The 72,089-nt window shown below is 48.6% G+C and overlaps 1 protein-coding gene across 1 annotated transcript; it reads left to right on the top strand.

Annotated features, from left to right (window-relative positions):
• The first annotated feature begins 34,437 nt into the window (after nucleotides 1-34,437).
• On the top strand, nucleotides 34,438-64,256 carry LOC119400566 (tartrate-resistant acid phosphatase type 5). Its single transcript, XM_037667626.2, has 3 exons — nucleotides 34,438-34,539; nucleotides 40,060-40,184; nucleotides 64,052-64,256. The coding sequence occupies exons 1-3, from the start codon at nucleotides 34,438-34,440 to the stop codon at nucleotides 64,254-64,256; spliced, it is 432 nt and encodes a 143-aa protein (XP_037523554.2).
• Nucleotides 64,257-72,089: the final 7,833 nt, after the last annotated feature.

Genomic DNA, 72,089 nt, shown 5'->3' with positions numbered 1-72,089 from the left:
CATTTTTTTTTACTCAAAACCACTAGGCGAAAACAAACGTGCCCATACTATGGTTGCACGAAGCGTCACAAGATGGCAACACCATCGTCGGATAACCCGGTATTTAACACCCCTTTGCGTATACCGGGATACTGTACACGCTAAAAACCCCCTCGTGATTTTTCCGCAGCGGTGGTACAATATTATCTAAATCAAATATAATTGAAATGCCGTTATCATCACCATTTCATGATTTATTCAAACGTAAAGGTATCCGTTTACGTACTTACGTAAACGTTTACGTACGGGGAGCTAAAACTTTTCTAAAACATGTATTCGGGTAACACGGTAACGTTAAAAAGTATACGTGCAAGCTAAATGTCCCTATTAGCGTGCGTATCTCTCTGTTCAGCTTACAAAAAGTAGTTTCCTTACGCCAGCCCGCAAGAAAATGTGGCCCATGCATCGACCGATACAGGGTGCGTCCTGCAGGAGAGCAACGGTTGCGGGCCGAGAGCAAATGTAGCCGTTCGTCCTTCTGTTGCTCCCTTCCAACCTAACCCTAAACGGTTACTCCCCCAACTTGAGACATGTCAGCCATCTTGTTCCAGTTGGTCTTTTTGGGGAGTAACAGTTGGTCTTTAGGACTAAAACCCGCAGTTACTCTCATTTTTTCCATTTTTGGCTTAGAGTGTATAAGCTTCTCTATTCCGGTCTACGGCCTTTTTATGTAAAAATACAGATCGTAAACTCAAAACTTATTTAGATCTCATTGCAAAATACGATTAAAAAGGTGCAATAATATTACATGATTCACTTCGAGCATTAAATTTCACGCCACAGCGGTCCGCCAATGCGTGTTCCTCCCATAAAGATGCCCTAAATTATCTCGGGATTTCAAAGTCCGCATTGTGGCCATTTCGTGCTCTTTGTACCATGAAATGCGGCGCTCGGCATGCAAGTGGCTACAATGTTCCTAATTGACCCTAAGTGCAACATACCAGAAATGAAAAAGTGCTTACCCATAGTGCACCCTGTAGCATCCGTGTTAGCGATTTTCTGCACACATTCCTAGCTTTCTCTAATTTATTTATCATTACTTTGAGGTAATGCAATGTGCAAGCGTCTTAGAGGTTTTCCGAAGGAACTCTGCCAACATATACCACAAAAATATCTTGTTCGTACCCGAGGTGCTATTCTGGACATTGTCAAATTCCGCCATGTTGTCAAATTCCGCCATGTTGATGATTTGATTGGTCACACGAAGTCGTTCGCATTGTGGCGCTGCAATGGCGTTACGACACAGGATTTCGCGATGACGTAACGTGCCAAAAAATAGTAAATTTTTTCCGAAGCAACGCTTCGCCGTACTCTGTCATGTAGAAATAAAGGTTTGGGTGAAACAACGAAACCGAAATATGGTACTGAGCTGTGCCTACGGTCAACTTGCGGTTTATCGAAACTACTGCTCGCTTGACGAAGAGCCGCCATGTCTGCAACACGATTGGACATTGCACTGATGGCGCCCATTGCGTCACAGGATCTCACTTTTTGTAGCGTCAAATTGACGTTGCGTGACGTTGCATCCTGCCAAATTTGCAGCTTAAAATGTGAGAACGATGAAGTGCCCAAAATTGGCCGCCATATTGTTGCAAATTGAGTTGCTTGTTCGATGTGCAGCCTCACATACGTATGTGTAGATGTCATTCCGTGAGTTACTTTGCAAGCATGTTTTCGGTTAGTAATATTATAAAGTGTTGTACGTGAAGCTTGCTTGTTAAAATAAAAGGTTATTGTTTAATTTGGCTTGTTCGAATTTGCGGTTCTCGCCGCAAGAGAACGCTAGATAAGCGAAGAAAAATGGCGCTGCCCTTTGTTGTGTAGTGGCTGGAGCTGCAGTAAGCTGCAGGAAGCATCGCGAGTACCGCGATGCTTTTGTGATGACCGATCAATTATTTCAACTGTGGTGCCGGCTGACGAAGGACACTGTGCGATGGCTGTGCGGGGAGCTTAGCCAGGACCTGGAGAGGCGGCGTACGGACACGAGAACAGCCCCGACCGTTGTTGTTGTTTTTGTTGAGCTACAAGTGCTTTGCGCCCTTCGCTTGTTCGCCACCGGCAGTTACCACGACGCGATCTCGAACAACGAGGACGTGGCGACGAGCTAGTCCAGTGTGGGTCTCACGATTCATGCTGTCATGGAAGCGATCGTCGAGCGCCTCGGTAATGAGTGGATCGCCCTCCCTGCCAAAAGGAAGGCTTTGTCCACATAGATGCAAGATTTGAAGGCTGCGTTGAGGCGGTCGACGACACGTTCGTGTGCATAAGTGGGCCGTATGAAAAGGACGATGGCAACAAGGCGCTTACTTTTGCCGCAAGAACTTTTACGCCCTCAGCGTCATGGTGGTGAGAACAAATTTCATCTTATTCAATCTCGCGCATGCTGTTAGTAGAATGCAAACGAGGAACGTGAAAGACAGCTTTTCGCCACTCTCCAGTATTTTAACGACATTTGCCGTGGCTCCAACTGCAGTGATAGAAAAGAATGCAGTAGTCGCGGTAAACGGAGTTTCCGTCACTATTTAGTTTTGGCAGGGGTGACGTGACACCATAAAAAGTTCATCGAGCTTCATATTTGATCGTGGTAGCTTTTAAGAAAAATAATGCATGAAAGGAAATCAAACGTGCTGATTGCGCTCTAATTTCATAAACAGTGATAGGCAGACATGCAGTAACTGCCACATATGAAATGTAAGATACAACTGTCGAAGCTGCGCTCCGAAAGCAACTCGAGAGAAATAAGTGCGTTGGACCACACAGTTACAGTTGTTCTGCATGTAGCTGGTTGTATTGCTGTTGCCGACTTCCTTCCAATGCAAACAACACTCTGCAGGTATGTGACCAACCCTGCCGATGACTGCCCTCGCACTCGGGGCCCGTGCACGACGCCTTTAAGTGGAAGACATCCACCGTGAGCCAGGACTGGGCAGTGGACGCCGTGGCCAGTTTGGTGAATAGCTGCTTGGTATGCAAGCGTGAGAATGCTTGTGTGGTGTCTTAGTGTAGCAAAAACATTATTCATGGTAATTTTATTACACGCTGCATGGTTCTTAACTACTCAAGTCTCTTTGTTCAAATTTCTGCCCCGTATGTTATTACTGGCAGCTACCTTGGTCTAACACTATCTACTTTAGTGGCACTCGTGTTCCCTTGAATGAAAATTCTCTCATGCACACATTTGAGAAAACAAGTCATACTGAGACCCGAGGCGGCACACAATAATCCGACTTGCTTTCAGTGTATAATTGCAACTTGTCTTTCTATGGTCATGGGAAAGACTACTAGTGCAATAGAAAGGTCAAGCATGAAATAAACTTTCATGAAGAGATTGTGTGATCCTTTATTATAAAGTGGTGAAATAATAAATAGTAAGCATGCGATGATACAGAAAATGCTACACTCTGAGACTATGTTAAAAAAAAGAATACATCAAATACAACTGCCATAGATGTACATTCATAAATACAGTTATGTGTAGAAAGGACAACTTGTATAAAAAATACAAATAAGCAAGCACAGCCATGTGCTATATAGCAATAAAATAAGTCAACTGACAACTCAAAGGTATTTCAGTCATGGTTCATAAAAAGCACTAAAAACAACTCAACCGGTTGCAAAAGAAACCTGCTGTCACGTTTCATTGACGGCCTAAGCACAAAAAAATACTAAGGGAAACCAAGCCTTGAGTGCGCTGACCGTCTGCAGCCGCACATCAGTCCCATGCAATCAAAAGAAAGCACAACACCCTTACCACCGAAGAAGATGCGCCTTCTGTCACTCGCCACTTCTTCTCTATGAAAGAAGTTAAGGGCTGTAGTTCAGTAGCTTCGTTGTCATTCCTCCTGACGAAGGAATTGAGTTGATAAAGCCATTTTTTCGTTGGAGCATTTCAAAAGCCGTAATTATGTAACCTAACCAGACAAGCAATTCTGTGAATGAATATGTCTAGCTGTAAAAAAAAGGAAAGCAGTGCATATCAGTGACACGATGTCTTCGAATAAGTTAAAAGAAGTGAGAAAGGAATAGTACATATTCATGTATACATTCATATTATGCTAATTGGAACACTGTCCTCCACAGGTGATAGTGCATACTCGCTTCAACCTTGGCTGCTTAACCCCATCCCTGGAGCACATCCTGCAGAATCCTCTGCTGCCCGATTCCACCGCACCCACTCTTCACTGCGGTGCGTCGTATAACTGTGCACTGGAGTCCTCAAGGCCCACTTTCGGTGCTTGCAGAGGTACAGAACACTGTACTATGGCCCACTCTTCACGTCGAAGATCATCGCAGTTTGTGTCGTGCTTCACAACCTCGGTGTTTGGCAGCAGCTGCCTGAGCCAGACGACATCCCTTGCACTGAAGAACTCGAATGAGAATATGCGGACCTTTACAACAACAACAGCGACGATACGGCTGCAGTAGACATGAACCAGGCGGGTAGGCAAAGGCAGGATCACGCTCTGTAGTGGTTCACAGCTGGGCACGACTCGATGTAATGGGGTTTACATTCCTGCGAGATGTGCACAGAAACGTGAAACACAAGAAGCTCTTGCTGTTTCTCATGACAAAGTAGCCACTTGCATTGTATTCGATCCTATACCTACCCCCTGTACTTGTGTTCTTGCAGGAATTGTATTCTGACAAAAGCTTCATTGTGTTCGTTCATTGAGAGCATGCTAATTGTACCAAGCAGTTAGGCAAAAGCATGCTCAGTTTCTGCCGCAAATCATAGCAGGACTAGTTTGTTGAGACCATAATGACTCTGTAAACAGCCTGTGTTATTTTGCAGCAGTGCATGCAACATTGAATGCCATTCCAGAGCATTGTTTTCGGCACTTTATTCACACTGCGAACCCATGTGATGACTGTACGAGTCTGGCAGGTGTGTACAAAAGCTCTATTCATGTAGTAGCCACTCGTACATGCAAGAGCACAAGCTTGCTGTGGTTGGTAATCTATGTAAACGCTTATAGGCACAAAACGAACCAGTACCGAAAGGGGCAACGTGGGCACAGCACTGTGTAGCTACTTTCTGTCCTCGTTTCTCTGGTGGACTATAAAAGCTTACATGCAAGAGTAATACATGATATTTTATAATGTATTGTGAGTCAATTGATCTTCTTCTGTTAATTCATCATTGTGAGTCAATTCATCATCCTTGCAATAATAAAAAGCAGTCAAGTTGTCTCATTGCTTACATCATTGTCTTATCATTCACTGCTGCCAACAACAACAAAGGATGCCTCTATTATTGTACCAGCCAGTGTTGAAACCAGCACATCTGCATAAAAGACATCTCTTTGAATGCAGTTTGTGCACTTCTTAGTGTTGCCAGTCCAATGTAACATCAACTGCATGAAATACTACAATTCCTCTTCTTTATCTATGGCCATTATGCACTTCTTATCCGTATGTTGTAAGCAACGTGGAAGTACCTTCCACAGTTAACACCTTCGGAGGTGCATCACTTCTGTGGATTGATATTCGCCTAGACTTTATCTTTCAGATTCAACTGATCGCGCGTAACGTGAGGTCCTGAAACTTAACTCTTATTGCTTCTGCTTATGTATATTTACATGATTGTAACTTTTACTTACAGTAGTTCTTACGCATCCTCAGCAAAACATATAGCACCATCTTAATGATCACGACAGTTCAGGAAGATACTTCGCGCATCGGAGACGTTATAAATAACTCAGCTGGCTGTTGGGCTAGTTGGCACATTACTTAAGACAAACTAGACGCGGAACAGCCACCGCAACAAAAAAGACAGAAGGAACAGAAGGGGCATTATTAATACTTGCAATGCTGTGCAGCTCCTTATAGCGCTTCTGGACGCCGCGGGCCCTGGGAACGAAGGGCCACCGCAGCCCAAGACGGGGTCGACGCGCATACTTGTAACGATGCGGGCGTCGTCCACCGAAACGTGCGTCGCCAAGTCGAACGGCCATCCGCCTGTTCTCCTGCAATAAGCATGTGCAGAGCTGAAACTTCAACACCACCCGAGTGAAACGCAAGCTTACCTGACTGCACCGTCATTCCGCACCTCGAGCTCGAGCTGCCGCCACTCCGGCGGCGGCCTGCTGCTGGGGCCCAGGCGGTAAAGGCGCTCTGTCATCGTCTGTCACGGCTCCCATCGTACCTCCGGTAGTAAGTTGCAAACCACCCTCCCCATACAGGGACGATCGGTAAAAAAATGCAACATCGCGCGGCCCACTGTTCGCGATCTGCCGACATAACCACAGAACACCTACACAAAACAACCAGCGAAATAACGATGTCTGCAATGTCGACGCTGGCTTGGCTGGCTCGCTTATTGGCTAAAAAAGTTACTATGGCTTTGTCGCTCATCTCCAAATATGGCGCTAAATTGCAGACGTTATCGTCTGCTTCACAACTTTAAAACTAAACGCTTCACTTTTCTTTAATTTTTTTGTTGTTGCATTAACAATTTCAGATACAAAATACTATTTAATTGCACGTTTCTTTGCATCTTATGTCCCCTTCACGTCACGTTTCGCAAGCATTTCATGCGTTTGCGTCATCATTGTGTACACGTCACGCCTACGTCAAACTTGACAGAAAATGGCGGAAGTCCAGAATAGCACCCCCGGACGTTATGCTTCACGCCAAATCTGCCAAAACACCCTAGAAGCAGCACGCTGCTGCAATATCCAACCACTATGGCAAAAGAAAGCATCACAAATAAAGGAATGATTCACTAGAAGCGTGACGGGCGCAGTTATCACGGCCACACATATCGGGCGGAATGATCCGAGCTATCTGCCGCAGCTTGTCTCGAAAAATTGTCGATTCATTGCCAGTCGTTGCCTTCGAGATAACGCCGACACATCGCGCTCTCCTGTCTGCGAACCGTGGTGAAGCGACAGCTTCAAGGTGTGTGTACTGTTTCTTTTTGTAGCGTTAGCTACACTTGCCTAGCCGGAGCCGATTTCGCGTGGAGCGTCATGAGCCGTGCCGCGCATGCGCGAGGATCACTGATGTCACACAGCTGGGTCACCGGAGCTGGCATCTCGCCCGCTCTCCGATACCCAGCGCGCGGCTCGCCGCTGCTGGTCTGCGCCGCATTCGAGAGGAGTGACGTCGTAGACACAGTGGCGCCAGCGCGCGCGCAGCTATTCGCCTTCGCTGTGCAGTCGCAGTCTTACACTGCGCTGGGGCCGCTTAATAGCGCTTCTGACTGGCGTTTGCAGGTGGGTAACGCCATGGAGAAGGAGAGCGCAAATGTTGCTCGACGGCGCAAAAGAGCCGAGAAGCTTATCTCATCGGATCCCGAAGTAGTTGCCTCGCAATTAGCGGTTACTGTGTTGGGGCCATAGATACGGCAGCGTGTTACTTCACTGACCACCGAGCCGTCCATGTGGCAATAGAGAAGCAACCTGACGTTGAGCGGAAATAAATATGCATGTGCCACATAATACGTATACCGTGTGTGTGTCATTGGAGCAGCAGTAAGCATGACAATCAAGCTAATCCTAGACAATCTGGAAAGCTAAGAATAATCAGCTGAACCATTGCTAACGCTACGTATGTCCTGGCATAACCGAGCTAAGCCACTGGAATTTTTTATTCTCTTTTATTTAGTGCCGCGTCACTGCATACGTCATGGAGGGACTTCTGGGGCCGTATTCTCAAACGACCGCAAGAGGCGACAATCGCAATAGTATCGCCTTGGTGCGCACTCATTGGCTATTGAGCAAAACCGGAAACGTGAGGGCGCCGTCTAGTATTTCCGTCGACGTGGCGGTGCTCTACGGCGCTCCTGACATGCATGGAATAAACGAGCACACCTTCGGTGCAGGCCCGTAGCCAGAGGGGGGGGGGGAGGTCCAGGGGTCCCGCCCCCCCCCCTGAAATTTTAATGACTCATGGTGTTTTATCGAAAATAAATCATGAAAATAGGCGTTCTTCTCAAATAGTGAAAGTTTTCAGCAAGTGCCCCCCCCCCCCCGAAAGAAATTCCTGGCTATGGGCCTGCTTCGGTGGTATTTTGTAAGCATTCCTAAAACGGACGGAGGCGGTCCGTCCGTTTGAGTCGCACGCGATTGGTTAATGTGAGCCTGACAAGCGCCGCGACGTTGATTGTCACGTGAGCCGTGGCGTCACGTGTCTGCTTTCGGACGGAGGCGACAGAACGGTCGAAGACCGTCCGAAAGGAAACGGATGGATTCAAATGGCTGCCAGGCGGCTTGGATTGTATTTAAACGCAGGCTTCCACTTCGCTCACTGGCTTTCTTCATGCTCACATTGACCAATCGCGTGTGACTCAAACGGACGGAACGCCTGTCCGTTTAAGGAACGCTTACAAAATACCGCCACTTATCACCGTCGGTTGGTGGTGAAGTCTAGCATTTCAGTGGCATACACGGTAGCTTCTATAGTGTTCAATCCTCGGTGGATGTGCGCGGCATTTTTTACGCGGAAACTTTGAGCCAGCATTACCTTGAGGTGTTTTCAGTTCTCGTTATTTGCCAGCGCGTGTTTTCTTTTTTTTTTGTGGTTTGAACATTCCAGGAACCTGAACCGTGCCTCGCTCGCGTGGTTTATCGCGCGCCGTCCACATTTTGAGATATTGAAGTCATAGAGATTCCTAAAATTAACTAGAGGGGATTCTGGCGCTGCGATCGTCCAGCCACCATGGGAAGGATGGGTAGTACACGGATTTGTCTAATCTTCGTGCTTACGGCTTCGAACGCGCTCGTGGGCTTCTTTATTGCTGGGTTTTGGCGTGCGTTTCAGATAAAAGAATGTCCCGTTGTGAACTTCGTGACCAGGTTTGAATTGGTGAGCTAAAGAAGTTTAAGTGGTGAAGCGCAAACTGCTGACTTTTGCTGAACTTCGTTTTGCGAGAAAGCCGATGCAGGCGACGCAGAGCCAAACGGAGCCGAAAGAACGAAGTTTAGACCAATTCGTGTAGTACCCATCATTCCCATGGTGGCTGAAGCGCTATGCGTTACAGCTCCCATAGACACCAGCGCCAGAGTTCCCTCTAGTAAGTATTGTAGGAAACCATATGGTTGAAGCGATATCGCTGCGGCGGCACACTACAACTGAACTCTTTGAGTACGCCGTGTTAAACTCTCAGCGAAAATGCATTTCACACAAAGTTGCATTCTTTATATATACTGTGCATTAAACCATAGTTTCCTACAATACTTACTAGAGGGAACTCTGGCGCTAGTGTCTATGGGAGCTGCAATGCATCGCGCTTCAGCCAGCATGGGAATCATGGGTAGTACACGGATTTGTCTAAACTTCGTTCGTGCGGCTCCGTTTGGCTCCACGTCGACTGCATCCGCTTTGTCGCAAAACGAAGTTCAGCAAAAATCAGCAGTTTCACTTCACCACTTCAACTTCTTTAGGCTCACCGATTCAAATCTGGTCACGAAGTTCACAACGATTCATTCTTTTATCCGAAAGAAAACCAAAACATAGCAATAAACAAAGCCACAAGTGCGTTCGAAGCCCACAAGCACGAATGCTAGGCAAATCCGTGTACTACCCATCATTCCCATGGTGGCTGAACGATCGCAGCGTCAGAGTTCCCTCTAGGTCATTTTAGGAAACTCTATGCATTAAACAATCGCGCAAAAAAAACGTTGAAAGCACTTTCAACACGTCCTATATTTCAAGTAGCCACAGCCAAGCCTGGCCACTGCGTAGGAGCCAGCATACGCTCGAAAACGCCGCACTCCGCTCGCTATGCGCTCGCACTCACTTCTGTGTTGTGAGATATTCGTAGCACCAACCGCCATTGCAACAATGCCGTCAGAGGCAAGTGTTTCTTCAGTTATTGAACGCATCGATTCTACGTCACCAAACGCGATATTATCGCCTTTTGAGATCGTTTGAGAATACGGGCCTTGAATTCTTTAAGGTCGATACGCCACGTGGTGCCGTTCACGCGATCTAAACCGCTGGTGTCCTGAAAAGATGCATACGGGGCTGGGAAATAAAGCGGTGAGGGGTAAGAGCCCAGCGAAGCCAGGAGCAGCTAGGCGCCCACCAGCTCTGCTGTGACCCAGCCTTGCGCCAATTACTGCAAGCTGCGCATTTTTTTTTCGCTTTGTCTGAGCTAGTCTGACAGAAACGAAGGGCCGTTCTGGAGTGTAGGCACACCATGGAGAACTTTTACTTGACATTCGAAAATCACCGAAACACATTATAAGGCCGCCGCGAGGAAAGGGCGCGCTATTTTTTTCACCTCGGTGAGAAAGTCCGTGAAGCAGCCACGTGCTAATCACCGAAACCCCGCGCGGTGGCCTCCCGCTGCGCATGTATGGTCTTGGGCCCCGACAAAATGGCGGCGAAGTTACACTTTGGTTCTACGCATTGAGAAGGAGCGCCTTGCCGCGTGCACCGTAGGCTTTCGACATTTTATCGATTTATTTGCGCGCGCTCACCGACTGCGATGCTTTCTGGTTCCTGGGTTTGTTTTTCACGTCGCGTGGTCTTCAGCGGCTGGCTCGATCGTCCCTCTAGTATCTCGTGCATGCCGAAGGCAGCTACCGACAAATCTGTCTTTCGACACCCGGTTGCGTGGGTGGAGATGAAGAGGACCGAAACGCAGTCGACGCGAGCGCAGCAGTGGCGCCTTCCATCGTAGCGTTTGACATGCATTCCTTCAACATGGCAGTTATCTCCGTGGCTATCGGTTTATAATGTACAGTTCGACAGCCGCCGCACCGGTAACGTCTCTTTCATGCAATAAACGGTACGCGTGCATCCAGCGCTACATTCTTGTTGTGCCCGCTGAGCCTGCCCTTGCTCGGTTGACTTCGTTCTTATTCTCGTATGACACGGCGTTAGCATCAAATGCTTCGATGGAACGGCTCTTCAACATTGCCAACGAAGTGCTGACGAAAAAAGTTTATAGCGAACATTTTCTTCAAGATTTCTTTGATTTTACACCCCGATGTGTTTTTTTCTTGTTCTTGATTTTCCTTTTTCTAGTGCCTGGCTGAAATGGGGTTACATGCTTACAGTTCACGTTATAGATAAATTATGCTCTCTGGTAAACCAAGCACGCACACACACAGAAAATTTGGCAGATCCCACGTACCGTGGGAATCGATATTATGCGAAGCATGCGTGGGATGGTGCCTGTGGCGTAATTTTTCACATTGAGCGAAGCGTTACGGAATGACGCTACAGAAATATGGAAGTGATATACGCACACTCATATGTTGAATAGTCGCATATCTGTATAACCAGTTGTTTACAGTTGCATAGCGATGGCAACAGACACATGGGTGTTACCAACACCAGACGCGGTAAACTGACATGTAGTGCTTATATTCATCAATACTGGATAGCGCGAATCCGAGCAGGACAAAGAAGGAACACGCAGACGCACACGACAGGCGTAAGTCCCAACTGAGCTTCATTCAGCAAAAGTTTCCTTAGATATATACACAGCCGATTGGCAGGCGCAGGCGCACGTTACAGTCACAGTTACAGTTTTAATGCTTATACTTGTCCGTTATGACGGAGAACGCACGCACGTTCCACGAACCCGTGTGTATGTGTAGAAGGGGTTCTTGACAGTTCTCGAACAAGGTCATCATCACCGTGATCAGTGAGCGCCAGCAGCTGGACAGGGCTTGTCAATCGGATCCGTTCGTGATCGAGGTTACGAGGGTTCTAAGTGTAGTTAAGTGCGAGCTATAGTACAGCTGGTGGAAATCCTGGATGCCTCTTACGATGAAATGATCTATGATGCCTCCTCTCCTGGACGTGGCAGCGAGGTCTTTTGATGCCCTCTCCACATCCAATTCGTCTTTCACCAATATAAGGAGCAAGCATTTTGGGGTTTTGATAAATAAATTTTCAAGACACCGGTAATGATGAGAGGCCTGGTTCTCTCAGCAGATTTATTGTAGGAAGCATTGACGCCGGTTTTTGCGCCCCGTGGACCACGTTGTGCACCATGTGGACGAGTGGATGGTACTTGTGCGGCTTCCAGGGGTGTTCTGTCTTCAGTTTCCCCACTTTTCTTGCGTTCGCCGTGGTGGCCGTAGCGGTTAAGGTGCTCGGCTCCTCACCCGAAGGTCGCGGGTTGGATCCCGGCAGCAGCGGTCGAATTTGGATAGAGGCAAAATGCTAGATGCCCGTTTTCTGTGCCATCTCGGTACACGTTAAAGAATAACCATTGGTCAAAATTTCCGGAGCCATTCGCCATACGGCGTCTCTCATATCATATCGTAGTTTTCGAACACAAAACCCCAACAATTGTTGTTATTATCACTTCCTTGCGTGTCAATGTGTGCGTTCGCGGTTACCGTATTGGTTGAGACTCTGTATCACCTGTGGCACATACCCGCATAACATTAACTCTGGTTTACGGGTAGGTGCCACACTTGACTGAGAGAAGTGGTTTCATGACGTACGGGACAAATATTTTGCGTTATTCATGTCATGACCAGTGAATCGTGTTCGTCATACACTGATCCCCTGCTATGCCAAGTTTGGTATATTGCAAGTTATGGAGACGACCAGGAGAGCGCCCAGACGTAGGCGGCTAGATAGATAGATAGATAGAAGATAGATGATAGATAGATAGATAGATAGATAGATAGATAGATAGATAGATAGATAGATAGATAGATGATATAGATAGATAGATAGATAGATAGATAGATAGATAGATAGATATGATAGATAGATAGATATAGATAGATAGATAGATAGATAGATAGATAGATAGATAGATAGATAGATAGATAGATAGATAGATAGATAGATAGATAGAAACGGCCAAAGTGCCTGAGGTTCGCTAAGAAATGCTTCGCATTTTAAACAGCTCCGTCAGTCGGATACCAATATCGAGATGCAACTCTTGTTGAGTGCGAGCAAGGGAAATTACAAAGTTGCGAACATGTATCCTGGACATTATTTTCTACTCACACCGAAATATTGAATCAGCACTCATTAAGCGCCTCTGTTTTGATGCGGTTTCCTGTACAGACATTTTAATTGTATTGGTGCATGTGTGGAAATTATATCGGTGCGTGTGTGGAAGACCGACGTGGAAAGTACCACACGTGTCACAGTTAAAAGAGACGAGCACGAAGTTGCAGCTAGACCTGTCTGTAGAGTATGGCTGGTGGTCTCTAAGAAAATTCATCTGGGAGCGTTTATTTAGATTCCTTTTGTCTACATTAACCTACTGCTGCGATGTGAAATTCGTATAATATATGTGGGTCGATGTGAGCTTTAAATTGCTGACGTTATTTCGCCTCAATATTATCCGACACTCTATTTTGATCAAAAATCGAAATGTAATGTTAATGTAAAGACACATCCCAATTTTGGAAATGTAACTGTAACGAGTTCCATTCGCATTAAGGGAACTTTTAACGGGAACTCGTTCCTAGAATGGCTAACAGACGGAGGAACGAGCTTTCGTTCCTGTTTTAGTGAAACGTGTACACAGTTCCCAGAAACTGGAGCTCCTTTGACGCGAAGCGGCACTTTCAGGCTTCAAGGTGAGGCCGGAGGTCTCGATTGCTTGAAGTACAGCGTCAAGGCACCGGAGGTGTTCGTCGACGTTTGAGGGACACACAATGACGTCGTCCAAGTAAACGAGGCACGTCTGCCACTTGGAGCCTGCCAGTACTTTATCTATAACGCGTTGGAAAGTCGCAGATGCCGAACAAAGGCCGAAGGGCATGACCTTGAACTCGGGAAGCCGTCTGGTATTATACAGGCAGTGGACGAAGGAAACACAGCGCCGACCAAGAGTAAAATATATTCCTTTTTCTTCTAAGCAAAAATATATTCGTCGTCGTCAAGAATTCGGCAGACCCAAGTAGCGAAACATCGCATCATAACAGAGGAAAGTGACAGACCACTCAGTGGAATATATTTTTACTTTTGGTCGGCGCTGTGTTTCCTTCGTCCATGTCTTTCCCGGCCAGGCGGGTTTCTGCCCAAACTCCTCGACTTCATATACAGGCAGTCTCTCTCGGTCTCTCTCGTCGACTTCGATTTTCCAATAGCCGGTCTTGAGGCCATCGAGAAAAAGTACCTCTCGTTATAGAGTCGATCCAGGGTGTCGTCTATCCATGGGAGGGGGTACTGGTCCTTCTTCGTGATTTGGTTCAGGCAGCGATAAGCGACGCAGAAGCGTTGAGTTCCGTCCTTCTTCACAAACAGCATGGGTGACGCCCATAGACCCTTGGAAGGCTGGATGATGTCGTCGCGGATGTCTTCGGATGTTGCCATCGACTTGTTTCTTTATGGCATCGCGTTCTCGCATCGAAACTCTGTACAAGCTCCAACTGTGTGGTCTGTCACTTTCCTCTGTTATGATGCGATGTTTCGCTACTTGGGTCTGCCGAATTCTCGACGATGACGAAAAGTACTCCTTGTACTGCAGGAGCAGTGTTGTGACCTGTTCTTGCTTATGCTTCAGGAGTCTCGAATTGACGTCGAAAGCTGGTTGTGGAGCTTGGTTTGTCGGAATAGGTCCACTAGCATGGCAGGTGGGGGGGTGATCATTGGTTGCTTCCACAATTCATCGATGTAGGCGACCGTCGTGCTTTTGTCCACATGCTTCTACTCGTTGCTGAAATCCATGAGCATCACTGTTTGCTTTCCCTCCACGCAGCTAGGCTATTCATCTTGGCGACGCAAATCTAACGGTTGATCGATACGTGCTACTCACATTGAACCACGCCTTCCAGGCCTCCTGATTTTTGAGCGCCCACGGAAATGACGGACGCTGGAGCAAAGGGGAATGGTGACCTGGTCGTCAAGCACCATTCAAGGCATGGTTCCCTGGCGTCATGTGGGGCGGCAGCGCTTCTTCCGAGGGGTAGTGTTATCGACTTAGATCACAGGTCGGTGACGTAACCGTTGTGACTTAGGAAGTCCCTCGCCAAGTGTCACATGCCTGGAGCAATGTTGTAGGATCACATAGCTGGCAGGATAAGTCCGGTTACTGATGGTGACTTTTGCTGTCCAGACTCCAGCCGGCGTTATTAGATGGCCTCCAGCGGTCCAGATTTCGGGGCGTCCGGATCACGGCTAGGTAGGCTTGTCCCGCTGCTTCTACGTCGCATTGTCAGGTCTCCTTCAGGCCGCGAGGGTTCGTCGTCAGGGTTCCGCATGGTTGCGGCGTGTTCTTCAGGTTTCGTCGCGGCGTCGTCGTCGGCGGCGGATGATCTTCGATTGTTAGCCGTACAATAACCGTACCTCCATCGGTTGATGCCCTTAGTTTGCCATATGTGGGCTCGATGAACGACCCCGTTTAGGGCCGCTGTACAGCGGTTGTCGCTGAGGGGACTGGCAGCGTCCAGGCGACGGCGAGCGCGTCGGACGTCGACGTGTTCATTCAGTGGTGGCCAAGTAGTCAGCGATGTCGCGTGGCCGCTTACCACTCTGTGGGACGCGGTGCGCTGGCGGCGAAGCCGCTAGGCCCATCTAGTGGCACTGGCAGCGGCGTTAGGCGTGGCCGGCTTCCCCGCAGTGGTAACAGAGCGGGAGTTGTCAGGGCACGCCAAACGTCGGTTTTCCTTGGCGCTGTTGCGGCTCGGGTCCGGCGGGTCTCGTCAACGGTAGCTGGCCCCGCCGCCTGTCCCTTAGCCCATCTCTTGCAGAGAGGAGGGCGCGTACGAGAGAAATCAGATGTTTATTTATAGTTGCATGAAGAGATAGTAAGAGAGCTTTGTAGGCCAATCTGTACAAACTAATCTTTGGCTTATAAAGCCCTGAGTTTGCCAACTCTGATGCACCCGAAACTGCTGGTCCTGCCCCGCCCTGCCGCCAGAAAAGAGGTAATGGGCCAAGCAACCCATCGTTAAGAGGGGCAAGGACAATAGGTCCAATTGGGAACACCAGTGGACCAGACAATGAAGATGTTCACGCACCACGCCCCGACAATTAGAGTACGGGAATTCAGCGAGTCGAGGAAGAGTCCAAAGGCGAGCCGGACTGGTGAAAGGTCAATGACCTCGGAGAGGTGACTGCTGCTGTCAGCAACACCTGCAACCGCTAATGGCTCAATCCAAGTGTGGAGACATACCCTGTCATGGGGATGTCCAGTGGCTCTGTCCCAGGCCGCTAGCACCGCGCATGAAAGGCTGTTCGCGGCACCCCCGCCAGATTCCTGAAACCCAACCACGTCGGAATGCGGGGCGCACTCTACCACATGAAACAGGTGCATTAGCACCTACCTGGAAAATACGGAGACGTGCGCCCCGAAGAGCTCCGATGCCAGGTAATTTTTTAGATGGGAAGCATCTTATGCGGAGCTCAAACCGTGGTGGTGGTGGTGTGCGGCGTGACCACCCTTACTGCGCATGCGCAAGCCCTCTCCACACACCTCCTCTCTACTTCACCTCCCCTCTCACTCCCCTCTCCAATTTCTCTCCCGTCTCCCCCCCCTCTCCAATTCCCCTCCCCTTCCCCTCTCCACTCACCCTCTCCTCTCCCCCTCTCCCTCCTCTGAAACGCGGGCTCGACATGCCGAAATTCTCTCCTGCGCAACGCCGCGATGAGCGCTAGCGCATCCCCTCCGCCTCTCTCTCCTCTCCTACGCTGCCCCCCTCTCGCCCGCCGGTCAACCGCGTTGCCTGCTCACCCTGTGAGAGTTAACGGCTAGGCTAGATGGAAGACACGACGCTCGTAGCGTTCCTCTTCGCGTTCCACGACGCGAGGGCGGTAGCATGCCCAACGAACGCCAACGGAACGCGACCGTGCAAGTGCTGCGGCTTCGCATCGCCTCATGGTCCCTTTAGCGGCAGATGTGTAATTTTTGGTTGACAGGAACATACCGAGATGCGTCTGCCATGATGCATTCCATGCCCGCTCGTGGCGGTATGGCGGTGGCGTCTGGCAACGGTAGTGCGGCTGTGGGTATATTGACGTGGGTGTAGAGGAACAGCGTCGCGCCGGGCTACAGCAGCGTAGCACGTGGCTTGCGGATGAAGCTGGGCGGTTCAAGGGTGCCGAGTGACTGCTGCATTTCTTTCTGTAGTGTCTGTGATCGGTCCACTGTGGCTTTCCTCACTGGACTGAAGTGAAGATAACAACTTAAAGTGAGGGTAAGTGAGGAGGGGAAGGTAACAACTTAAACAATTCCTCACGCACGATCGCTCGGATCGTTTCGCGCAGGTCGATCGTCGGAGCCGCGGGCGTGAGCAGCTGGGCGGTCTTGAATCGATCGGCGATTGTACTGGCGGATGCGCATTTCCAGCGTCGTCTCAATCTTCGTTGCTTCTTAACACATTCTTGAACTGTGTTGAGGTGAGGGGGGGGGGGTCCGCATCAGCCCAGCGAAGATCTTTTGGTTATTCCTCGCATGAAGAAACAGACTTTCTGCTCCTAGGGTTTGGCAGGATCCGCGTGGCAGAAGAGTCGGGTCACTTCCTCTCGAAAATGGTTTCGCTTTGGTTGGGGAGTTGCACGTGCGTCTCCAGGAAGGCCGCGACCTTTCTTTTCGGACGACGCTCCCGAACGTCTCCAAGAAAGCTGTGCGAAGATGTCCCAGGTTCGAAGCGTGAATTCCCGATTCTGGAACCACGTCCTTGCTACATCTGCCAGGTAAATGCACGTGGTGCAGCTTGTCCTCAGAGTTCCAGTTGTTAAATGTTGAGACCCTTTCGAGCGTCTCGAGTCAGGTTTCAGGGCCTTCTCATGGTGATCCACGGAAGGTCGGCGGCTGCCTGGGTGGGTGACTCGCGCAGGCTGCAGGGGACGCTGCGGCCTTCATCGTGCGTGTTGAGGTCGATGTCACGGTCCTGGGCTGCCTGGTGGTTTCGGGAAGCAGCCCGTACTCGGCTATAATCCCTTCTGCCTGCGGCTTGTTCGACGATCCCGGTTGTCTTGGCGACGGCTTCTTTGTGGCTTGGGCTTGGGTCAGCGCTTCGCGGAAGGCGTCCGGATCATGAAGGAAGCAGAACCTCCATCAGATGTCATGTGGTCGTGACGTTGACGAAGGCAGCATTCGGCTTATTCAAGACGAAAACTCTTTATTTGGGCGAAACTCTGCCGGAGAATCAAAGGGACAAAGTACAAGCAATTTAATGATGTACACTGATAGCGGCGAGCACAGCGTCGATTGTCGAGTAATCTGATCTGCGGATAGGCGGACCGGCATTTATAGATTTTGCATCGAACATTCCAGTGTTATCGCTGGTGGCTGCGCTGGTTCAACAAACACAACTGTTCGTGTTTCGCGCTCAAGCTATCGGAAGATTCTGACTAATCTGGAAGGTTTCCATACATTCGGCGTGGTTTGCGCAGGACATGGACTATACGTGTAATGGACCGGTTACATAAAATAGCAAAAGAAGCGCTCGTGGCAGTATATCGACGACGTCGTTGTTTCCACGTATTTGACGAGCACGTAAGAAGGCTGCTATCGCTATTTCGAGCATACGGCCCACCGCCTAACACTCAAACTTGAGAAATGTCATTGTTTCAAGGAACAGTTCCTAGGCCATGTTGGGAGCCATGAAGGTGTTTGTCCTGGCGGCGACAAGATGGCGACCGTCAGAAATTTCTAGCGCCAACGAATAAGAAGGCGGTGAGGCACTTTTCGGCCTCTGCGCCTACTACAGAAAACATTATTGCCAATTTCTCCCACATAGGCTCGCCGTTAACACGTCTAACAGCGTGTTAAAAACAACGTAACAAAGTTCGCCTGGTATGGGTTGACGAAGAGCAAGCAGGATTTGAAGACCTCCGACAGCGCCTGCCGACACCACCTCTGCTTGCTCAGTTTACGAGGACGCTCCTGCCATGATCCACACAGATGCCAACAATGTACTACGTTTAGGCGCAGTACTCATCGAGTGGCAAGGCTCAGCCGAGCGAGTGGTCGCATACGCAAGAAGGACGCTTCCCCGTGCCGCAACGGAAAAGGAATACACTGCAACGGAAAAGGAATGCCTCGCTGTCGTATGTGTAGTTATGAAGTTTCGTTTATACCTACACGGCCATTCTTCCCATGCAGTCAGCTACCTTCACCCTCTTTGTTGGCTGACCAACGTGAAGGAGCCATCGGTTCGGCTAGCACGGTGGAGCTTCCGCCTTCAAGAATTGCACATAACGGGCGTGTAAAAGTCCATAAGGCGACGACTGGGGCTAGTTGGTTCATGTAGAAGTTTAGTGGTATGCGCTGTTTTAAACAATCACAGCGAAGAAAACGCTGATACGGACTTTGTCCCGTTAACCTTTGTGCCCCTGCGTCTTCGTTGTTACTGTTTAAAACAGCGCATATCAAAAACTTCGGGACGACGCACTCGGACGCCGATTGCCTATCAAGGTCACGGATAAAGCAGGATGCCACAGAAGATGATGACGTAGCTTTTGTACAAGTAGTCGACACGGCCACGATTTCGTGTAAGCGGAGGGAAGACAGCGAGTTGCTTCCTTTTAATTATTTTTGCAATGGCCGGACTACAAGCGTTCCTTGGATATTTGCAGAAGCCTGCCGTCATTCTCCTTGAGCAGTGGTGCTTTTTATTAGAACTACTCCCCCAGAGGGAGCCCCCCCCATCTACATGTTCCGATATCTATTCGTGGGGAAACGTAAGAGCTTGTCACGATGAGCTGACATCCGCTCACGTCGGCTACAAACGCACATTGGTCAGAGTCCAACAGAAATATTACTGGCCAAGCCTTTCAGTCATTGTGAAACGTTACGTGCGCACGTGTATCCATTGCATCGAGTGAAAATCGCCACCTTTACAACAGCTGGATTGTTGGAACTGGTTCAAGCGCCCCCGGTGCCTTTTGCCGAAATCGGAATGGACCATTTTCGATTTAAAATACTGGAAACAACACTACAGTGCTTATTTGGACCGGTTGGTACACTTTCCACGATACGAGAAACCGCGAAACACGGGACAGTGAATGAGACGGACCAAGCGCTGACTTACAACCAAGGTTTTTTATTCCGTACATGGGGGTATATGGCACACGCAGCACGAAAGGAAGGAGAGAACAATGGCGTGGAACTTTGTTGGCGAATTCTATGTAAGCTTCTGAAAAAATGTGAAAAACCATCATCCACTTCACAGATACGCAATTTCCCTCGTGAAGAGCGCTAACGAAGGCACACTCACGCGCATATCACATTTTTTGTCAATCCAAAACGCCTGATAAATCTCACGTGCTCGTCGATCACTCTATCGCCGAAGTATCTTACATTGATCAAACATAACATGACAGCCGAATGCGGAGCTGTGCGCAGCTAGTCAGCGCTTGGTCCGTCTCATTCACTGTCCCGTGTTTCGGGCTGTTTCTGGTAGCACTGGAAACAAGTGACTAATAGTCGCTAGAGACTATCCGACGCTATTCGGAAACAGCGGCCTTACAAAGCGACACCGCAGTAGATACTGTGCGATTATCCTTTGAAAATATAGTTCTGAGGCATGGTGCTCCGACAGTCATAATATAGAACAGAGGTACGGACTTCCAGGCCACACTGCTCAAGACAGTGCTTGAGCCTAGCGGAACTGCTCGTCGAAAAACAACGGTTTAACAGAACGCCTGAACAAGACTATAGCCGACATGCTAAAATATGTATATACATAGACGTGGATCATACAAATTAGGACGACTTTCTAGCGTACGTCACGTTTGCCTATAACACAACGCAGCCGGAAACTACGCGAAGGACGCCATTTAGTCTTCTTCATGGCCACGAACTGACGACGATGCTTCTTGCATAACTGCAATGATATAGACAAGGGGCTGAATGATTACTCAACGAGCTGTATGGGCGAGGCCGCTCGCGCGTGTCTGAATCGCCCGGCAGCAAAACTACGACACACAAAGATTAATCTGCGACACCGATACGTCACCTATCAACCAGGCGAGAATAGTAGGTTTGGAGACCTATCCGCCGACGGAGACTTTTTGAAATATTGCTGAAGAGTATTTTGGTCTTGTTGAGGTGTTTATTTGACGGCACTCAGCGGCAATACGCAGTGGCGACAGTCAAGCCAAAAGCACGGACTCTGAGCGCGAGCGGCGTTCTTTCAGGAACGAGGCGAAGAGGACGGTCCACTAGAAGCCGCTCCAGATCGCAATCCATTACACAGTACCGCGGCTTCACCACAATTACCCCGGGTACGAAAAGGAAGCCGCCCGGTGACCTAACAGTTCGTCACTGTGAGCGGGTCATAGTAGGCCTTGAGGCGCTCCACGTTGACAATGTCGGCCTCGACGGCGGATCTCCGAAGATGGCTCAATGGTTTCGATCAGGTAGTTGACCGGGATTTGCGTTGGACGACGAGGTAGGGACCTTCGTATTTCGGCAGTAGTTTTGTAAAGAGGCCAGTTGCTGGGGTAGGGACCGAGAGCTATAAGAGCGCTCCAGGGAGGAACGTCTGCTCAGAAGTGGTGGTGTCACCGCGATTGCTCTTCTGTCGCTCTTGTTCATGCGTTGTAATGGTCTTGGCAAGCTCAGGGCACTCTTCAGCATGTCTGGCTGTGTCAGAAATAGGCGCGCACTCAGATGGATCCGGCTGTATGAAAGTATCGTGTCGATGGTGTGAGACGGATGCCTTCCGTGCAATAAGAATGGTGAAAAACCAGTGGTGCTCTGAGGGGCGGTGTTGTAGGCGTAGGTGACGAAGGAAAGAATGGCATCCCAATTTGTGTGATCGGCGGCGACGTACATTCAGAGCATGTCACCGAGCGTGCGGTTAAAACGTTCGGCTAGGCCTTCGTCTGCGGGTGGTAAGCAGTAGTTTTACGGTGAACAGCATGGCACTTTCTGAGAATGGCTTCTATGACTTGGACAAGCAGATACGGCCTCGATCGCTGAGAAGCTTTTGGGGTGGACTGTGACGCAGCATGAATCGGTGTAGCAGGAAGGAGGCAATATCGCGCGCTGTAGCCGCTGGGAGGGCGGCGGTTCCGGCGTATTGCGTGAGATGGTCAACAGCGACGATGGCCCAGCGCTTACCAGCCGGCGTCAGAGGAAGTGTCCCATACAAATCCTGCGCACGCGCCCGAACGGACAGTTAGGGCAAGATAATGGTTGTAGACCTGTGGGAGACACGTGCGTTGTAGGTTTCGGCGTTCGACATTGAGGCACGAGCTAATTAACTTCTGCACTTAGCGCTACATCCCTCGCCAGAAGTATCGTAGCGGAATGTGGGGATAAGCTTTGGATACCCCAAAGTGCGTGCATTGCGTATCGAGTGGAAGGGCTCGCATATTTCAGAACGCAGACTGCGGGGTATCACTAGTAGCCACTGGCGGCAGTCAGCGTTGTAATTGCGTCGGCGCAGTAGGTTGTCACGAATGGCGAAATGGTGGGCTTGACGACGCAACGCACAAGTGCGTGTGTTTCCGACGGATCAGTGAGCAAGTCTGTCAGTAAGGTGGTCCATTTATCCTTGCGCTGTTCGTTAGCGAAGGTGTGAACGTCGATGGAAGAAACGGCAATGCAAGATACTGAGCAGAGCATTGTCGTCAGCCAAGGGGCGCTAGAGGGTGTCGGCGTCAGCATGCTGGCGTTCGTTACGGTACGGCACGCTGATGTCGTAGTCTTGGAGGCGAAGTGCCCAGTGGGCGAGACGCCTGAGGGATCTTCAATGACGACAACCAGCATATGCATGATGGTCGGTGACGACATCAAATGGGCGACCATAGAAATAAGGTTGGAAATTTGTAAGGGCCCAGATGATCACCAGGCACTCTTTTTCCGTGGCGGTATAATTGTTCTCCTCTCTACTAAGTGTACTACTTGCATATACCACGACATATTCGGGGAACTCTGGTGTGGTGGTTGTTGGGCCTTCAGATACGAACAGCGAATTCAAGGACAAGAAAAATTTATGCAAGTCACAAAATAGCAATTAGACACATTTTCGTGGCCAACAATACATAGTTTTCCTAAAGTCCAAAACGTTACTGTCTTAACCATGCACACGCGAGCTCTGGCGCGTCCTCACAGTCGGACGTCACTCACGGTACCGTCGAAGGGCAGCGACGCAGTCGGGCAAGGTGCACAAGCACGTTGTACGAGGCCGCACAGCATACCAGGCACTGCTCGCTCAGGAATGCGAAGGCCCACGCTCCGCCCGACGTCGTACCCAGGTCACGCCTTCAGCGACTGCTTGTGCCGCACCCGCTCTGATGTGGCACCATGACCACGATCTCAGCCACTCGTTGTGCTGGACCGGAATCTGGAACAGGCTCAGCTGCTCGCCTTGGCCCGCACGCTCACCCAACACGGAACAGCACCACAGGCCCGTTCCGGAGCACCCACTCGTTCGATGGACACGCCAAGCTCGTGCCGGCTGGTATGGTGGCACCAGCTCGGTCCGTTTGGTCCCACAGGCCGAACGCACTGCTCTCCTGCAAGCTGGCCGCGTTCTTGCTCAGCCCGTCAACGTTCTGAAGCTCTCGCGCTTCACGTTCGCCTCCCTCTCTCGCGCACTCCTTCTTCTTCAGTTTCATTTTATCCTTCGGCTGTGGGTCTCTTTCACACCTGATTTGCGTTGCGCAAAGACAGCGCCGAGGCCTACACCGCTGGCATCCGTGTGTACCTCCGTTGGGACCGTAGGGTTGTAGTGCCGTAGCATTGGAGGAGACGTCAATGAACGACGGAGCTTTGCGAACGCGTCGTCGCACTCGGACGACCATCATTTAGGGGCCCGTTATTGCCAAGCAGCTTCGTTAGCGGCGATATGATGGCGGCAAAATTATGGTGGCAAAATTTCGTGTGAAGTGTCGAAAGTATGAACACGGTCCTACGAAACTGCGCAGTTCTTTCACGGACGTGAGTTTGAGAAATTCGGCCACGGCCCGAAGCTTGGCTGCATCGGGAAGGATTCCGTCCTTGGACACGACGTAGCCAAGGATTGTCAGCTGCCGTTCTGCAAATCGGCACTGCTTCAGATTCAGGTGGAGGCCAGCGTTGCTCAAACGGTCAAAACATGGCCCATACGTTGGTGGTGCGTAAAGAAGTCCGGAGCAAAAGGACGACGTCGTCGAGGTAACACAAGCACGTGTGCCATTTCAGGTTGCGCAGAACGGTGTCCATCATGCACTCGAAGGTCGCGGGAGCATTACACAGACCAAACGATATGACGTTGAACTCGTACAAGCCGCCGGGCGTGACAAGGCTGTCTTCGGTCGAGCGTCATCAACTATGGGTACTTGCCAGTACCCCGAGCGCAAATCAGGAGATGAAAAATTCTGCTCCTCGCAGGCTGTTAATCGCGTCGTAGATTCGCGGCAGCGGATAGACATCCTTGTTAGTGATCTTGTTGAGCCGTCGGTAGTGAACACAGAACCGCACAGAACCGTCCTTCTTCGCAACAAAACAACAGGAGACACCCATGGGCTTTCCGAGGGTCGAATACCATCGCTTCGAAGCATATCGTCGACTTGCTCATTAATTACCCGACTTTCTGTGGGAGCACGCGATATGGACGTTGCAACAGTGGTGGTTGGGCGCCACTGTCGATGCGATGCGTAACGTGGAAGTGCGACCGAGAGAAGTTTGCACGACATCGAAAGAAGAACGAAATTCTTCCAACAAACACAGAAGCTGGTAACGCTGGACCGATGTGAGGTTGTCAGCAAGGAGGAACCAAACACATCAGCAGGTGACGAATCGGACGTGGAGACAGCACTGAGTGTACTGGAACTGGGACAGTGCGTGTCATCGGGTGCGTCCGTAACTTGTGCGAATTCGAGGGGTTCCACTTTGCCGAGACGTTACCCTCGCACCAACGTAACAATGTACAGAGATGGGTTGGTAACAAAATAGCGGTGCTGCCCTGAGTAGCCTGCACGGTAGCGAAAGGTACCAGCAAGCCTTTCCTAGTGTCAACATGTCGGAGAGACCGGCACTGTCGACGAGCTTGGAGGCACTTTCGTATCGTCTTTGACGAGGATCTTGCTCGATACCGATGAACTGTCTGCCATCGTCAAATCTGAGGAGGGGGGAGTCCGATTCGGCTTGTGCGCAGTAAATTATGGCGTCGTGGCGGGAGGGAAAATCCCATCCCAAGATGACGTTGTGAGAGCATGCAGATATTATGATGAATTCGACGTCGTACAGAGCGTCCTGAATGAAGACGCGAGCTGTGCATACTGCGGTAGGATGAATAGTCTGGGAGCTGGCTGTACGGAGGGACGTAGCAGAAAGTGGCATCGTCGCTTTTCGTAGTAATCGGCTCAATGTTTCGTCCATAAGGAATACAGCGGCTCCAGTGTCGACAAGGACAGATGCGCGAACACCGTCCAAAAACACGTCTCACGTTCGATGGGCTTCGCTGAGAGCTTTCGCAGTTCGATAGCGTCGCAGTCCTTGCCTCGTGGACTGCGACGACTAGTATCTACTTCCTACTTTCTGTAGCCTGTGAGATACGCAATGAATGTACGGTATACCTACGACACGTTTCTTGCTATCGGAAAGCGATAGGAAGAAACGCTTCCCGCGTACAATCACTAGGCTCGTTCCTGAAGAAGAGCGCTCCCACTGCATTTCAGACTGCGTTGCTAGTATCAAAGGATCCAATATGCATCTCAGTGTCCTGATCCTATCAGGCCTTTGGTTATTTACTGTGTCGAGAAGAACCCAGGGCAATAATTTCAGATAAGGAAGGGTATTTTGTAATTATGCCGGACAGTTGGTTCTCGGAAAAAGCGTTAACACGCATAACAAGAATTTTAGCACGGTAAAACTTGAACCATCAGTTGTTAGGCAACGAGCTGTCAACCTTTTGTTAAGACATAACCTTGAGAGATAGCTTGTAATGTCAAGAAGGCTAAATCACTTACTTTAGAATTGTTTTTTTTCAGCCGAGACACATAAGAACGACATTCCGTTTCGAGCAATCGTTTCAGAGAAAGGCACCTGGCAAGTCGCTGTATCTAGGTATTTGCAGAACTGCATAACCTCTTTGAGTTTTTCTGACCCTTTTTGTATGCGTAATTCACAGGCGCTAGTTCAGTTCCTGTCAGAGGAAAACCCCGGCTGTTGTAAAGCTTTTAGTATGGATATTGAAGACCTGTATCACTCTTTGCCGCATGAGGACTTGTTAAAATGTGTTAATGATGTATCAACGAACAAGGGCACGAGACGGATTTCACCGATAAATGTGGTGTTTCTACCGGGGCATTTCTAGAAATTTTCCATGTAATTAATATCGACGCTGGTAGGTTGGAGGAAAGGCGTTTATGTGCAGAAATCCGGGATATGCATTGGTTGTAAAGTTGCTCCAGGTCGTTGGTGATTTATACCTTAGCAAGATTGACAAACTTTTGGAAGGCGCCTTAGGTAATTCTGTTAAGGTTTTTTCGCTATGTGGACATTACCTGATTTTTTTGTATTGGTGAGGACTTTGAAACGGTGGTAACTTCAGTACGCGAAAAATTTGAAATAAGTGTGAAGAAGGAGGGCTGAGTTTTACTAAAGAGGTGCCCTAGAATAATGGAATACAGATTCTAGACATTTCCCAAAGTTCCAGAAGAACCACGTGTGCTGGCAGTATTCTCCTACATCTTCGAAACCGCTGTTAAATTTTTCGTCGAAGCACTCGAAGGTTGTAAAAAACGGCATCGCCATGTCTTGTAGTAAGTCAGCCCTAACAAAGTCGTGTGAGCACAAAATGAGCGATAGCTTTAACGCACAGATTACGCGTCTTTTAGATGTAGGGTATCCTCGTGATGCAGTGGCCACGGTAGCTGAACGTTTAAAGAAGTCCATTGTATTAAGTTTGATCATCGTTGCAGAAAGCGTTAGGAAGAACGTGTCGTAGGTATACCGTACATTCATTCCGTTTATCACAGGCTAAAGAAAGTAGGAAGTAGATACGGCGTTAATGTTGCCTTCAGGGCTGCCAATAAGCTAGGTACAGTTTGTGCCGCTGTGCAGAGGAAGAATGAGCGAGTAAAAGACAAGAAGCGGACCGATATTTGTTTCGTAAAACACACCAACAAATTCACTGATTGCCGTACGAGTGTGGTGTAACGCCTAGTGCGCGCCGAAGGAAGCGCCATAGGCGGCGAACTCAATCATTGCTCTCGGGAAAGCAAGCAGACGGCCGCCGTGGTTTCCTACGTCGTTGTACGTCTGTTTCCGCATTGTTCACGTTTCCGTAGTGAAATAAGCAACGTTCGTCGTGTGTGTGGTGGCCGAAACTTCAAGGGATGTCAAATAACAATTGATGAGGAGTGGAGTGCTCAAACACCTAGAAAAAACGCTCCCGGAACACAGTTTTACTTACCGCAAGGCCTCCTGAGCAAGAACGACGGAAGCAATGGATCGCCGCTGTTCGTTGGCCAAGGCGAGCCGCTTCGTCACTGTGCGAGTTAACACTTCGCTTCTTGTTCTAATGCTTTCGTTCTGCGATATCGGGGCTCGCTGGATGCACTCGATCATGTTGACACTGGTAGACGACCAAAGTCATAAGCCTGAGCATGTGTTGGTTCGGTTCGACCGCCGTGCCCCCAAGAGCACTTCGCTCAAACGTTCTATATTTCAGAAGTGTTTTAAGTTCGGGCGAGTTGGACATCCATGAACTTAGCTTGTACTAGTGCGGTACATGTACCACGTTAGTACAAGCTAAGTTCTATATTTATCATTTATAGAAACAGAAATGCAGCAATGGTTGACTTCAGAAAGACAAGAGTGATTGAGACGTCACCTTTGTAAACAAAACAAGCGGATGTTCACCACGAGCTCTACCTCGTAGCTAGGTCTTGTTACGCTGGTCTGCGCGACGCACCTTTGATATTCACCGGCATGACGATTCACTCCACGCGAACGTTCGTTCTCCTCCGCAGTAGTCATCACGTCTCCTCGGCGACCCTCTTAAAAACTTGTCACTGCTCCCGCGGCGTCATCTCTTGATACTTTACTCGCAGCACTAGATCATCAAACAACACGCCTTCTGCGGTCGAGCGAACGATGCTATCACTAGAACGATGTAACTTCTTCGCTGACTTAATTCTCACTGACTGGTTGTGGTGGTAGTGGTTTGAAGAGGAAAAGGCGCCTAATTTCTGCAGCCCGTTCGGGAGCACGGCACAGTGCCTATCTCACTGACTGACTCTCTGTCGCCGCGCGCTTGTGCTTGCATTGCCTGTATCGGCTCGCGCCTGGGTTCGGGAAGGGGAAGGTGCGTATGATTCGTCTGTGCGTAGCACAGCGAAAGCTAGAGAAATGAGGAGATTCTCTCACCGATTCGTCTGCTGAATCAGACGGCGCCGCTGGCGCTGCTTTGCTTTCTCGAATATCCCGATCTTTCGCGTGCGTTGGCTGTGTTAAAGTCCCTGAAACTTCGTAAAGTAGCGACATACGTGCATAAAAGCGCGCCTCCTCTCTTTTCTCCCTCCTCTGCCCTCTCCGAGGCTGACGCCGCGTCGGCATTGGCCAACTGCCGTCACGTGGGACAGCGCGCCGCGCTTGCCGCGCTCGTTTGTTTACAGTCGCTCGTGACTGCCATCTTTGCTCTCGAAGTGCGGGCTCGCTGGTTCTTAGCGCACGTGTTCTATGGATACGCGCTTTCCATACCGCGTGCGTTGTGCTCTGTGATACCTCGCACACAAGACCGACGTCGCGGTTGGTTGCCATGGGCTTCTGCTGCGCTTTCGGATGCCAAAACAAATAAAGCGAAGGCAAAAACCGTCCGGGAAGCGCAACGAGTTGCGAAGGAAGGCTTGGTTACACCGAATCGGAAGATAGAACTTTCGGCCGACGCTTTCGACGCGACTGTGCGAGGTAAGTTGCTAACCTCCCACTATAAGTACTCGTCGAGGTTCGCGAGGTTCGCGCAAATAGCTGCGTGCTATAACGCCGTAGACAGGTGTCAGTTAATTGTGCAGTACGTCGCTATTCCTTACACGTTTTATTGCTGCTTATGCGGGGTCTGTACTCAGTGTTTTTTTTTTTTTTCAAGAATATATGGTTAGGTTTTCTGCTTGACGTGATGCGCCTACTGGTTTGAGTTTGCAGTATTGGTTTGTGCGCGTAGCATGGCACGCCGACTACGGAGGCACGCCGACTGACGATCAAAAATGTGATTGCGAAACTTCAGAGATTCGGCGCAGTTCTTTTGAAGAAACAAAGCTGCAGTGTGAAAACTTACATTAGGAGTGGTACTCTCTGTTTTTGTTGCGTGCTCGGTTTTCTTGTTTTTTTTTCCTGGAGCAAAGAGCTTTCTCTGGCTCTTGTACGTCGACAGATCCGCCGGTGGACTTGCGATAGAAGGTAGGTAGGCAAAGCGTGCGCGCCGAACCGAGTCGCAGGGTGCATTCATCGTTTAGGAACCTCACGTGCACGTGTTATTTAGCGCGAAGGTTTACGTGCCATTTCGTGTGGAGTTTATATCCGCGAGTGGCTTTCCGCCGCGGTGGAGCAGAGGTTATGGTGCTCGGCTGCTGACCCGAAGGTCGCGACCGACCGCGGCGGTCACATTTCGATGGAGGCGAATAGCTTGAGGCCAGTGTGCCGTGAGATGTCAATGCTCGTTAAAGAACATCAGATGGTCAAAATTTCCCGAGCCCTCCACTACGGCGTCTCTCATAATCATATCGTGGAATTGGGACGTAAAACCCCAGATATTATCCGCGACTGGAGCTCTCGTGAAGCAAACGTTTACGGTGGCAGCTGGCTAGTTTTTCTTTCGCTTGCTCGTTCATTGAGCAGCGAGTATAGTTCGCATGTCAAGTACGTCTACAAGGCGCACTTGCGCACTATGGTTGGTGCGTCTAATCTCTTAACCGAATCAACCAACGCTGTCTTGACTAGAAATGATGTACGCCTTCTGGCGCATTCTTCTTCAATGAAGCTCCGAGCTGCTGCTTGAACTGACGTCATTTTCTAATAAATATTAGTCGCCACTCTTTAACTAGCATAATACCGCCAACACCCACTGCCCATGTGTTTCTTGCACTCTAAAACTGTCCGTACCTTTGTGGAGTCTTCTTGCCCCTCACAACAACCGTCGTTTGTAGTTTGCGCTTCCTTTCTTGAAAACTCGGCGCTCGCCGCTTTCCTATCAAGGTGCTGTTTAATATACGCACGGCATTCGTGCCTGGAAGTACGGTGCGCCGGCGATAATGCAAGAAAAGACAGGACGGGACAGGATACGCCTCTTAGCACGCAGAGATTTGGCGAAGAAGAAAAAAAACAAGCGAACCAAATGCTGGATATCGTTTTGTGGGAAAGAGATGCCTCAAATACGCCCCCTTTTATACTGCAGTGTACAGTGCTACATAATACAGGCACGTATAGCGGCGTTCACTATATTTACCAGCCGATACTTCGGAACGGTTACCTCTAGTGCGTACTGGCAGCCCCATGCGTCATTGGTATGCACGACGAATTCGCCGCGAGGATGACGTATACAATGTATAAGTTTCGGAAGGCTTCATGTAGAGCGGGACATTAACGTTCAACATTACGCATGTCCTTTACAAACGCGTCCTAAATCTCCTCAACACAATATAATTTTTAAAAAAGGATACCAAGAGCTAGGCGGCTAGTGCGAATGCTTAAAGCGCGCCGCCTGGCAAGCGCGCGCTCTCTTTGCGAAGCGTCGTCTGCTACGCGGGAGCAAGGTAGGTGGCGCCATGCTCGAAAAGAGAGTGCGAAGAGAGGAGAAGGAGGAACGCGAGCGGAGGAGGAAAGTGTCGCTACTTTACGAAGTTTCAGGGGCTTTAGGCTGTGTCGGTGGCATCTTCTGCGGAGAGGGTAAGGGGCGCGCTCCCGGCGCCTTTTTATACTTGTTTTTCCATGCGCGCGCTCTGTCGCGCACGAACCGTCGGCGCCAGGCTTTCATGCCGTCGTTCGAAATCTGCGACGTGCGCTTAGTTAAGCGCTCGTTCGTGACAAACATCGTGCACAAGTCCACTTTCGTAGAGGCCCGCGCCTTTCCTGCACCTGCCAGTGCAGAATTACTTGGCTGGCACCCGCACGAAGGGGAATAGCAGCCGCGAAATTCATCCACTCCTCACACCAAAGCTGTGCAAAGCGCTGTCGTCTGCTCGGCTTCCCGCACGTGCTGTCGGCGGTGCCCGCTAGGTGGCTATCAGTGGCGCCTCTATAGGCGGTGCACAAGGCGTATAAGGTCCCTTTCAGCTTTGTTGGAACATAAGAGATCGCTGACAGGAGGCTCACCTTCTAATCTATCTTTACATTGTCTGGATTGTAAGTGCACGCCAAAATTCGATCAATGCACAGTGTTGTACCGGCATAGAAAAGGAGAAACGCACCTGATGATTGAAGCTTGGCATATCGAGAATAGTGGTAGCGCATGCGTGAGCCAACCGTCGATTAACTTTCATAAAGATGAAATCAAATGCCTTAACAGTTATCTTCCACGTAGACCGCCACGTGTGCCGAATCATTAGGTCCGCCTGTTGCATGGGCATGCGCAGATAGTTTTCGTGCCTTCGTTGTTTTCCGCCGTTGTGCGTCTCTTCAGCTATTAGTCGGCGTTTGTGGTGTTCTGACTTCCTTCTTGTGTCCGTGTTTGCACACCTTGTCTTTTTAGAATGAATACCTGCCAACTAGCTCAGCTCTCTGTATCTTCGATGTAGCTGGTGAAGTATTCACCGGCCTGCTGAGCTCGTTTACGTAACACTGTTCCTTCTACAGATTACGAATGGCAGGGCGGCCAAACACCTTAATAATAAGTCGGATCACGTCGTGAAACCTTGTGCGTGGTTGTTGTAACGCAGGCCTGCCACACCCGCAAGGTAGAAAACCAAGTTTTCAATGTTATTGATGAAACGGGAGCGCGAATAAAACGTCACACAAGAAAAGATAGACACATCGCGCCCCCGTTTCATTATGAACCAACACCCACTCGCGCAACTTTTTATTGTACCAATATTCCTGCCTCGTCCCATTTATTTGGGACACTCACGCATTAATAAATCGCGAGCCAGTCCTCCACGTAAGTCCCATCTGCGCAGTGAAGACAGTCGCGGATACGAGGGACACCGGACGTAAGGTGGGTGCAGGCGGAGGCGTCTGAGGGGCGGCGCCTTGAGGCATGGTAGATGGCAGAGTACGGGATCGAAGCGCCAGGTGCATCGAATGAGGACCGAAGTTGTGACGGCACAGCAGTCTGCACCAATTTGTTAAGGTGCTTATTTGACGGCAGTCAGCGGCAATACGCAGTGGCGACAGTCAAGTCAAAAGCACGCACGCTGAGCGCGAGCGGCTTCTTTCAGGAACGGGCCGAAGAGGACGACCCACTAAAAGCCGCTGGAGAGCGCAACCCGTTATACAGTACCAAGGCTTCGCCACAGTCTTTGCAGTGTTGTACGACGCCTAAGTGACGTGGACTACGAGGTCATCACTGACAGCTCCTGGAGAACTCGCCAGCACTATTCAGAAGTCGTGCATATTGTGCGAAGCCATATTGTTCAGACTGGCGCGCACCATGCTTCCGCTACACCGCCTTCTTGGAGTAGTGCATCGGGACGAAGCTCTCTCCCGAGAGAGGCAAATGCCACATCTAGTATGCAGTGCGAAAACAACTAAGAGCCCGCGCGGTGAAAAAGGAAGACGATGTTCAGGCCTGATCTATTCAGCGTCTTGCCTAAAAAGTGGTCTCCCCTGTTTTCGACATCTGCTGTTCTGCATAAATGAATAGACGGGCACTTGTGCGTTTCCCCCCACGCGTGTCGATTTGCCGCGCTTTATCAGCGAAACAAAGTTCCCGACAACATTCGCTTATAAGAATAAATTTAAGCTCCGCCATAGCCATCGCTGTGCCAAGCAGCGAGAATTTTCATATATACCCAATCCCATGACGATTGATTATTGACTTGGCTTCGAGTACCTCGTGTAAACCGACTTTCCCTTACAGGCACGTGTTCTTGTAGCTAGTTTTCGACCAAAAACGTGAGCTTAGTGGTAAATTTCAGCAATGATTCCGACTTGACTGCTTCGCGAAACTTAGCATTTATCAAGGGGCGAGAACTTTCAATTAATAATATGCGTAGTACTTACATTACGAACGAAAAAAATTGGCCGCGTATCGCGCGTGCTTCGCTGCAAATGTCGTCTAAAGACGATAGAAGAGGCGCTGCGTGAGATATGGACGCCATCTGGCAATACGTCGGGAAACATGAGTGCTGTGTGGCGGGCTGGTAGTCCGGCGCAGCAGCAGGCGAAGACCGGCGGTGACCAACGCGACCGGCGGGGACGCCAGCCAGCCCGAACGCGTGGTTTGGCGCGAAGCGCTGAAGCAGAAGAAACGTCCGCACTCAACGAGTACTCTCACACACTCTTTTATTTACACGTCGCCTGGGTAAAACAGGAATGCCAGAGCGGCGCCCCATGGCATTCGTACAGTGCAATACAGAACCGAAACCGAAACACAACAATGAGCTCGTGCAGAGGGCACGGAGGAAGCCAAGTTTCAGCGCAGCTTAAGAAACTAGGGTCTTTAGAATTACGTATGTATGCATTTTCTATTAAAAAGAACACACGACCTAATACTACGTAGTGATGTTGCGCCTCAGATATGCATAATGTTTGCTTTTTGATCGAAAACGTACACAAGTATGAAACTAGTCAGCCGTTCAAGACGGCTGGCCTTGGGCAAGTGGTTCAACTTTGGCCCAGTGGCTGAATCGAGTGACGTGCCGACAAACAGACAGACAAAAAGACAGACCACAATTTCTCTGTTTAAGTATCCCAAGAAAGACTATCGTCTTTAAAAGTGCTTACGGTTCAAGCGAAAACCACCTAGCACCACTCTCTTGCAGAGATGAATGGCGGAGCTTGAATTTATTCTTATATTCGGATGCAACTTTAGAAGTATGTGGCATTTCTTCCTCAAAGGCGGATGCACAAAAGCTTACTCCAATGGACGCGCACTCTGGACTGACGTCATGAGCCGGACCACGACTTGGCAGAACATTGCCAAATGCATGAGCGGGACTATTTCTTTAGTGTCGGAGGCGATTGGCTGCGAGCTTCGGTCGTCTGGGCAGAGCCTCTTCGGACTCCTTAAGTTCTTAAGGCTATAGTGGCGTTGTCCGCAACGTTTACACATACGGAAGAAAAAGCAGCGTCCAAAATGATCAATTACGAATGCCGTGAAGAACATAAGGAACCGTGCTGCTTCAACTGTCGTCATATAAACTTCTTCCTGAATATTTTCAAAGCGCCAACAGTTTAAATATTTCAGCCTTCATTAACACCATTTGTATCGCCGCCTACTGAGTTTCTTCATAGGTACTGTTTATGTAGAGAGCGTGGTTGCTTAACGCAGCGTGGGTGGTGGTGCTGAGTGGTGGCAAGCTGGTGTCGGCCCTTGTCACCGGACCAGCCAACAACAATTCTGTGCGGTTCCTGGGTTCGGCGACTGGGGCGGACTGCCTTTCTACCCGTACACGACGCGGATCCAACGAAACCTGGCCAAGACCATGGCGGTCGTGGCGGCTGCCAAACGCATCGACTTCGTCCTATCGCTCGGGGATAACTTCTACTTCAAGGGCGTCCGTTCGGTCGACGACCGGCGTTTCAAGGCTAGTGCTGTGTTCACTACGGCGGGCCGGCTGTGACAGGCGGGCTTTTACTCTTTATTGATGTTAAACAACCACTTACCGCAGGGAACAATTACAAAGCTTACGGCGATTCGAGACCGTAGGCTTCCCTTATTGTCCGGAACAAACGGAGTTGAACCATGCCTTGTGCATAACTAAAGTGTAGCGCGTTACCATCTGATGTATAATCGATTTCGATTTTCGCGACCTAAAGGGCACGCTACTCCAGTGTTCCACTAGACGAGGGTCTCAAGCTCACCTCACCTAGCGGACAGCAGTACGAAATCTAGTCCCACGAGTGTAGGGACAGTGAAAACGGGAATGGGGGAGTCAGCTCAAGGTTAATCGCTGGTTTACCAATATATTTAGTGCGAGTGGCACTCTCAGGCCAATAAGTCCTGCATTAAGGTAGCTTTTTCTTCTTGTTACTTCTGTATCATGGTTCGTATCTGCGGTCGCTACATAACTTAAGCAGATGTACTCCTTTGCCACTCTAGCTACCTATTAGAAGCATGGTGATAAAACAGCGCTACGAGACGAGGACGGAAGGGCGCACACACGAGCGCTTACTCACAGCTGGTTTTTTATTAGCATCAGTGCGTCATATATATAGGAGGCACACAAAAATAAGATAAAATTTCAACAATCCGGTACAATGGTGTTCCGCTCGTTACAAACAGTCAATACCTAGCGACACATATCAAGAAACAATTTTCTTTTTCGGTCTGTGCGAGTGACGCCATGCTTACACAGGCGCCACCCTTACTATCTATGTGTGCCGCTTCAATGATCACTCTTGTCATCATGTCCGAACAACGGCTGGGCACATGCGTATCTTCAAAGCGTGGAACGCATGCACAATCTCGCCAATGTATTCCTAAATGACCGGAAACAGCTGAGTTAACGTTTTAATAGTGCTCCTTAAGTCTTTCGTTCAAGCATCTCCCAGTTTGCCCAATATACGCTCGCCTGCATGACAAGGGAATGGAATAAGCTGCACTGCGCGTGCATTCCACAACACATCGTCGGTGCCGCGTGGTACAAATGGCAACTGGCCCATTTCCCTCTTTATTTACCCGTCCACATAGACCTTGCAGTCGCCGGGGGCAGAAAACACCACCCGGACTCCTGCTCTAATACCAATCTTCTTGAGGTTATGTGAAATTCGATGCATGTAGGGTACGACCGCTACATTCTTTGGTTTCTCTGGACGCGTGATTTCACTGCTTGCTCCGACCTTGTAACGTCTTTGCAAACCCTCAGCCAACCAGCTTCCCCCAGTCTGTTAGCTTGTCAAATAAACTGTCTTCGACTCTGTGTTCACAGGATTTTTTTAGGGCGTCACCAAACACGAAGAAATGATTGCACGTTTCACCAGTTTAGAGTGCGCAGATTTAAATGGGAGCACGGGTTTCTTGCCCCTCGGCTCATACCCCAACAGGTGCTTCGGTCAGAGAAAAGCAGTCCTAAATCTAAAAAAACATGGCTGATCCCTCCCTCATAGGAATCGGTATAACACCAAAGTGAAGCGCGTCTTCACAGAAGTAGTGTTATTGTGTAGTGATATATGAGAGCTTGTACAATGTCTATTCGTGTTTGGCAGCTACAGCACCGTTTGACGTGGATGCACCCATGTTGACAGCATGTCTCTATCGCGACGACTAACGCCCATGATCATGATTAAACCATTGTGGTAGCTGACGGTGTGAACATATATTTGGACACAGCGAATCGTGAATCCCGCGTAAGGATGATATCTACAAGCTCATAATCAACACTGGTACCCGGTATACACTTATTCAAAGCGTCGTCAATTAAGGAGAGAAACGGCACGGTGTGCGCTTTCTAGTAATTGGTAGCCGACGCCTGTGCTCATGCATACACTAACACACACTGCGCTTCAGCAACACGGGAGGTAGAGGTTCGTAGCCTGAGCCGCAAACGTGTGCGTCCCGCTGGCCTCTGTCTCGCAGGCGCTGCTCTCGCTCCACCAAGGCACGACATTCGCCCGTCCAAATCGCGTCCTGTCTGCAACGCGTATTGCAGCAGTTTTGTTAGTCGGTGCTCTCGCAATTGAAACAGTCGGCGGCGGAGAAATCCCGTTGGTGCACGTGGAAGCTGCACTACTCCGATGAGCCGACGCAAGCTAACACGAAGCCAAAGGCAAATAACGTAACTGCGTCAAGGGTGCCTCGGCGACGCCAGCGCGGCCAGTCTACCTCTCTGGTATCGAGACGCTTTAACCATGACCTCCGATAACGCGTGCAATCTCGGAGTAAGCGCTAGTAAGTGTCGATCGTGAAGCATTACTTCTTTTCACATTTCACTGACGGCGGCACCGCCCCGCTCCGCCTGCCGCGAAAGAGAATGTGTGAAAGATATAAGGCGCGTTCGCGCCGTGTCTATAGCATCTCCCGAGTTAGCTTAGTCGGTAGGGCGTCGGGCGTGCCGTCGCGGCCGCAACGTCGTGGGTTCGGGGTATCTTTTTCTTGGTTTTTTTTCTTTCTCACCCGTTAGCGTCCATTTTATCAACGTCATATCCGTGACGGATGTACTTGGTGGACCCCGGCATAAAACACTTTCGTGTTAAAATCTAATGAAGCTCTCGACGGAAACTTCATGGGTCAATTCTAAAGGATGAAGGCACTCTGAAAACACCTTCTTGTGTTTGAAACAATGGTATGAAAATCTGCCGCGTTATTGCTTAAAACAACTAAATAGTCATCCACGAACCTGAACACCACGACTACATCCCTGTTCAGACGTTGGCTGAGAAGCCTGTCACGATTAGCCTATATAAATCACTTAAACGAGGAGCGATACAAGATCCGATGCGCACGCCGTTCTTTTGGGTTACAATGTTGTCATCCCATGTCGAAAAGAGGAGTTCAAATAAAAGCATAGCAGTTCTAAAAATCTACTACAGGATAGACCTGACTCGTTCTGAAAACGAACCGCTCCAATTTCATCAATGCTAGCACTGACGCAGCTCATCAGGTCGTTATGGGGTATTGAATAGTATAAATCCTTCATGTCTATCGAGAAGGCACTAAGCCTGTCCTCATGTCTGTTACTACTCTGGTAGTAGAGCAGGAGTCCAGGTGGTGTTGTCTGCCCCCGAGCGACTGCAAGGTCTATGTGGACGCGTAAATAAAGAGGGAAATGGGCCAGTTGCCCTTTGTACCACGCGGCACCGACGATGTTTTGTGGAATGCACGCGCAGTGCAGTTTATTCCATTCCCTTGTCATGCGGGCGAGTGTATATCGGGCAAACTGGGAGATGCTTAAGCGAAAGACCTAAGGAGCACTATTATAACGTTAACTCAGCTGTTTCCGATCACTTATTTATACATTTAGGCATACATTGCCGAGATTGTGCATGCGTTCCACGCTTTGAAGATACGCATGTGCCCAGCCGTTCTTCGGACATGATGACAAGACTGATCATTGAAGCGGCACACATAGATAGTAAGGGTGGCGCATGTGTAAGCATGGCGTCACTCGCACTGACCGAAAAAGAAAAATGTTTCTTGATATGTGTCGCTAGGTATTGACTGTTTGTAACGAGCGGAACGCCATTGTACCGGATTGTTGAAATTCTATCTTATTTTTTCGTGTGCCTCCTATATATGACGCGCTGATGCTAATAAAAATGACACCATCTCCCGCTAAAGGGGACCATGAGGCGATGCGAAGCAGTGTTGCGGCATGTAGAGCCCGCGTTTCAGCGGTGGAGTGGTGAGTGGGAAAGGGGAGAGGTGAAGTGGAGAGGGGGAGGGGGAAAGGAGAGGGGAGGGGAAAGGGAAATGGAGGAGGAAAGTGAAGGGGGAAGGGCAGGGGAGAGGGGGAGGGTAGAGAGAGGGGGAAGGGAGGGGGGAAAGAGGAGGAGAGTGGAGAGGGGAAGTGCGGAGGGTTTGCGCATGCGCAGTAAGGGTGGTCACGCCGCACAACACCACCACCGGATTGAACTCCACTATAAGATGCTTCACATCTAAAACCAGTTGTGAGTAAGCGCTTGTGTGTGCCCTCCCGTCCTCGTCTCTTAGCGCTGTTTCATCACCATGCTTCCAAACCAACTAGCCCACCGACAACACTACCTATTAGAAAGCGTTACTCTCACCCGAGACTATTGAACATCAACTTAGTTTCCTGCACATTAATTTTCAAACCTGTCATTCAGCTTTCCTGTTGAATTCAGTAATCATGCTTGCAATGCGTGTAGTCTGGAACGTGTTATGGAGGGGTTGCTTATATCCGGCATTTTTATATAGTGTAAATACAATCTATCATCCAATAGCTTGTGGGAATTCCTGCTTAGTCCTTTGGTTTCCTGATTCTGAGGTAGTCCTAGTCGTGTTATAGGTTACAATGGTAAACAGCTTGTAGGCAACAGATAGTGAGCTGATCGGCCTTTACTTCCTCAAGTCCTTGACATGCCGTTTATCATGGATTAAGATTATGTTAGCTTTCTTTCAAGATTATTGTAGGCTCACGGTTGCGAGACTTTTCGTATACATGGCGGCCCCCTGTTCTAGCAGAATATGTCCCCCGTCTTCCAACAGATCTGTTGTTACCTCACTGGTCCTCCCCTTCTTTCATTGTCGGGCATTCCTGTAGCTCAGGCCACATTAAGCCACTGCCTGGTCTAGGGTGGCTTCTTGCCCATCTTGGGATTGAAGTCACCCATGGCTTTTACCTTATTCATTGCTGGTTGCACGTCTTCATAGACGCTTTAAACTGAGCGGTCATCATGGCTGTACGCATGCGCCTGTGCCTGCAACCTTCAATGTGCACCTCCTATTTTATGTTTATTTACGATACCTTCCACCCTCGCATTATTGCTATTGTATTCCTCTCTGTTGCAAGGTGTATCCTTATTGATAACAAATACCACGTCTGGTTCTCTTCGGTCAACTAAGCCACGGTAGCATAGGGCATGCACGTTAGTTTCACGGTATGGGCTTCATCTGGCCTCCTAACCTCAGTGAGCCCTTGTAACTCCAGTTAACACCCTCTAGCCCCTCCAACACTACTGCTAAGCTCGCCTCACTAAATAACGTTCCAGCGTTAAACGCTGCCAGGTTCCCATTAGGATGGTGGCCTGTCCATTGCTCGAGATGTTTAGCCCCCGCTGCTGCGTCACAGGTCTGACCACCGCCATGCTCTCTTGCTGCGCATGCGCTTGGTACAGAGGGGCGGAGATTTTTGTTCAGGGTGAGCTAATCATTAGAGATATTTTTATACCTCTGAAACGCTATACCTACGGTGATTACCGCGGTACAGCGCCGTATGCTAATTTTGTGGTCGTTTACAGTTTCTCGCTGACATTGTCTGGTAAATTTAGAAACTTCCAATCTTTAACTCTCAGAAACAGTACTTGGAATGCCGCGATTGAAAGCCATTGCGCCTTCCTGTATGGCGGCGTCTTGTTCATTCTTTGCGCTATGACTTGTGATGAATGCCCAGCTGCCGCACTTATCGCCGTGTCTCGTCGCTGTGCAGAGGACATTCGAGGACGTGTACTCCGCGCCATCCCTTCAAGTTCCATGGCTCATAGTGGCTGGAAACCACGACCACGACGGCAACGTGTCGGCTCAGATCGAATACAGCAAAAGGTCAAAGCGCTGGTGAGTCTTGAGCCTCTGCTGCCGTGATGGCTCCTTCGTTGCAATGCCAAAGAACGCCCGCTGAATACCGAGGCAAGGCCATAATTACTGTTATGATGTAGGATCGGGGAACAGGCTTAGTTGTGGCGAATTTCAATGACAGACTCGGAGCACTTCCGGTAGCAGTTCTGCTCCATGCGGAGCAAGTCCGTTTATTAGCAGATTGAGAGTGCTTACTGTATGTTTCAATGGCACATGTGGAGCAGCTCCGCCACCAGATTTACTCCACGGAGCAGCTCACTCTACTCCGCCAAAAGCGGCGGATTCGATCGGTAGTCGGAAGCGCCCCGTGCGTGTGCAGAGCGTGGCGTACCAGGTCACCGACGCAACGCGCTGCCCGAGCACACCCCTTCTCTTCGCGCGCGCCCGTGAAGGCGAGTCGAGTGGTGCATCTCACCGTCAATACGCACTTACGCGAGGAATGGGGCGCTTCCGGAAGCAGATGTGCGCTCCCTGCCATTTGCTCTGGTGGAAGCCTGTGTTCTGCTGGCCGATTTCTTTGAGTGGCCCTCCGCCGAAGTGAAGTGCGCCGGCGTAGAGTTGGTCAGCCGCTTCGAATCGGCCATTGAAATTCCGTAATAGGTGCGCTAGAAACGCCTCCAAGGGCAACAAACAAGAGGACACCACTGGCAGGGCACACAAACGCATATTGGAACACAAAAAAAACGCCAGGTCTGTGCGGAAAGCGCAGCACAGTCACAGCGAAAGCTGGAAGAGCGGCATTTCTAGAGCCTGTTATAAAATTTCTGGGGGCTACTAATACAAGTAAACTAGCAACGTACCCACTACGTCACAATACCATTTTTTGTTGTGAAGTTGGGAAGCACCCACTACGCCATTATTCGTCGTTCTGCGGAGAAGCAAGGTACCATCTGTAAGGCATTATGTGCACGTTGTTAATTCGACGGCTGCTGACGATGAAGAATTAAGGCTGAGCCCCTTGTAATGGGTTGGAAGCTTTAAACAACCCACTAGTTACGTAATTCGCATTGCGTGACGCCCGGTCATTATTTCACTCTCCCACCACGCTATATAACATATGTTAACGTGAGGAAAAGAGAGGGGAAAATAACTTTCTTGGGACCCTGAGGAAATTCACCATTGGGGCCTCATGGGTTTCCTTAGAAACCAATAGAAGTGCACTTGAGAGGAACCCACTAGGCTATAAATCATTTTTTTTTAAGTAGCAAAGCACCACAGTACAATTTTTCGTCATTCTGCGGAGTACCGCGATACCCGCTAAACACCCGTAAAGCGTTATGTGCGCTCTGTTGATGCTGTGCCTGATGAAGATGAAGAGTCATGGCAAAGCCCTTTGTAATGGTTTGGAAGCTTTAAACGACCCACTCGTCGCGCAATTTGCATTGTGTGACGCCTGGTTGCAGAATTCGCGTTGTGTGACGGCTGGTTGTTATTTTACTCTTCTACCACGTACATTACATATGGTAATGTGGCTCCTTCCCGACATGAAGCCTGTATCGGGTCTTTTTGCAAAGCAGTTTCAAGCACTGCTTTTTCTTCGCTTGTGCAAACGGTTGCCGAACATTGTTGTATCTGCGAAATAGTTGCCTGGAAGCTTGCATGGATTTCCAAAGGAAGTACCTGTAGCTAGCAATTCTTGTCCGCTCGCTTTTCGCTCGATTATCTTTCCACTGTGACACGGAAAAAATTGTAGAGATTTGTGACGTTGTACTACCTGTACCGCTGTATAGAACCATGTACCCTTGGGTCGATGGAGAAACGTACTCAAAAGGGTCAAAAGAATGATCGTACCTGCAGGAATCAAAACACCCTTCTTTCAACTACATTTAGGTACACTTCCAGTCAAACCCCGCTCCGGCTGGACGAAAAGGACATGTTTCTGCCGTGGGAACCGATTGCTTAATATGCAAAAAAGTAGATACGATAGGCCATATGTCCCTCCACTGCTGGGACGCCCTTTTTATGGGACGTAGTGCAGCGTACCACCAAAACATATATATCCCCTTAGACCCCACTGACATTCGCTAACTATCTGTTGAGAGTGATGACGGGACGCCGTTTGATCTAATAATGTCCATTACACTCCACATCATATTGAAGTGCAGGATGGCAATACGGCACACTGATGTGGACGCCCGTTTGCGCGTCAATACTTCAAAGAAACCATGAACCGTTTTGTTGAAGAAGAAAAACTTCTTCAAGATGTTCCCATTTGGTTAGATCGTGTAGAGCTCCTTTTACAAATCAAGTTTTAGGGTGTCCTCATTATTACCAGTTTCGACTTTCCTTTTTTTCCTGTCGATATCTCTCCCTTTTTACGCAACCAGTGTTTGCATTGGAAATAGTGTTTCTTCTTGTGTTGTTTCTTACATGTCAAAAACAGACAACAACAAAAAAAGCGGCTGTGACTCTGAAGCAGAATACTGGGCTACCATGCGCAGGCTTGAACCCCGTTCCATCCTGGATATTTTTTTTCTTATTTCGTTGCTTTTTTTGTTATTTCGCGCGACAGCGGTGACGGACACCAGTGACGGCGGCGGCGGCGGACAACTACGGCGCTAAAAACGGCTCTTGTTGTGATGTCATAACAGCTTTTCCTGTAAAACGCACAAATGACAGTAATACAAAGTACAGCTGCATAGAATAGTAAGCAGGCTGGAAGTCGAACAGTGAAAAGTGTTTCAAAACTGCAATTCGGCCTAGTTGAAACAAATTCATCCTTCACCTACTCGCGAAAAACACACAGGGACAAGAAGAGACTTACGTGGACAGGCGCGGTCCTCGTAAGTCTTACGAGGATCGTAACGTAAGAGACTTACGAGGATCGCGCCTATCCTCGTAAGTCTCCTTTTGTCCCTGTGTGTTTTGCGCGAGTAAGTGAAGAATGAAAAGTGTTTATTGCTGAGGCGACTGTGATCTTATATACAGCAGAGACAGGACACAGAGGTCACGTGTACATTGCGATAGATTCTTGGCCTGAGAACCTCATGCTGGCGCAGCTCTGCTAAAAGAATAAACACCCTAACCTTCTCTACAGAGGAGTTCGAGCAATTGGAACCCTCACAGGTTTTGTCGGACGAAGCTGCCGTGGCGATGTTCCTCACACTCGTTGTACGCAACGCGGCAGGCGAGTTCTCTCTGTTTTTCCTGCGTCTAGTCTGCTGGGCGCCAGGAACAGGAGACGTGCCGTGGGCGATGTCCCCGGGCGTTCGTGCCCGACCAGGTACTTTTATTTTGACAGAAGTTGGCCTCCCTAACGCTTACGTCCGACTAGGCTAACGCGTCTTTCAGCTCCAGATCCTTGCTCCGCCTGATCGATCGACGTGGCCTGTTCTTTCGAATTTGGAGGACTGTAGGGGCCCGGGCTATCGTATGCTGTCGTATGACGTCATCGTATGCTGTCATCTCATGTCGTCGCTTGGCGTAACGCAAGCAAAACCATGTATAGCGTAGCCATGTATAACATAGGCACGTATATTCCGCGTGTTGAAAGTTAAGCTTTATCGTTTAGTTAAAATTCAGCACGCATGCAAGACGGTGAGGATCGGCGCAATGTTGCTCCCTCATGTGACGAGCAGTCATTGCTTGCTATCGCCAGCCGGTAGCAAAAGGGTACCGTTAACATCTTTGCCTATGTCTTCGACCCGTTGTCAGCGGCACATCAGGGAGGAGCTATGCGCCAGTGCCCGCTGTCGTGCATGCGTGATCATGCAAGCCGCAATTAAACTTTGCAGTGGGATACCTGAGGGCACAGACATGCTCGAAGAATTCTTCCCAGTGTAACTGTGTAGAAACACGACTGCCTCCAACTTTGCGAGCTTGCCGCACTCAATAAAAAGTACATTATTCAATCAAGGTTATTTGGGCGGCTGGCAGCGATATTATTGCCCCCTGGGTGAAAAACCTATCTGCAAAGGCAGTTTTCACGTAACTCCCAGTGCTGCATTTAAAAAAAACCGTTTGCTGCAGCTTATCCGTGCTCTGTTCGAGTATGTTGGATTCACCGGTCTAGAGTTCTGCCTCATGTCGCGGCAGATGCGGCGTGCCATCCTGTAACCATCACGTACCCCTTACCTCTGCTCCTGCTGACACCTTCTGACACTGTGGACATTCACAAAGAAAATCTTCGGCGCATGCGAGCTCTCATACCTCCGCGTGGTCATGACCTCTCGAGTGGACTTACTCGTCGAGAGGAGGTATCGCTCCGAAGAGTTCGCGCTGTGACGCCTTCAATCCGCGCTAAGTGGGGCTACACCGACACAACTTCAAGCTCCCCATTTTGTCCTCCGCCGGTGCGGGAAGCAGACCTGAACCACCTCTTATAGACATGCCCTGCGCTACAAGCGGCGCGTCGACGCCACCTGCGGCGTGCGGGACTTCAGCACACCAGGCCGCCGGACTTGCAGCGATGGATATACGGTCCGAACCAAGTCCTCCTGGACTTCATGGAGGAAACATAACTGCACCATCTTGTGTAATGTGTATTGATGCCGCAGTGCAAATTAACGCAATAAAAAGAGAAAAAAACCGTAAAGCTTCATTTTCAACGCCCTGTATAGTATATCAGTAATACGTTCTGGCGGGATAGTTGGTTCATTACTGTTAAACGTTCTTAAACTGCGCAAAATGTCCGGGACACAAGAAAGAAAACACAGAGAACACCACTAGCGCAGACGCGCTCTTCAATATATTGGCTATTCTTCGGACGTGGCCCGAGGACGGAACTAGATGACCAAATAATGCTTCCACTGGCAGACGGACACAGCGATCAGCATAGGCGTGCGCAGGGTCCCCCATTAGGGGGGGGCAAAGGTTCATCGCAGCGCCCCCCCACCCTACTAAGTCAATGTATGGGGCAGATTGTGCGCCCCCCCCCTCTTAGGACTAGAAGGGTCAATGTACGGGGAAGATTTTGTGCCCCGCCTCCTATGTGATTAGGGGGGCGGCCGCCCCCCCTGCCCCCCCCTGTGCGCACGCCTATGGCGATCAGGTTCGCACAAAAAATTGCTGCCTCTTGCTTTACTTGCGCACATATTCGCCTGGTGGGCCACCGATGGCGGCGCTGCGAACGGCGCTCGGATGACGCAAAGGCGGGAATTCGGTTTTTGTCGTCTGGTAGGCTGTGGCTAGAACAGCAGCATTTTCATTATAGTTCGCTCACGTCGCATGGCGTTCCTCGACTACAAGCCGTATTTTCTTGTAATGATAGTTCTTTAAATGGCTGCTAGCAATACAGGAGGTTAAGAAACGTTAACGTTTAACGTATTTCTATATACTGTAGTGAACCAGACACAGAGACAGCACCTGTTCTTGGGCCAGCTGTTCTTTATTCCGCCTCTTCTTCGTTTACCTCTTCTTCCCGCTGGCTGCCCACACGGTCGAACCCTAGTGTCGTTCTTCGTCATCACACTCGGCCATGACATCTGGCGCGGTGGGCTGACGGCAATGTATCTGGTGGGCGGCGCTGACTGTTCGGAGTGGCTGGGCTCGGCCACGCTGGAACTTCGTCTGGAAATATGTTAAATATAATTCCGGTGGCCGAAACTGGCTATCTCTCCGTGGTCGTTCCCAATGTCGTTGTAGACGCTGGGGCTTGGCTTGAACCTTTGCCGACGACGAATCTGGGGAGGACATTGACTGTGTCGTGGTGGTCTAGGACCTCGGCCACACTGCGACATTTCAGAGAAAGCTGTCTCATTCTCCTCTGATGGACGGAGTTGGCAATTTCGCGGTAGTCGACGTTCTCTGACATGGTGCGGCTTGGCGAGAAATTTTCTCGGCGACGGTTCCGGCGGGCGACTCTGACTGTATCGGCATGGTTGCAGGTTGATCCCGAAACGCTCACCCTTGTCCCTCCACATTCGGAGAACGGGGAAGGAAATGGTGGATACGGTAATGCAACCTGCTGCACCACGTTCGACGCAGCCGGGACGTCCTCGTCAGCAGCCGCTTCAGGAGACTTGTGCTGTGTGTGCAGGTCCTCGATGAGAATGATCTGAGACGTGTCAGAGAGCTTGGTGTCGTCTGCAGAAACGTCTCTTAGCAAGTTCGGAACGCTCTCACGTTCGGCCAATGAATGTCGCACGCAGAGTCGCTTCCGTCTGGTCAGAGAGGATGTTGGTGGAATCCGCGGACAAGTATGTCTCATCAGGTGGTGCAACGTCCAGAACGACCCGGGCCGGTGCCTCCAAATGCTCAGGCGATATCGAGCTTGGGGAAGCTTTTCCGATAGACAGGAATTGGAAATGCTTTCGGCCATTGGAAGGGATGTTATGGCATCAGATACCGAGGCAGAGTCACAGCGTGGCGTCAATCCGGCGTTTGTACCAGGCCAGGCTGCGTAGCTGTCTGCCGGTGAGCTGCAGTTCGCAGTTGCATTCTGGAGGTGGTGCCCCTCCTGATCTCCGTCCTCGGTGGAAGTCGAGTTGGACTCACTGGTGGCGCAGGGAACCCGGTCGAAAGCGGCAATCAGGGCTGCACTCCATCCTGCCCAGGACCGCTCCGCACCCTTCGTAGCTGTGCCACGCAGTGGCAGTCCCGAAGGTGCTCTACGGCCACGAACAATTTCTGCGGTTCCGTCCAAGCCTCGTACCGTCCAAACCACGCAATTGTCGGCATCGTTATGGAAGCCGTTGAACTCTGGTAGTTCGCAAGCTGCCGGTGGTGGTGGGACGGGAAGCAGAAATCCCGAGTGTGCCGACGCCAAGGGGCCCAGTTGGTGTGAGAGCTATGCGAGGACACAACTGAGCTCTCTGCGGTTCTCGGCTGAACTGGATTCAATGTCTGGTGTGGCAGCCGCAGCCAACAGAGCATTCATGGCGCAGAATGGTGGTACAGCGCCAGGACATAGCTCGGAGCTCCGCGCTATCAAGGCGTTAATCTCGAGGCGGAGTCGCGCGACAGTACGCCGCGGCGCTATCCGATGCGCTATCCAATGACCGCATGCGGAGCCAATGAAAATGTTTGACAAGTCGGAGGTGGTGGTTGTGCTCACTCTGGCGGGATCTTTGTGAGAGGGAGTTTGGACAGCATCCCTAAGCAGCTCAGGTGCCGATGGAGTCCTGAGCGAGAGGTTGTCGCTCGGGGAAGCGTGAAGAGCGTCCCCGGGCAACAGTAAGCCGCTCTGTCTTCGCGGCGCCGGGGTAAGCCTGCCTTTTGGCCACCGAGGAGGCCTGGACGCCCGTCTCGAATGGTGGCACAGGTGCTTCCGGCAGTAGTAAGGACACGGGCTGCATAATCGTGGGCGGTGCTTGGATGTAATGTCTGCAGCACCGATGATCCACGAGGACGCACTCACGGTTCAAATCCTGTCGGCTCCGCCATTGTAGTGAACCAGACACAGAGACAGCACCCGTTCTCGGGCCAGCTTTTCTATATTCTGCCTCTTCTTCATCTACGTCCCTCTCTTTCCGCTGGCTGCCCACGCGGTCGAACCCTAGTGTCGTTCTTTGTCATCACACTACACAGAGCCATCGCGGTCAGGATCAGGCCACCGAGTTCGTAGCCTCACTCACTGGGCTAGATGGCGTTGAAATAGCTTACGTGAAAGCGCGAACGTACCGCGAAGCGAGTTAAAGAGAGCTCGCTGCTTTGGCAGCGAAGCATGATCAATTTTACGACTTATTCCCAAAAGTTAGCGTTATGTAAACAGACTTTAACGAAAGTTTCACACTCTACTCTATTGTAGTCACGCACAAAAAACGTTTGCCGACATAATAAAATTGATAACTTCATCGACCAGCGGGTTATTGCGGACAACTAGTGTAGATTGGGCGAGTTGGATGCACATTAAAACTTCTTACACGTACTATGGGCTCCGTGAACGCAAGCAGTGGTGCGCGTGGTACAGTTGACACCCTTATCCTTAGAAATAGATACGCTCTTGCTTGCGGTTTGCCGCTCGTGAGCCAGATTCATGCTTTCGGTGGCACAGTGCTGCCAAATCGGTTGTGCGTGCATGTCAATGGTGATGACAGGACGGCGCGCGTTATATAGTTCCTAATGCTTGGGGAACGCGCTCCGCTGTCGTGTTTCATTTGTCACCGATAATAAAGCTTGGCAAACAGTAGGAAAAATCGGCGAATATGTCCAAGAAGGAGAAAGAGCGCTCTTTCCACCATTCTTTGGGCCCATTTGGCTGGTTATTGTTTTGTTTAACGAGCTGTAACAGGATTGAATATCTACGGTGTAAGCTTTGCTGATCAAACGCGAAAATCCACCGTCGGCGTCAACACGAGTGATGCAAGAAATCATTATACGATGACGTCACCTTATGACATCCTGATATCACAGACCGCAAATATTTGATGTCATAACGGCACGTCACATGATGACGTCATCACATTACATCGTCGGTTTGCATTGCCTCCGTGATCCGTGGGTCGACCACGGAGGCAATTCGAAACCAGGCGATGTGTAAAAAAAGCTTGCAATGCCTCCGATCCTGGAGGCAGCGCAAAATTAGGTTACGTCCAAAAAGCATTCGGAAGGAGGCGGGGAACATCGACTGACATCGATGAACAAAACGAAGATGGACTTCGCCTTCGAGTCATCTTAGGCAAACGCATAAGGGAGCCTGCGAGTCTTTTTAGTACAGTGGCCGCATCACGCCCCCCGGGAGTCGACCGTTGAGAGTGATTTACACTATTTGATTGCAAATACATATCTTACTGCGACTTTTGATGCAAAAGCTTTGCATTTGTCTACGTTAGTATGATTACACTAATTCTGTTCGGCATACTTTCAAGCGACGGGAACGAGCGAGCAAACGTTTACTTAACGTATGGGTTGAAATATGCTACAAAACAAACAAAAACTCCGCACAACCGACGAAATATTTCACATCGTCGTGCATCTCCTTCTGACACGGGCTCTCAACTATTTTATTTCTTGTTTAAACTTCAAGTACTTAAGACGCGCTTATATGGCAGCTGCTGAAAACTTGGATTTAATCAAAGGTTCTCGCCTGTAACGACCATTTCATTTATTCATCTACAATACATTGTTGCATTGTGATAGACTTCCTACCTAGCGCCTTTATGTGGCTTCAAAATATCCTAGGCACGGCCTCCTTTTTTTTTCGTTAATATCTGTCACCCAGTGTTCACATTCATCTTTAATTTTTGCCTCGACTAATTTCTGTACAACGGATTTTTCTCTAATATATTTCCCATATTTTCTTGACTTCGTCAGTGGCCGCTTCTCCTTTTTTGCCTTTCTATGCTCCCGCGATGCTTTGCGTCGCTTCTCAATCGCTTCCCGCATTTCCTTGTTCGACCAACTTTTTGGCTTCCTCTTTCCTATCTCTTTCGTCATTAGATGTAACAGCTCACAATACTCCCAGTCCTTTCCTGATATTTCGCCTACTTCTTCCTCGACTCTTGCGGCTATATGGCGGCAATACTTGATTGCTTGTCATTTATATACGAGCTGCCAGACTGATTCAATCCTCTTATTTTCAGCTTCGTATCCCATTTGTAATGTTATCCGTTTATGATCACTGCCCAAGCTTTTAATCCCTTCCTCGTCTATTCTCTCAGTTTGTGGTAATTCCTTCAGCCATGAGGCAATAATCAATACTTGATTGCTTGTTTCCGACTTCCCACGTGATCTTGCCGTCACATTTAGGCCCCGTGTTTGTCACCGACTATAGTACGTACTCAGCGTAAAAGTGTTGTTGTGATGCCTTATTAACGCGAAAGTGTTTTTTGCCGGGGTCCACCAAGACTTTCATGACGTATTTCCGTCACGTGTATACGTCAGCAAAACGAACGCCATCAGGTGGCAAATAAAAATCTATAAGGAAAGGTTCCGTTGAGAGGAACCAAACCCACCAGCTCTTGGTCCGCGAGAATGGATGGTGGGTGTTTAGCCCACTGAGCAACCGCCAAACACATAACGAAGGTTACATGAACGCTCCTTTTATCTTTCGCACTTTGCTCTCACAGCGCTCTTGAATAGATGGATGGATGCTATGAGCGTCCCCTTTATAAGGGCAGTGACATGTGTGCCACCAGGGTCGGAAAAAAAACAAACTTCGTTGCCTCCGCCATCAGTTTCTGCAACGCGCCGTTGCTACGACCATCCAATTCGGCACATTTCCAATAGAATTGTAATGCCGTCAGCGTTTTAACACACCGCGACATGGCGGCGTTAGCCCAAGCCTCGCTCATAGCATCATCCATATCGAAAAATAGCTCTCCGATGCTCGCCTGCCTATCGCACCGCGTCACCCGCTCGCCCTTTGAGAATTAACGGCCAGGCTAGAGGGAGGAGACGACGCTCGTCGCGTTTCTCTTAGCGTTTCACGATGCTTCGAAGGAGTGCATATCGATTATCAGTGTTTACTTTGTGTTTGTTGATGCGATCTTTGCGCGGGATTCACCATATGTGGTGTCCAGGAATATCTTGACAACTTCAGCTACCGCAAGGGTTAAATCATGATAATGGGCGTTAGTCGTCGGTACGGAGATGTGCCACTAGGCGTCAACGTAGGTGAGTCCCATCAAGCGGTGCCATACTTGTCAAAGAGCAATAGACATTCTACAAGCTCTCATATACCTGTGCACTATAAACAGTAAACTACTTCTGTGACGACACGCTTCACTTTCGTGTTATACCGATTCCTATGACGGAGACATCAGCCATCTTTTTATAAGCTTTCCCACGATTGTGACGGTTTGGGCGTGTTGGTATGACATGACCAATAAATTCTAAGCGCACACACAGACGAGGACAAAGAACGCGTAAGACACACAGGCGCTAACTTTCAACACTTTAATGAAGCCAGGGGAACAGAATATATAAGGGCACACGTGACCTTACATGACGCCGGCGCAGCAGGCATAAAATATGACACCATCAATGACATCGCAGGTAGCGCATTTCTTTGGAAGTGCAATCGACGGCTTGGCCACACATTTATCTCCTAGACTATCTATCTTTTCCGCCTCAATTATTTCCCGCACGAGTTGACTTTTGTTTCTTGTTACGACTGTGCATTTAATAAACATTGGTAGGCGCTTCTTTTCCACACTGTGATCTGCACTACGGTCAGCACTGGAAACACCAGGATCATCACAACCATCACACCTTCTGCAGTGAACATCCAAGAACCCTCCGCACTTCTCCCTATCATTCCCACAATGTTCCCTGAGCCGATCATTTACACCCTCCCGCTTTGTCCTGCATAGGTTTTGCCACATGAAATAGGCAAGCTGTACACGACAGATTCCGCACAATCGATGAACATCTCTTTATGCCATGAAGGGCCATGTAAAGTCACGTGTGCCCTTATATTTCTGTTCCCTGGCTTCAATAAAGTCTTGAAAGTTAGCGCCTGTGTGTCTTACGTGTTCTTTGTCCTCGTCTGTATGTGCGCTTAGAATTTATTGGTTTCCCACGATGTTAAAAAAGTTGCTAGGAGACAGGGCGTAGATGTTATTTTACAGCGAAAGCTCTTATCAGATCACAACGGCAGTGGGGTAGTTCTCGGCCGCCGCCGCCGCCGTCGGTGTCCGTAACCACTATCGCGCGAAATAAGAAAACAAAAATGAAATAAAAAAGTATTCAGGGTTGAATGGCATTAGAGCCCTGGCCCTCTGCGTGGCAGTCGAGTATTCTCCATAGAGCCACGCAGGTGCTTCAAACTCCCTTGCAAATATACCACATACAGGTCATGTCGGGCAAGTCATCGCGTTAACATGTGTAATGTAGCGTGGCAGAAGAGTAAAATAACAGTCGGGCGTCACACAATGGTAATTACGCAAGGAGTGTGTAGTTTAAAGCTTCCCACCGGCAACAAACTGCTCACCCACAATTCTTCATCGTCATCAGCCACATGGAGCATCAACAAAGTGCACATGATTTCTTACAGATGAGTAGCGGGTACCTTGCTTATTCGCAGAAAGAAGAATAATGCCATAGTGGGTGCTTCCCCACTTCACAAAAATTAAGATTTGTGGCGTATTGGATACCTTACATGTGCACTCCTATTGCTTCCCCAGGGCAGTTTAGAACGGGCTCTAGAAAGGCCACTCTTCGAGCTTTCGCTGTGACTGTGCTGCACGCTCCGCTAAGGCCTCGCGTTTCTTTTTTGTCCCTTCTAAACTTTCTTCGCTGTGTACACGTGTGGCTCGGGGCAGCGCTAGAACCCCGACATGTTCTATTCGGCATGAAAACAGGTATACGACCTGCGCCACACGTGTGGTGTATCTTATTCCGCTAACCTGTGAAAAAGTTTACATCGCCCAAACTGGCTGATGTTTAAATAATAGGCTGCGCGAACAGCACAACTGAAGACTTCGGACGGGGCTAATCTGCCCGCCATTGTCGAAACTGTGGGTGTGTTGCGCTATTATATATTGTTAGTATTCTTGGTAAAGGTGGGGGCAAGGTGGAACGCGAACTTCTTGAAGCTTATTATATCAACATGCACCGTGACAATTGTGTAAGCACTACATCCATTTCATTGATGCAGAAGGAACTCGGTTTTCAAGTAGGTCGCTTTTGTTATTGAGCAGCGTATGCGCCCCTGGTTTTCCTGGAAGATGCTGTTTGGAAATAAAGCACAGTTGGCAGTCCAGTCGTTGTGTGATCCATGTCTCTCCTTTGCCCTCTTGACTGGTTTATTCTTCCAGCGTTATGCACCAACTGACCCAGACTTCGACCTTGCAGCATTCTGGAAGCCCACTACACTGTGGTTGTCAATCGCGTTTTGAACGCAATTCATAAGCTGTCTTTGCGGGTTCGAGTAAAAAAGGCTTTTAATATCTACTGAAAAAACTGAATGTCCTTCATTGTCACTTTTTAAACATTTAATTACCTGGTCGGAATTCTTCATTATAAGAAGAGCCGTCAACATCTTGACCTTTTAGCTGCAAGAGCAGGGTCATTCCACGCCAAACGTCCCAGACATTGCGCTCGACCCTCTCCAATTGTATTGTAAAAAATTGTGGACGTTCATATCAATGCACTATTTGCCCTCGGAAAGTATTTTTTGGAAAAAAATTTTTCTTGTCTGTTACAGTGATTTGAATTTTGCCGTAGTGGGTGAAACATAGGTTGCGAAAAAATACTCTAAAAAATACAATACTTTACGGAACGCCTTAAATATGTGACATTTACTTCAAAAGGAACGGCACTACCTTATTGACGACCCATTGACGACCACTACTTCGCCTCAAGGTGTGCTTTGTGGTGAAGCAATGCTGCAATTCTGCGCCCATTTTGATTATTTTTTAAAAATTCTACAAATAATATAGACAAAATAGGACTATATCACCTGGCTGGATAGTTGGCAGTAAGCGTGTCAAAAAAGTATTGAAGTCGATGACCGAGTAGTTTCGAAGTGGAAGGGGCACGAACATTGAAAAATGTGTGAAATGCTCCACGTTCAGGCACATGTAGAGTGGTGATGCAGTCCAAGTAAAAATGCACGCTTGGTCTCGTTGAGAAGAGTAAACAAAGGAGATTTATTTGTGAAAGTTTAATCGGAGTGTTTTTTGTTTTTGGCGAGAAACAAAATTTTATGTTGAGCATTCGCGGCGTGCCTGGGCGCGGGCCCGTAAGTCCGCTTCACTGCGCCGCCACTGTTCCTTAGGGCAACGGATTTCAAAACAGGAGAAAGTGCCTCAGATCCGGCTGGCCGACGTTTCGATAGGGGACCTATCTTGTCAAAGGCGCCTTGTCATCCCTGGCGTGTTAGTTTTAAGGGGTTAGTGATGACGTCATGTCCAGCGGTGGCGCGTCTGTTGCTGTTGGTAATTTCTGCCTGGAAAGAGAGAAACTCGAAGGCAGAGGAGTGTAGCCCTTGTCACATTTCAAGAAAGTTTGCAAACACGTTCGGGTCTGCCATGTCAGAGTTAAAGGTAGCTGCAAAGAAAGAAAAAAAGAAAAAAGAAAGGGGGGGGGGGGTACAACCAAGCGAGAGGGCGAGTGCAGCCATCACAAAGAGCTGCAGAAGGTGGTGAGGAAGGAAACTACAGGCGGTGAGAAAAACCGGGCGGCTTACGTTTAAATGTCCGCCAAGGAGCTGCAGAAGGCGGTGGGGAAGGCAGCTACAAACGTAAAAAAAAAAAAAGGTACTCGGCGGCGGACGTTTAAAATTCCGCCTGCCTACTTTAAGTGATATTGAAAGGGTTGCCTGAAAAACAAGCTCCTGCTTAATGGGTGAAGTAATTGGCTGGCATATGCATCCAGTGTCGTCCGTGGCTTCCAAAATTGGGCGCCCGTCAACTAAGAGGGGAAAAAAGAAGAAAAAATAGTTGAAAGGAACGAGGGGCGGCCGGGGGGGAACAATCGGAATAAGACTCGTAGAACTTCCTGAGAAGACGAGGGCTGTGACAATGCTGGCCAGAAGCGGCCTTTGGAGCGCGGAAAGGGGGAAGGAAACCGTGGTTCGGATTCGCTAGAAAATGAAAACATCTTAAGAGAATAATATCTACAGGTATGTGCACATATACATGCAAGGTTAGAGATAATAAAAAAGAATATTGATAGTGTATTATGGGAGCTGGTCGGGATTTTATTTTGCGAATAGGTTAAGGTTTTTGAAAGCTGAGCGTACTTCATGTCTCTTAATATTATAGGAATATTAGGAAAGGCCGCTTCTGGCCAGCATTGTCACAGCCCTCGTCTTCTCAGGAAGTTCTACGAGTCTTATTCCGATTGTTCCCCCCCGGCCGCCCCTCGTTCCTTTCAACTTTTTTTTTCTTCTTTTTTCCCCTCTTAGTTGACGGGCGCCAATTTTTGGAAGCCACGGACGACACTGGATGCATATGCCAGCCAATTAGTTCACCCATTAAGCAGGAGCTTGCTTTTCAGGCAACCCTTTCAATATCACTTAAAGTAGGCAGGCGGAATTTTAAACGTCCGCCGCCCGAGTACCTTTTTTTTTACGTTTGTAGCTGCCTTCCCCACCGCCTTCTGCAGCTCCTTGGCGGACATTTAAACGTAAGCCGCCCGGTTTTTCTCACCGCCTGTAGTTTCCTTCCTCAACACCTTCTGCAGCTCTTTGTGATGGCTGCACTCGCCCTCTCGCTTGGTTGTACCCCCCCCCCCTTTTTTCTTTTTTCTTTTTTTTTCTCTTTCTTTGCAGCTACCTTTAACTCTGACATGGCAGAGCCGAACGTGTTTGCAAACTCTCTTGAAATGTGGCAAGGGCTACACTCCTCTGCCTTCGAGTTTCTCTCTTTCCAGGCAGAAATTACCAACAGCAACAGACGCGCCACCGCTGGACATGACGTCATCACTAACCCCTTAAAACTAACACGCCAGGGATGACAAGGCGCCTTTGACAAAGATAGGTCCCCTATCGAAACGTCGGCCAGCCTGATCTGAGGCACTTTCTCCTGTTTTGAAATCTATAACGTGTATCCATCCGTCGGCTCCCTTCTTGATCTTGGGGCAACGGAAGTATGCAGCGCCCACGCGGGTGGCACGATCGTGTGCTGCTGTGAGTTTTCACGTTTCGACACGCATTCTTCGGCTTTCCGCAGTGCCGCCGACGAAGTGTCAGCGAAAACGAGTGATGGTTCGTTTAAAATATATGTTATATAAAAAGTGGCTAACAGGCACCGGGAATACACTTATAATTCTTTCTTATGGGCAGCTCGCTTGAACGTGACGCGCGCCATTCGTGCCTCGGAGCCGAATGGTGCTACGTAGTCTTGCGCTCGGATCTTCGGCAGAGGTGAACTTTGATCCGGTGATCGCGTCGCCGAGCGAGCACGCGGCACTCGAAGGTTCGTCTTTCGGCCGCATCCCTTGGCAGCGAGTAAGATAAACATTGCGAATGGTGAATATACTGCTATCGTGTCATATTTTAGACGGAGAGCGTGTACAACGGAAACCGAAAGCGATTAATATACAAAAGGACGAAGCCGCCTTTAAGGCGGATTCGTCCTTTTAAATGTCTATCGCGTTCGCTTAGTAATCGCAAGGCGATTACTAAGATGAAAGCATCGCATGCAGCGTGGCAGAAAGTTGAGCTCTCAGCAAGGTTTGAATCTACAATCTGCCTCAAAGGTACGCGCACGTTTCACCTTTTCGTGCCATCATCACTGACCACTCTTAATGCCGGGCTCACCACCTACTCAGCAACACAGGTATTTCAAGTGGCGAAGACCATACGTCGGCAACGGAAGTAAGAACTGCAACCTCCGCAGAGATCGAAAAACAACCCAAGCTCTGTGCCTGTCGTACGTGTGCATGCAGTGACGTGGCAATAAAATCGTGCTCTGCTCCGACTACTAACCGGCAGCCTTTAGTGCCCTTCCGAAGCATTCTGCCAACCATATACACTGTTTGCAAGTTTTCAGCAACGTGAAAACTCACAGCAGCACACGATCGTGCCACCCGCGTAGGCGCTGCATACTTCCGTTGCCCCAAGGAACAGTGCGGCGCAGTGAAGCGGACTTACGGGCCCGCGCCCAGGCACGCCGCGAATGCTCAACATAAAATTTTGTTTCTCGCCAAAAACAAAAACACTCCGATTAAACTTTCACAAATAAATTTCCTTTGTTTACTCTTCCCAACGAGACCAAGCGTGCATTTTTACTTGGACTGCATCACCACTCTACATGTGCCTGAACGTGGAGCATTTCACACATTTTTCAATGTTCGTGCCCCTTCCACTTCGAAACTACTCGGTCATCGACTTCAATACTTTTTTGACACGCTTACTGCCAACTATCCAGCCAGGTGATATAGTCCTATTTTGTCTATATTATTCGTAGAATTTTTTAAAAAATATTCATAATGGGCGCAGAATTGCAGCATTGCTTCCCCACAAAGCACACCTTGAGACTAAGTAGTGGTCGTCAATGGGCGATAATAAGCTAGTGCCATTCCTATTCAAGTAAACAGCAGATATTTAAGGCGTTCCGTAAAGTATTGTATTTTTTAGAGTATTTTTTCGCAACCTATGTTTCACCCACTATGGCATATTTCAAATCACTGTAACAGACAAGAAAAATTTTTTTTCCAAGAAATACTTTCCGAGGGCAAATAGTGCACTGATATGAACGTCCACAATTTTTTACAATACAATTGGAGAGGGTCGAGCGCAATGTCTGGGACGTTTGGCGTGAAATGACCCAGCATGAAACGTCATTCTTTCCGTGCTTCATTTTCGGAAATGATGGCACGAAATGGGAGCCCTATTTTATGGGTTTTCGCTGAAAAGAAAACTTCCAGGCTTCAGTTCTCTTTCAGTTAAGAATTATGACCAGGTAACTCAATTTCTAACAACTGACAAATAGGTTATTGTCTCACGATGAGCCGTGGGTATGATTATCGATGACCCCTCTGGTAGTTACATCCCTCACGTCAGAATATAATAAATTGTATTGGCGCGTCAAGACTTTCGACATGGCTTGGGTGTTATCGCCCTTCGCAAAAAGAACGATACTTCTTTTCCTGAGTGATGTTTTGTATTTTCTGAAGTTTCTAGTCAGTCTCGTCCTGCGCAGTACAGTGCCGCGGCAGTGTAAAATTTCCTTGACGCAAACGCCCATATACAAAGCCACATACAAAGTATATGTTCTTGCGATAGCACTTATATTGACATTCTCGGCGGATTTTTGCCGTCGCCGTCATGCCCCGGATATGTATATATGCATATATAAATAAAAGCAAGAAATAAAAATAATTCAGAAAAAATCCCGGGGCGCTCGACCACGCTTTCGAATCTGCGACCCCTCGCTCCGCAGCTTGCTGCCTTTATAGCATCTTCGACCGGTCGTGTTCGAGTGCTCCGCAGGCGGTGAAAGATGTATGTAAAATAGCAATTAACCATGGCTATTAATATGATCAGGAAGAAGAACAGGACATGCATACCTGCTTGTTCTCGTTGAAAGTGTTTAAAGCTGTTGAATTGAACAGTTTCAAACACACTCAGAGCGCTCTCGAACGACCAGTCGAAGACCTGCCTCAGTTGACCTCTTGGATACTAACGGCAGAATACAAACGCACGTTACGCAGATAAAGTATAACCATCTTTGCGCACGCTCGCGTGAAAGAGAAGTCTTCTTCCTTTTGTTCTTCGAGCGCCTTGATGATGATAGTAACGCAGGCAAAACCACATATAGCTTCAGAATGGGACACAGCGCTAACACACGCGGACGAGGACAACAGGACAAGCGCTACTTTCAACTGATCGTTTATTTTCGAAAGCAACAGTATAAATAGATCCGTACGCAAAAGTACTACTCATCCTTTCTAAAAAGACAGGGCGTGCAAACACGGACAAAAGAAAGAAGTCAGGACACCACAAACGCCGGCTAACAACTGAGAGACGCACGACGGCTGAAAAGAAACCGCACGAAAATTTATCTGCGCATGCCCATGCAACAGGCGAACCTATCAATCCGGCACGCGTGGCGGTCTACGTGGAAGATAACTGTTAAGGCATTTGTTTTCATCTTTATGCAAGTTAATCGACGGTTGGCTCACGCATGCGCTACCACTATTCTCGATATGCCATGCTTCAATCATCAGGCGCGTTTCTTCATTTCTATGACGGTACAACCCTGCGCATTCATCGAATTTTGGCGTGCACTTACAATCTCGACAATGTAAAGATAGATTAGAAGGTGAGCCTCCTGTTAGCGATCTCTTATGTTCCAACAATCTCTGGTTAATGCATCGGCCCGTTTGTCTAAGGAGAAGCGGCCGCAGCTGAAAGGGACCTTATACACCACACTCGTACGGCAATCAGTGAATTTGTTGGTGTGTTTTACGAAACAATATCGGTCCGCTTCTTCTTTTTACTCGCTCATTCTTCATCTGCACAGCGGCACAAATCTTACCTAGCTTATTGCCAGCCGTGAGAACAACATTAACGCCGTATCTACTACCTACTTTCTTTAGCATGTGAGATACGCAGTGAATGTACGGTATACCTACATCACGTTTCTTCATATCGCTTTCTGCAACCATGCTCGGACTTGACACAACAGACTTCTTTAAACGTTCGGCGACCGTGGCCACTGCATCACGAGGATACCCTTCATCTAAAAGACGCGTAACCTGTGCGTTAAAGCTATCACTCATTTTGTGCTCACATGCTTTTCAGCCGTTGTGCGTCTCTTCAGTTGCCAGTCGGCGTTTGTGGTGTCCTGACTTCGTTTCGGTCCGTATTTGCACGCCAGTCTTTTTAGAAGAATACTTACCACTAGCTCAGCTCTCTGTTATTCTAATACTACTCATCGCACATGAAAACGTGCAGCGTCAAGAAAGGCCAATTCATTGGCCGTCAGCGCCACCGACGGCAGCTGACACAGCTATCACCGGCCCTCGCGATCACTGCGGCTTCCACAATCTCTCTGGTAGCCTTATCGGCATTCCTATATACGACTGTGCGCTCTTTAAACAACGCTTGAAACCCACAATCATTACAATGCACACACACGTGCCCATCACGATAACGGCCCAACTTGTGCTTATGTTCCGTTAGCCGATCCTTCAGGCACCTCCCCGACTGCCCAAGTAGACCTTGCCGCAAGAAAACGGGAACCGATACACTGCATTATTTACACATGGAACAAATGGATACTGATGTTTCTTCACACATTCTGCACGTCTCTTGGCTAATGGGTCTGTGGCCTTGCAAATGCTCATCAGTTTCTGTGGGTCCGAAAAAAGCACATCTACCTTGACCTTCTGGCCAATTTCTTTAGGGCGTGTGACACGTTGTGAATACACGGCACGACAACCTTTTTCATTCCTTGAGAACTGTTTACAAAGTACCGATCTGTCTATTTACCTTTTTTAGCCCACTTTCCGCTACTGAGATAAGTACATGGCCGGCGTCACCTGCCATTAAAAGGCGCTCCTTGTGCTTAACAAAACTGCTAGATATCCTATGGGGGCATGATTTGCGAAGCGCTTGTCCTCTTTCTCTTCCTCGTCCGTGTGTGTTAGCGCTATGCCCCATTCTGAAGCATATAACCAACTATAACCCTCTTAAAAAACACCCTCTTAAATAAGCAGCGCATATTACAATGCCGCACTTACACAAGAAACGAGTAAAATCTGAGGGTTGAATAAAATACAAAGAAAGGTGCGATTGACACTACAGGTGACGAAAACTACTCGTTTACCAAATGTAAGCAGACATGCGTTTATGCGGCAACTAGATGAAACAGCGCGGCAAAAAAAACAAAACTCGAACAAAATAAGTTACAAGACGATGCGCTTGCACGTATGAAATTTACAGAAAAGAATATACTTCTCTTTTGAAAGTTGGCGAATCCATATGCTGCTAACTTTCTCAACAGTCCCCTTTTGTTTTGTTTCATGGGGTTGCTGCTCCGGACCACATGCTTTTTTCTACTGAGCGAAGAAATGTTTGCCCGAGATGCTCGGGCGACAACCGACACTCCTTTGGGTCGCCACACATCCAGCATGCGAAAAAAGGCGCTCGGACGCTACTGACGTTGCAGGGATTGGTAATACTCCATTGAAATGTCAAACACATGATAGGCCAGTTCGCATGCTGTGCCAAGTCTCAAGTGGGTTCGGATTGGTGGGGCGATCGACTACAGGGTTACTATAGTATGTCTTGAACTGAGAAGGCATTTAGTTCATCGGATCGTACTCCAGTGCAACGCAATTGCGTAGAAGTGCGCGATCGACGGCATCCCAAAAGAACCAGAAAAAGTACTAGTATTCGGCTTTGCAACTTCCTGCGTCTAAGGATAGCGTTCAAGGTCTACGTCTCAGGATAGCGCGCCTCGCAGTCATGCGCTCCGGCCAAGGGGCGAGGTTGGGGGCTGGAGTGGGCGATGCCGTTTTCGATTAATCGAATAGTTTTAATCGATTATTTCGATTATTCGAAAGGCACAAATCGATTATGATTAATTGATTAATTGTGGACCTTTAACCGATTAATCGATTAATCGTTCATCGATTTTACCATCCCTACAAAATGAGTGATAGCTTTAACGCACAGGTTACACGTCTTTTAGATGTAGGGTATCCTCGTGATGCAGTGGCCACGGTCGCTGACCGTTTAAAGAAGTCTATTGTGTTAAAGGAGTACTGACACGATTTTGAAGTGCAGCAAAACGGACGTTTTGGTTTCCTTGGCATGTAGTGTTAACGCTCTCCCCACACCGCATCCGGGAAACACGTATAAATATTTCAGTTTGATTTTAAAGTTTTCATCTCCCAGCATCTGCAAGGCAGCTTCACCGCATGGACAGCCCTATGACGTTTCAAGTCAGCTCACTTGGTTTGCGAAGTCAGGGTTCTGCATGCAGCCTAAATCACAGAAATGCTGGGAGCACTGGACGACAGTTCACTCATCATGAACCACGTTCGACTGACAGCAAAGGACAGCAGGTGCATATTTCGTGGGTTGCAGTCTGCCCGTGACGTCACGGGCAGACTTGACACGTCACTATGAAGCCGCCCTCTCGAAACCGAAACCGAAACTGCTGGTTGAAAGAAGCGGTAAAAATATATGCAATGCATCCCCAGGCACCACGACACTCTTTTAGGGTTCTCTACACACGTGCTTTCATTTAGAGCAACAACCCGAAAAATTTTAAAATTCATGTCAGTACTCCTTTAAGTCCTAGCATGGTTGCAGAAAGGGATAGGAAGAAACGTGACGTAGGTATACCGTGCATTGATCGCGTATCTCACAGGCTAAAGTAGGAAGTAGATACGGCGTTAACGTTGTTTTCACGGCTGCCAATAAGCTAGGTAAGATTTGTGCCGCTGTGCAGAGGAAGAAGATGGGAGTAAAAGACAAGGAGCGGACCGATATTTGTTTCGTAAAACACACCAACAAATTCACTGATTGCCGTACGAGTGTGGTGTATAAGATCCCTTTCAGCTGCGGCCGCTTCTACGTAGGACAGACGGGCCGATGCGTCAACCAGAGATTGTTGGAACATAAGAGATCGCTAACAGGAGGTTCACCTTCTAATCTATCTTTACATTGTCGAGATTGTAAGTGCACGCCAAAATTCGATGAATGCGCAGTGTTGTACCGGCATAGAAATGAAGAAACGCGCCTGATGATTGAAGCATGGCATATCGAGAATAGTGGTAGCGCATGCGTGAGCCAACCGTCGATTAACTTGCATAAAGATGAAATCAAATGCCTTAACAGTTACCTTCCACGTAGACCGCCGCGCGTGCCGGATTGATGGGTTCGCCTGTTGCATGGGCATGCGCAGATAAGTTTTCGTGCCTTCTTTCTTTTCAGCCGTTGTGCGTCCCTTCAGCTGTTAGTCGGCGTTTGTGGTGTCCTGACTTCTTTCTTGTGTCCGTGTTTGCACGCCCTGCCTTTTTAGAATGAATGAATACTTACCAACTAGCTCAGCTCTCTGTTATTCTTAGCCCAAAAAGCCATGTTGACATAGCCAATTGTGGCGTGCGGCGCTCGCTCCATTTCGGCGCGTGCACTAGTTCGAGAGAAGTAAAGAAGAAGTAAGAAGGACAAAGAATTGCGTTTGCGCTGTAATTTTAGCCTCAGGAATATGCACCAACTAGAGCCAAATGACGCTGTATCTTAGGGACCACAATCGACGCTCGTAGGGAACGCGAGCCGTGGCTTCACGTGCCATTGCCAAGCGCCGTCTTTATTTGTTCTCTTGTGGTCCCGCGCTCTGCGGTTTTGTTTGCCGCCCAAACGAAGGCGCTGCAGGGTCTTGGGACAACATGAGCGTGATAGTCCGAGAGTGGCTTGCGTCCTGCGCATGCTTCCTGGCCGCTCGCAAATTTCTTTGCTCCCCAATTCTAAAACTGTCTAGTGTTTCGCCAGAGTTGGGATGTGCGCCTTCGACTTGCACTTTGATATACAGGGCGTGGTCGATCGTGCTAGCGCGGTTATCTCTTGGGGGGAGTTTTGTACGTCTTGTGCTTTCAGCAAAGTTTGCATTGAAGCGATAGACCACACAAAGGTCACTTTACTCGCTGCCGTGGCCGCGTTTGCGTAAGGAGTGATCTGTTAGGTTGAAGAGCTAGCAGATCACTCCCTAGCAGTGTCGACAGTGGAAGCGACAACCGTGACAGGTCGCGCTCATCATATGTGTAGCTGCGTGTTATTTTCATGAGTTCGTCGTGTGTCACAGCAGCGCGCTGCAAGTGTTGAGCTTAGACAGTTGTTAGTTCGCTCTCGCGTTGTGTGTTTCATTTTCCTGCGTGCTTTGTGCTTGAGCAGGGCGCAGCAATTTTCCAGCTGCTTGCCGTTCTTCGTGTGGCATTCTAATTTGTTGCTATCGCATTCATTGCTTCGCCCTTGAGGCCAAACTGTGACTTTTGTACCTAAAACCAACTTATGTTGAAGGTAAATGAGATAATTCTCCGTAAAATGGTATTACTTTCGCGATGCTTACAAGCATTATTAATCGTATGCCTTCGACAAACCAGTTATTGGGAGTCATGCTTACCTTCACGGCACGCTCGCTTCTTGGTAATATATCGATACGGAGCACTGCATTTTCGAACATCAAATGGTTTGAAACGGGACGGAGCGCCATTGTGACCTCTCGCGCATCATTCGTCTACCCAACGTGGTACCTTAACAGTCTGTCGGTAGGGTTGCGCTGCTAAGCTCTAAGCCATGTTCGACTACCGGCCACGAGGGCCCTGTTAAGTTAGGAGCGAAAAGCAATAACATCGTACTTATTACTCAGGTGCACGCTAGCGACCCTGTGGGGATAAAAACAAACTGGGAGCTTGTATTTGGACACGCCCCAAAATAATATGGAGGCGTTGTACGTAAAACGCCAGAAATTATTATAATAATTATTATGCTAAAGGTATAATTGTCGACGAAGGCTGCCATCACCAACTTGCAAGGTGTCTTAGCCTGAAATGTTCTCCCCCAGGCACTTCCCCTTCTACTACTACAATAGGACCTATCAGATCCCTGGTGCTGCCAATCACACTTTGGACATTTTGATGCTGGATACGGTGTTGCTGTGCGGAAACACGGATCCCGAGGACGAGGAGTCTCAGCCTGCAAACAGGAACGAGGCACTCTACAATCGACAGTTCCGATGGATCGACAAAAACCTCGCACAATCCAAGTGAGTAGACCGTGGTCTCGCGCTTTCCCAGCAAAAAGTAGCATTTCGCCAGTAGGGTGTCCCCAACGTGAAAAACACGTGGTCCCGGTCACCATTACCGATCTTGATGAAATTTACTGTAGAGGCAGAAGTGATCTCGAAGTTCTTTGCGTGACTTCATGATTTCTTGTTGCGCTTCGGATTACGAGAGGCGAACGAGACAGGGACTACGGGATGGGCGGTGCGCAGCTGTATCGCCCCCTTCTCATAATCCGAAGCGCAGTAAACCAATTCGTCGCTCTCCTTTGTGTGAAATAGCTTCCTTTGCCAAAAAAATACACGAGATTTGACCGCTAGAAATACTTTTCCACCAATTTTGCAATTTCTGAAGTTTAGGCGCACCTAGAAGAAGCACGGTGAGGTTCTTGATTACTATTTTTATTTCCGTCAAAGAACGAGCGGAATTCAATCTTAAGAGCATTCCATTTTCTATTGCTGCCGAACAACATTTGAGGAAAGCAATCATAAACATGGTAAGTGGTACAAAATACCTGTATTTCAGGAATTTACTGCTGCTGGCAAGTGAAGCAGAGGATAATAACACTCTGAACATGTTGACTGATATTTGTGTTTCCTTTAAAAATATTTTTCGTGGCTTTCACGCGCATCGTTATGCTCCAAGATAGCTCTGCAACGAATGTTTTTTTACCATAAACGCCGAAGTTTGAAAGCTCGTGTCTCAAAAAGGCGATTTAATTTTTCATTTTTTAGAACCTCTCTGATTGAAGCCAAGGACGTTGTCTACCATTATGCGTAAAAAAACTTCGCATTATTTTAGTTGCTAACAACTTATGTTGTTACAAATGTGACCAATTCAGCCCAGCGGCCGCGCAGAGCACATGATTTAGCCTCCAAGTTTTTGGGGCTTTCCGCGAACAATAGAAATAAAGGTCCTATTGTGCGTATACATATCTCAAAAAAATCACAGCATATCCACGTGGTGAATGAATGAGGGGGCGAAGCGAACTGCAGCACGGCGATGGCATTGGCGCGAGCGTGGTCCTTCGATGGAAGATATTGCGACTAGATTGTTTGACGGCTAGGGGCGACGGGCAATGCCTGACGTAATTGACTGATTTTAAAAATAAAGTTTTCTCTCTCTCTTGAGAACCACAATCTGTTGCACACACCGCAACTATGGCCGAAACTGTTATCAAGGAAGTCCCGCTGGAAGCGCGCGTCGGCGCCTTCGGGCAGAGCCCGCCTGATGCGCTTTGCAGCCACTTCACGTGCTCGCACAGCCTCGGGCTCTGCCTGCCGGTACGCGCGCTTTCTCGCCGCTTCACGGTCCTTCACATTTTGAAGATCCGATTCGCGCCGCAGCCGTGCAGCTTCGGCCTCGCGGGCTCGAACGGCGGGTCTTCTCGCGGCAGCCGCGCAGCTTGTCGAGCAGCTTCGGCTTTGCCGGCTCGAACGGCTGAATCTGCTTCGCGGCGTCGACGTGCAGCTTCGGCCTCGCGGGCTCTCACCTCAGGATTCTGTCTGCCAGCGCGCGCTGCCGCCGCCTTCCGTGCCCCTGTTCCGCAGCCTTGTCTTCCATCGGGCGACTCCGAGCTAAAGAGAAAGCGTGCCAAGAGAGAGCCTCATGGCGCGTTACTTCTGAAATGTTGTCTTCGGGCGTCGTTGAAAATACGAGACGTAGTAAAGAAGAAAGAACGCCACACAGGCGAACACGTAAGAGAGTGTCACTCGTCAACGTCGTCTTCTTCTACTGCATACCAGAACGCGCGCTTCTCACGAGCTAGAGGTGGCTACTACAACGCTAACAAACGGAGGATGGACAGACACACGGCATAAGGAGCTTCGCCCCTAAAATGGACTGTAAAAGAATATTTCAAAATGGCACCAATATGTGCTTGTTGGTTCATCGTAAACTGGCTAGTAGCATAGCGCGGGAAGACACAAGGACAAAGAAGTACGAGACGAACACGAGCGCTTACTTTCAACAAAGAAATTTTTATTTTCAGGATCGGTCATATATACACGCATCAAATCGTGCGACAGTAGTGAGATAATTTCGTTTACAACTGATAGCACATAGAAAAGGGCGTTCAATCTTGTCCGTCATACTTGAGGACAGTAGTTCATACATGGCAACCAACCTTAACTACCGGGCATGCGTAAATATTCAATTTCTTTGGCGGACAATGACACTGACACCTTAATGATACAGTGGTCGCCTGCAGAAAGGATGCGATCTGTCTCTGTTATCAGTCTTACAGGCTCCGATTTACTTCTTGAAAGAATGGCAGCATGCTCTATTACCGGGTAGCATGCACACGTTTTGCAGTGAAGTGCTAAAAACCGTCACTCGTCACCTGTCCCAGAATATTTGAAGTCCAGGGTTCGACGGAAGCCCGTCTGATCGGGAACGTTCATGGCGGAAAAATCAAGTGCTTACCAATTGTTAAAACGCACACACATAGACAAAGACGTTTCGGTCCCGCTACGGGGACCTTGTTCACAATGAATCTAATTTACCTAAAGAAGGCCGATTAAACATGCTTCACGATGCGACGCAAGCAACATGTATAGATCGGGAGAAGATTGCCTGAGTTTCGATTAACTGCGCGGTTGTTTGGATATGAAAAGTTTTTTTTTCTTTTGGAAAGTCACATTCATTGTGAACAAGGTCCCCGTAGCGGGAACGAAACGTCTTTGTCCTTGTGTGTGTTCTAACGATTGGTCGGCACTTGATTTTTCTGCCGCAAAAGAATATTTCAGAGCAAACTCACTCAGGGCAGCAGCGCTATTTTTGTTAGCCACCCAACGCCATACATTGTTACGTTGTCACGAGGGAAATGTTTCGGCAGACTGGAACCCCTCGAAGACGCACAAGTTATGGACGCACCCGATGACATGCACTGTCCCAGTTATTTTTCAAATCTGTTTCAAATCTGATTCAAATCCGATTTCAATTCAGATTCGTCATCCACTGATGTGTTTGGTTGCTCCATCGCTGACAACCTTACGCCGGTTCCGCGTTCCCAGCTTCTGTGCCCGTTGGAAGAATTTGTTCTTTCGACGTCACGCAAACTACCCTGGGCCGCAGGTCTACTGTTACGCATCGCATCGACACTTCCTACCGACAACCGCGGTGGCCCCGTCCATATCGCGTATCTCACGCATAACATCTAGTAATCAACGAGCAAGTCGACGACATGCTTCGACGCGATGTATTCGACCTTCAAACAGCTCCTGGGCTCTGATATCACTCTGATTTCTCTGTATACGTATAAATCCACACCAGAGAAGCTGATGTAACTTTTCTGCATTGTGGATTTTTACGTATACTGAACTTAACAAACGAATGCTGCGTACTCTTTTGCAAACGCGCCGTCCAGCTCGTTCAGGGCTACAGTTGTCAGGTAAGGTCTATGTATCTGTCACTAGGCTCGGCTTTTCGGGCACCGGCCAATGAATGTGTATACATGCACCCTGAACACCTCCACACGTGTCTATTAGGAGGACAGCAGTGAGGCCAGCCTCATGCTTTTGATGCTTTCTAAAGTATAGCACATCGGCAATAAGGAAGACTGCGGTGGGACCGCAGCCCTGTATCTAACACGCCAACTACATGCAACAAGTCTGTGAAGTGCATGGAGAAAAGTTCTCACTCACAAAATTTGAACAATGTTCGGAAAAGGAGCCCTAGACAGCGTGCCATTATCATCAAACACAAGATGCTGTCCAACGTATATGCTCATGCAGAGTCCTTAAGACCTGCAAGATTTATTGCAGCGCACACAGCCCATCGTTTTCAAGCATATGTAGTGAACATTAAATTTAATAGTCCTTTAATTAATAAGTGGAATATCCTTTGAGCTTCAGTCTTAGCAGTGCTTAAAACGTGTTTGACAGGATCGGTAAGACATTCTTGTAGCTTCGGCCTTCCAAGTACTTAGAAGTTTGAGTAGGCAGGTAGAAAATTCTTGGTGCTTCAGTCTTTCAATGCTAAGATAGTGGCACTAAAGTTATATGTATAAAAATTGCTGAACAGAAGTTTGTCTTCCACAAGGTTGCCCTTGAATGCTTCGGTCTTCAGCATGGCTAGTCATTACAACCTCTTGCTCCAAGCATACAACAAACAAGAGAGTCAGTATAAGCTATCCAGAAACAGCCAACAGAAATACTAGAAGACTTCCGAGCCTGAATGTACTAGCGGTAATAGTAATAATATCTGGGGTTTAACGTCCCAAAACCACGATGATTATAAGAGACGCCGTAGTGGAGGAATGTACTAGCGCTAGTGTTACTCAAATTTATTATGAAAGAAATGCTCGGTTTGGGTTATAATACTACACTCCTTAACATAGCTAAAGAAATTGCGAAAGATGATGTAACATACTTCAGAGACACAGCAAATGCGGATGACTAATGCAGACGTCGGCAATAAAATACTACTAATTCAAGCATACCTAAGTATGGCTATTCCCAGAAGCGAAAGCACTGTCGAAAGGGAATCATCACATAAATTACAAAAGCAGGAACGTTTACTCTTATGTATAAAAGGAGAAAATGCGTTTGTAATGTTTCAACGTACTGAGTTAGAAAAGAAACATTTAGCCAGGTGTCAGTAAAGAACTTTACTTGTTTAGTAATTTACTCTAACGCCCTTGGGCCTTGAGTGTATGAATAAATAAATACATAAACTATTCACTAATTTGTGCTTTGCTGTAAATTTTAGTTTCGGTACATCATACGAGAAAAAAAGATGATTTCATACTAAAGTTCAGCAGACAGACACCTGTGCTCCCAGTCTTGGCCTAATTGTCTGCCACATTGTGTCGTAATGTTATGGGATACCAATTAACTTGCTGAGCATTGCTCAGAGGCGCCATAACGTCCAAGTATGATGCGAAACATAACTACTCAAGGGACCAACAACCGTTCTGAACATGCCACAAGATTCTAGTGGAAATGAAAAGACAATCGATTCTTGATATATTTTATCACGTTCCTTGGAATTTAAGTAGGAATTATAATTTTAAACTGCCACAGAAAGTTTAAAAGAAGCATGTCACGGCTTCTGCAGAGAAGACTTGGTACTATGTGATGGAGAATCAAGATAGCTATGTTATCTCTCGTCATTAGTACACCTTAATTCTTCCTTAAAGCTGCGGTCTTATGTTATACAGTGGCATCTCGTTGATACGATTCTGCATAACACGTTTCATGGCGTAATACGTTTTTTTTTATTCCCGGCCAAGTTCCTTGGAAATAACGCCTTTTCACGCGTTTAATACGATAACATTTTTGCCTCATAATAGATAATACGACCACGAAAGCGGATCTTGACCGATATATCTGGAAATCCTACGTCTATGTTGGTATATATCTCAAACCGCCTTCCAACAAGCCATGATGTGCACGTTGCAGAGCCACTGAGGCTGCAGCAGAGTCGCCTTTATGGCAAAAAGATCGCTGCCTGGCGTGGCTGCTACGTCCAATCATGAAAAGAAGAAAGTGCAGCGCGAATTGACCAGCTACTTCAATGTTGCTCAATGAAAAGGAGTTGCTGACAGAGTATCTATATTTTCCTCCTTTTTTAACCTCCTTGGTTAAACGATATTTGCATAATACATCTTATTTTCCGGTTCCCGTGAAGAACGTATGAATGACATTCCAGTGCATAGCCATCTTCGCTTTATTTATTGCATAAGCATCACGAGGTATAAAGGTATATCCTGCAAAGCAAAGCTGCTGTAACGGCAATTAGCGGAACAGCAGACCTGCTGCGAACTGCGGCGTCCCTCATTGACTGGAGATGCTCTTGAGCGCTTCAGTCGATGGGTTTACAAGATAGTGTGCATAGCTCTATGGTCCCTCTGTGAGGTATCAAAGGCCATCTACTAATTTTACCGCAAATGGACCTAGCACTAGATGAGCACCACTACTGATGTATCCCAGCACCTCTCGCAAGTGCTACCTGATCACATCTTTTCGGCACACCACCACAGTTCCCAGCATGTTTTCCAAGCATAAACGTTTGCGCCAAGGTGCGCTTTCCAATTACAATACAAAGTGTACAATTGGATACTCCTGGCCAATGTTTCGTTTCGTATCGCGAGAAAAAAAAACCCGGGCACTGCAGAAACCGGCTGTCAGTCTCTTCAAGTTTATTGCAAAATGCATAATGCTTTTATTGCCTTTTGTTGCATTTCTGTGCCTTTCTGAGACATGACGCAGCCATTCTCGAGTTACTGCCTCCATGGCAGATTCATTTGCAGCATGGGCTCTTTGCACGGCACCTTTAAGAAAGCCAACGCAGCAACTGATACCAAGCAGGCGACACAAACTTAATCAGTCGACCAAGCTCGTAGCCTGGTTTCCTTGACTCACAACACTAAAAGCTGGATACAGGATCTTGTCTAGAGCGGGGAGAGGGGTCATCTTCTGTCAGGTCCGATACATAAAGCTCTAAATTTGTAATAAATTTAAAATGCGAGTGACAAATTTACTAATGTTTTGTGCAATGTGATTATATTGTTACGGGGTCCTGACATCTACGAAGGCAGCAGTCGGCGTGTCCAAGATGAAACTTTATTTGGCCGAACTTGTGACCGGGCAACGGAAAGTCAAACCACAGCTACACACACTGTACACTGATAGTGGTGAACAGAGCGTCGGCCGTCGATAAAACTGAACCGCGGCAAGGCGCGCCGGCATTTTATACATCCGCCATCGAACATTCTAGCCTTATCGCTGGTGGCCGCGTTAGTTCCAGAATAATCTTGACTATTCGAGTCATGGGCGCAATCTTGATAAAATGATCTACTACAATCTGCAATGTTCCCAGATATTCTGGCGCGGCCCGCGCAAGACAGCGATCACACGTGCAACGGACCACTTACGCAAACATAACAAGGAATCGTGCGTAGCATTGCCCACCTATGAAAAAGCATCATCCCGATGCTCGAAAAAGAACATGGCAGAGAGGAAAGTAAGTACATACACAAAAAATTCGGCAGATCCCACGTACAGTGGGAATCGAAGTTATGCGAAGCATACGCGGGATGGTGACTGTGGCGTAATTTCTCATATTGAGCGAAACCTTACGGAATGACGCTAGAGAAATGTGGAAGTGGTATAAACACACTCATGCTGAAGAGTCGCATATGTGTTATATAACCAGTTGTTTACAGTTGCTTAACGATGCCAACAGCAACATGGGCGTTACCAACACCAGACGCGGCAAGCTGATATGTAGTGCTTATATTCTTCAATACTGGATAGAGCGAATCCGAACAGCACAAAGAAGAAAACAAATGCACAGGACAGGCGTTACTCGCAATTAGGCTTCAATCAGGAAAGTTCCCCTGGATATACATACAGCCGAGTGGCACGCGCATGCGCACTGTACGTACGTTAGTCACAGTTGCGTTACAGTTGTTATGCTTATACTTGTTATGACGGAGAACACACGCACGTTTCGCGAACCCGTGTGTATGTGTAGAAGGGGTTCTTGACAGTTCTTGAACAAGGTAATCATCACCGTGATCAGTGAGCACCAGCAGCTGGACCAGACTTGTTCATCGGATCCGTTCGTGATCGCGGCTTCGAGGGGTGTAGTGAAGTTCGAGATATAGCACAGCTGTTGGATATCCTGGATGCCCCTTACGATGAAATGATCTATGACGCCTCCTGTCCTGGACCTGGCAACGAGATCTTGTGATGCCCTGTCACATCCAAGAAGTCTTTCATGCCGTCTAAGAACCAGGCGTTGTTGTGTTTTGATAAATCAATGCTGAAGTCACCGGTAATCATGAGGGACATTGTCCTCTCGGCAGAGTTACTG

The sequence above is a fragment of the Rhipicephalus sanguineus genome, chromosome 7, assembly GCF_013339695.2.
Source record: "Rhipicephalus sanguineus isolate Rsan-2018 chromosome 7, BIME_Rsan_1.4, whole genome shotgun sequence".
In the NCBI taxonomy this organism is placed as follows: Eukaryota; Metazoa; Arthropoda; class Arachnida; order Ixodida; family Ixodidae; genus Rhipicephalus; species Rhipicephalus sanguineus.
This window is presented reverse-complemented; position numbering and strand designations above follow the sequence as displayed.

Bases quoted from the DNA above. Each gene is read 5' to 3' on its own strand.
- LOC119400566 (XM_037667626.2), top strand. From the start codon at position 34,438: ATGGCGGTCGTGGCGGCTGCCAAACGCATCGACTTCGTCCTATCGCTC. The intron at 34,540-40,059 runs GCTAGTGCTGTG...GTCGCTGTGCAG, and splicing joins TCGACGACCGGCGTTTCAAG to AGGACATTCGAGGACGTGTA. The intron at 40,185-64,051 runs GTGAGTCTTGAG...GTTCTCCCCCAG, and splicing joins AGCAAAAGGTCAAAGCGCTG to GCACTTCCCCTTCTACTACT.